Source organism: Pinus tabuliformis, chromosome 4_2 (assembly GCF_031772625.1).
Source record: "Pinus tabuliformis cultivar Carrire ecotype Pingquan chromosome 4_2, CPIR1, whole genome shotgun sequence".
Classification (NCBI taxonomy): Eukaryota; Viridiplantae; Streptophyta; class Pinopsida; order Pinales; family Pinaceae; genus Pinus; species Pinus tabuliformis.
Window position 1 is genome coordinate 1,065,688,495 of NC_142304.1, and position 72,089 is coordinate 1,065,760,583.

General features: G+C 39.2%; 1 protein-coding gene and 1 pseudogene across 1 annotated transcript; both read left to right on the forward strand.

Annotated features, from left to right (window-relative positions):
• Window positions 1-9,409: 9,409 nt before the first annotated feature.
• LOC149173302 (uncharacterized) lies at window positions 9,410-51,203 on the forward strand. The gene is made up of 3 exons (XM_089426649.1): window positions 9,410-9,760; window positions 48,908-50,027; window positions 50,260-51,203. The coding sequence occupies exons 1-3, from the start codon at window positions 9,410-9,412 to the stop codon at window positions 51,201-51,203; spliced, it is 2,415 nt and encodes an 804-aa protein (XP_089282775.1).
• Window positions 51,204-51,755, forward strand: LOC149173303 (putative LRR receptor-like serine/threonine-protein kinase At3g47570 pseudogene; annotated as a pseudogene).
• Window positions 51,756-72,089: the final 20,334 nt, after the last annotated feature.

Here is a 72,089-nt window from a genome sequence, read left to right on the forward strand (position 1 = left end):
TCAACGATAAAGGAAAAGAAAAGGCAGTTGTCATCATTCAAGAGGATTTGGGATCTGATTCGGGTGATGAAACTAAAATTACAGCCATGGGCATAAAAGGAAAAGAATCCATTGCTAGCACTAGTATATCAAATTATCACACTAGCACTCCAAATGAAGAAACAAGGATTGCATTATTTCATGTGAGGGTAATCTCAAAACACATAAAAATCGACACACTATTTGACAGTGGGTGTCAAGCCAGCTTGATATCTGATGATTTAGTCAAGAAACTTAATCTTGAAACCATTTTACATCCCAAGCCATATCCATTGGGTTGGATATGCAAGGACACAAACTTACAGGTTAAAATAAAATGTATTCTTCAGTTTGGAATCACAACAAACTTCATTGACGAAGTTGAATTAGATGTTGTACTGCTTGATATTTTAGGAATTGTTTTGGGTAGTCCTTACCTCTATGATAGAAAATAAATCTTCTATCGTCATGAAAACAAGTACCACTTGTTCAAATATGGTGTGGATTATATTGTGAGAGCTCATCACAAGAAACTAAATCTTTCATTAGTTAATGTAGGGCAAATGAAAAGACTAGTGAATTCAAGCAAGAATTTAGTGCTTCTTATGATCAAACCCAATGTTGATGTTGATTATGAAGTGTTTGATGGTTGTAATTCAAAATTGAAAACTGATTTGGTTGATGTAGTTAACCATGATGATGAGGTGTTTCAGAAAGCAAAGGGATTTTCTCTCAAGAGGAGAATCTAACATGACATACCATTGCAAAAAAAGTGTCTTCTTTATAACATTGACATGAATCGGATGTCAAGAATGGAAAGTGCAGAAATAACAAAGCAAATCCACAGTTTTTTAAACAAAAGGATCATCCAACCATCTCCTTCACCATGTGGTGCACCTATTTTTTTAGCGCCCAAGAAGAATGGTAAGAATTTCATTAAATGGGACTCAAGAAGTTGCTATCATCAAAGTAGAGTTGTTGAGGGAGACATATGGAAGACGACATTCAAAACCAAGAAAGGTTTGTTTGAATGGCTTGTTATGCTTTTTGGTCTTCACCATGCTCCTACTACTTCCATGCATATGAAGAAAGATGTATTGAAGACATTTCTAGACATGATAGTCTACTTGAATGACATTTTCATTTTCGGAAAATTTCATTATGAACATGTCATGTGTGAGAAAGAAATACTTGATGTCTTATGCCAAGAACATTTTTTATTGAATATGTCAAAGTATGAGTTGGATAAAACTTCTTTGATGTACTTGGGTCATAATATTGGAGAAGGTGAGTTGAAGTTATACCTCTCCAAGATTGATGCCATTATGGATTGGTCAATGCTCAAGATAGTCATTTGGATAAGAGGTTTTTTGGGAGCAACCCAATGTTGGAGGAAAGATTGTGTTAAATTTTCTTCAATTGTAGCTCATTTGCATTCATTGGCGGTTGTGCAAAATGTCTTCCAGTGGGGACGAAAACAACAAGAGGCATTTGATGCTTTGAAACAAAATATCAATTCAACTTTTATACTTGTTATTCTAAACTTGAAAAAGTCATTTGAGTTGCAGGTTGATGTATACAACTATGCCATGGGTGTAGTCTTTATGTAATGTGGTAAGCCCATTTCATTTCATTTAGAAATTTTCAGTGGTGCAGTGTTTAAGTTGCAACGATAAAGAAACTTTCATTGGATGGGTTTTCTTCTACTATTCCACTTGGTTAAAAGGAATAAGAAAGGTATAAGTGACAAGTTTGTTGATTTACTTTCTAGTCCTATTGTTTGTGTAACTACTTTCATCAAGCATCATTTTGTTTTGCGTGAAAGTTATGTTCAACAAAATACATACTTTCAAGATGTACATTCAAGATTGAGTCAAAGGAATCAAGTAGAGGAATTTGTTTACTATTTGCATCATTATGTGTTGTATCATCTTGGTAAGAAGGATGTTGTTGTTGCTGGTAACATGGACAAATCCAAAGTTCTCTAAACAACTCTAAATGGTACATCAAACAGTGCAAGATCAACTTGGAAAGAGCAAAGGCAAGTACAAAGGAAGGCACAATAAGCATTCTATAGATCACAAGTTCAAGTAAGTGATGAATGGATCAAGATTGGAAAGGTGAGGGAACTATACCATCACCAGTTGGATAACTGAAACTATATTTTGGTGTCCAAAAGGCTTCCAGTGGGGAGGAATGATCATGCACTCAAAAAAACAGCTCAAAATTCAAAGTTGTTGGATTGGTGTGGAACATGGACAACCACATAGTGTTTGTCATCCTAAATCTTACGTAACTCGTTCCGCGCAAGACGGATTCTGTATGACTCCAAAAACGAGTTTTGTTCACTTTCTCAAACAGGCGAATTTTCAAAAGAATTGACACCCCAGTCAATATTTCGTACTGCTGACATGGCGTTGACTGGGCAGGGTATGTGGTCGTTGAATTGGTCAAATAGCTTCTCGGTGAATTATAATGTGACAAGTGGCTTCTTTTCATTGGTCAAAATTCCGAGTTTTTCATTGGTTGGAATGGTGGCCAACCACAGGTTGACATGTCGCCCAACCGGAGGCTGCCACGTGGCAGCCTAGAAGGCCAACAAAATTTTTGTCATAGTCCAGGCAGAGGTAGCGAGGGTCGAACTTGTGACCTCCCAACGCTAATACATAACCTTTACCAATAAGCCACGCCGAAAGTTATTAACCCCTATGTTTGCTCGTTGTATTTAAGGTTTCATGTCCATGCTATTTGGGGAACAGGCCAGCCCATGGTTACATAACCGTGCACACGACCATAGGAGGAGGAGGAGTGGGGGCCTGACTGGCGAGGGTGGGCCATTGGCCTTAGCGTTGGGCACGTGGCCCCCATGTGGCCACAATTTTCGGTACATTGGCATTAGCAAACATTTAAACTATCTAACAATTTTACCCAGCTTTCGGCAAAATTGTTGCTTTGTTAGCGCATTTTTGGGGAGAAATTGTAGGATGATGCCAAATTTTGGGGAATTTGTGGTGCGATTAGCATAATGTTGGGAAAGTTCATAACTTCTTCAGTTTTTGACCAAATCAGGAGCAGAAAGAGGCTACACAGTCATTTTTGTGCATTCTAGAGCCATTGGAATAGGTTTCAGAGCATTCTGAGCATTTTAAAGTGATCTATTCACACTTTTGAGCATAATAGAGAGGGATAAGCCATTGGAAGTTGGACCAAGGAAACGTATTCCATGAGGGTTGAACTCCTTTATCATGTATTGCTGTGATACTATTTATGGTGTTGTTAATGTCTGTTGTAATCTATTGTTCAGTCATTTGTTTATGTTAATTTGCACATAACAATTACATAAAAACACTCAAAACTCATGTTTTATACTTGCAAACAATCTCATGAATCCTCAAGCATATTTAATATAATCTGTAAAGAAATTTTAGCACAAAAAACCTAATGTTCTTAATCAGATCATTCCATGTTCCCAGAAAAAACTAAGCAGATCATCTCTTTAGTGTCTTGCCTTCTAGGCTACCAGTCAGACCAATGGGTGGATGAGCCCATTCTAGGTTTTCTGTCCATCTTTTCTACGGAACATAAGCCAGTATTCATGTTTAATTTTAGACACTTTTTGGCTGATAATATCCATGAACAATTGATGAAGATCACTATTGAAGTCATGTTCAACCTTCCTTCTGTATTAGTTTATATGTTTCTTTTTCAACAAGGTGAAAAATTTCCAATATCACTGCAAAAGCAAGATGATCAAGGAGTGAGTTAGTTAGTAATAGAGTGCACCTCATTGGTGAGAAGAAATACATTGGAGTTTAGTTTCACAGATTTCATAGACAATTTTATTCATACAGTTGTAGGGCTTCTCAACAGTCATATCGAGCCAAGGATGAGTCCAGAAATTAAGAGGAGTTTTCACCTAAGTGATCAGACCAAAATTGGAGACTGGTATCTGTAGCAGACCTACATAGAAATAAGAGTATATGGGTGTGAATTAAACCCACATAAGTTTCCTAAATATGTTCTGATGAGGATCTTTTCTCTAGAGTATATTAGACAAATGATTAATATGGATGAACTTCATTTTGTTTCAGATAAAAGAAAATCACAATTCAAAATTAAGTCACAAGTGGGACCTTTTATATGTAATAGCAGAGAAGTAGGCATTGAGGCAGATTCAATAATTAAGAAATGAATTTTCACCTAAGTTTCACCTGGTCTTATGACCCCTTCAGTCTAATTTCCAATTTAAGGGTGGAACACAAAACCATGCCTTATAATCATAACCCAAGACGAGAGATTGAAAAGTTCATGAATCAAGATTAGTGGGAAGAAAACATGGTACAAGAAATAGAGGATCAGAATCTGTCAACAACCACCTCCGAAATTCCAATGCCTCAAGAGAAGTAGAACAAAAGACCAAGGGAAGAAAGATCTTCACTAGTTACAAAAATTAGTGCTAAAGAATTTATTATTTATCAGAAAAGGCAGAGGACTGACCCTAAAACAGTCGCCATTCCATAGGAAGAAGGGTAGGAATCCATTATTATGGTTGGTACACAGGTCACAACAGGGTCAAAGAATCTTGTCTCTACAACTCCACCCTCCTCAACCTCACAAGATCCCTCAGAATTAGTACAATCAACAAAATTGGCAAATACTCAAGATGAGCCAAACATCTTAAACAAAATTATGAAAATCAAGAAGAAGAATGAATCACTCAAGGCTGACACATATGCTTAGTTTTGGAAATAGACCTCTACTTTCCAACATAGACTATTAACAACATTTGATAGTGAGCAAGGAAGATTGCAGATGGAATTTTTACAAGCTCAAGTGTCATTCCCAAAGTCTCCTTGAAGTTACAAGAAGACTATTAGTTCATTTCATGCAAAGCAGATACACCCTATAAACCAAATGGATATGTGTAGACAGTTTAGAGATATGCTTTTCTCCACTATGACCAACAGTTCTCTAACAAATTCAAATTTAAGGACTGTTGGGAGTGAGTTCCCTTAAGAGTCATTTTTAGGGCTAAAAGCCTAAGTTTTGTGGCAAAAAGCCCAAATTTTGTAAAAAAGAATGTAAAGTTTCCACATTTTATGGTCGCGGAGCGTGAAGGTGTAAAGAAGTTACTAAGGGTTTTCCGCCCTTCTATTGTAAAAGTTTGTTGGCTGTAGAGATATAAAAAGAAGTGTTAGAAGAGTCTTTTAGTAGTTGAGTTAAGTAAGAAGTGAGTTTGGATAGAAAAAGTCATTGGTGAGTCTGCAAAGAGATAAGAGCAAGAGTCTTAGCTTAGGAAGAGGCTTTGCAACTGAGTGCGTAGAGGCCTAGGGTAGAAGTCTGCAGTTGAGTGCATGGACACCTACCGCTGTGTGCGTAGGACAGTTAGAGTCTGTATTGGAAATTTGAATCATCAACAAAGAGAAATATTCTAGAATTACTGTGTCTTTTACTTTTGTTGATTACATGCGATTATGTTATGCTCTGGGTTTATGTTTTATTGCTAATTTGATGCATGAATATATATGTTTTCCTCTGTTATATGAGTGCAAGTAGGGATGTATGTTTACGCAAAGACAGTATTAATTGCATGACAGAATTGGCGACCACTTAAGATAATTCGGGAAACTATACAGAAAAGTAGTTACAGAGATGCATAAGCACTTGAATCGCTTCTTAGGGTTACGTGAAGAGCAATTATGGACCTTCGCAGAGGTCTTGAAAGACGAATAAGGAAGTACATTGATAAGCCCTAAAGCTTATCGATTTGCGTGGAGGCAGAGAGAGAGGGATAAAACCGACATCATGACCATCTCAGGGTGCGGACACTTGGTTCCTGCATCCCACCATACTGCTTCAGGTGAGACTTCAGTTCATGCCCCGCAGACTAATGCTGAAAGGGCTAGTAGTTTTGGGATTTTCTTGGCTGAATAACACTGAACCTAGGTCAGGCCCCATCAAGCCAACAAATGGTTCTGTTGTCGGGACCAGGATCTGCATAACGAGATGTGTGATGTTGTATCACTGGAATCTAACTAAGAAAGAGATTGAAGGCTGGTAAGATAGGAAGAAGCACGAATTCATGGCGTAGGAGAACAAGAATCTATGATTGACAAAGGAACAGTGGTTGGACAGATATATGTACACAGAGATACACGAAATCTTCTTTTTTTCCTTCCCGATTGAATTATATGAGTGGATCACGAAGTTGGCAGACGACCAAGGGAGGTGGAGGCTTGACGGTCCAATTATCTAGACCCCGGAGTTAGTGTCGAGATTAGAAGCCTTTGAAGATAAGATCGCGTGCAATGTCGATCATTGGCTCGACCATATTATAGGAGGATTTTTTACTGAGTTCTCAATTGACACTTCGGTTAGTTACATTGAAGCAGATCAATGCATATTCAAAGGACCGCGAGGTAAGTATTTAAGGTCTTTAAATACTTGGATTAAGATGCTATTGTGTGAAAAGTGGGTTATGCAGTTACCTTGATGTTTGGGGCTATGCGAAGTGGAAGGACTTATAGGAATGGAGGGAGAAAGGGGCCTAAATATAGCCTGCTGATTGAACCTCCTCTGAATGATGACGAGGGAGTAGCACAGTCTTCTTTGTAGAGTGTTATTCAGTTGATAAGACAGGGGTTCCCGTGAATACCACATCCACCCACACCACCTCCATCTTCACCTCCATCGCTTACAACCTCGCCCACACCACCGCCACCTCCACCGCAGTTCAGTATGGCGAATTCAGTAAAGCTGCCTCTGTTCAAGGGCTTGGGAAATGAAGATCTAGACCAGTTTTGGTTCATCGTGAAGTCTGTATGTGAAGCTTAGGGTATCATGGATGATCAAATGAAGAAAGCGAAGTTGGTTAGTGCCTTGCAAGACTATGCACTAATGTGGTACATTAAGTACTTCACTAATAACCCGACATCTGCATTAGAAGATATCCAAACTGTGCTGAATAAGGAATTCAGTAGACCTAAGTCTGAAGCACAATCCATTGTGGCATTCAAGGAGATCATGATGAAACCCGGTGAGACACCTTGAGAGTTGGATCAAAGATTAAAGTGTACGATCCGTAAAGCTAACATGAATTTGACTGATGGGAAGCACCACGAATGGTTTGTGGCCTTGCTCCTGCCTCACATAAGGGTTGCAATATCACAAAAAAATATTAGGACCTAGGTGGAATATCTGGAAATCGCGATGAGATTGCACGAAACAATGATGTAGGATCTGAATCTCAGGGTTCAGCAGATTCACGCGTAGTAGCAGAACCTTTGCCTCTAAATGCAAAGCCTGAAGAAAGACAAAACATCTAGGTCAGAGGCACATGAAGAGTTCTGGTGCCTGAAGTGCAAAGGTCAGGGGCATGACAAGGATCATTGTCCAGTCTTTGCGAATTATGTTGCAGTGGGGAACCGATGCTTCTGAGGTCGGAGGCTACAGTAGGGCCAAGTACAGGGCCCGTGCTATGGTGTGTTATTTTCCAGGTAGCTGGGAAACATGCGACCAACAATTTTCATTTGCTACAGAAATTCATACATACACCACAATAGCTCTTCTGCAATTTCTTTCAATCAGTAGGGAATGATGAGCATAATTTTCATAGTTAAAAATTAATGATGGACATAAAACCTGCATACAAAGTGCAGGCATAAACGCAGCCTTCGAACCAAGGCGCTGGGGGAGCACGAGGTGAGTATCAGGGGCATGGCCGAGGTCGAGGTGGAGAGGGACCTGGTAGAGGTTGAGGGTAGCTCATTTGTTACAATTGTGGAGGTCCAGGACACTACGCAAGAGACTGCCCAAATCTGACACGGCTATCATGCCACTATTTTACTTAGTTTGACCATCCGACGGAAGATTGCCCTATATTGTTGGCTAAGATTCATGAAAAGGGGGCACAGCCTCCACAATCGACGCAAAACCTCCAGATGATGAGGGTTGAGCCTCGCTCGGAAGACCCTAAGGTAAACATTATGCTGCGAAGTGGAATGGCGACTAGTGAGGATAAAGGGAAGTACACTGCAGAGGGTGAGTGGGTCCACAAAGCACCAAAAGAGGAGAATGGGTTTGATCTAGAGCACGCAAAAGACACATTTATGGAAGCAAAGAAAATATTTGCAGAGGCCTCTACCTTAGGAATTCAAGAGAAACCGGTTGAAGAAATGGACTCGTCCATGATTACCATGTTCTTAGAAACCTACATGAAACTGCTACACAACAACAAGGCAGTGAAGGGACTGCAGGAGCTGATCAATAGGTGCACTGGCAAGGAAAATGCTCCTAGAGAACCATGCATATTCAGAAATATTAGTAAGAATAAAACAATAACTGGATGTGAGATGAGACTCACTCCACATATAGGAGAATATGAAATGGATCAAGTCATTTTGGATCTAGGGTCTGACATGAATATCTTACCTAAGAAAACATGGGAGCTAATGGGGGGACCTGCATTGCAGTGGTCTCTAATTCAGTTAAGAATGGAAAATCATCAGAAGATCATCCCAATGGGGAGATTTCAGGGAGAAACAGTTGATATTGAAGGTGTAATCACACTAGCTGACTTTGAAGTGATAGAGATTGTGGATGACAACAACCCTTATCTCGCACTCCTTGGGTTCGATTGGGTCACTAACATGAATGGGGTAATCAACTTGAAGAAGCGAAAGATGATATTTGAGAAGAAATCGCTCTGTGTAGTGGTGCCATTAGATCCTACAGAAGGACTGCGCGATAATGAAGCAGTGCGCAATTATGAAAGTGATGATGATTTGGACCAGATTTTAAAAAACGGTGCGAAATTAAGACTGGGTGAATCTGATAGCAGATGGGTGCATTGCATGGGACCGCAAAAGATCCTACACGTCATATCTGGGTGAAGAATTGGAGCACTGGAAGAATCGGTTGCATGAAGTATCTACGCTGCGCTATAATACGATGACCAAATCACTGCACTATGTGTCCTCAGAGGTAAGAAATATTCCCTCTTATGACGGATTGACTGATGTTAATACATTTTTGGATACAAAGGGAAGTACCAGAGAAGCATCACTTCCAATCTTTGGATTGGGCGCTATGTGCTATGCCTGCAAGATGGGGGAGCACGCATAAGGATAGTTTTGAGGATTGGTGTGAATATAGGAAGATGATGAGAATACGCTTCAGACAACCAAAAGTGTGATTAACAGAAAAATATAATGGGAGGGACGATCTGCGTGATCACTTGGCCAAATGGACTAAAACCTATGGAGCAGAACCTCAGCCTAAATGGGTACATCTGCTCTACCATTCTTTGGATGTGATATCGATGAATTGGTATTTGGAGACATAGCTCTGCCATGGTACTGAAGAATGGGATATTTTACACCAAGGGTTAGTAATGACATTCAACTTTGAGGACGAATTTGACTATATTGATGAAGCAGTACAAGAGGTTAAGGCATCGATCTTTAGGATACCTCACAATCCTCTAGACTTTATTCAACCTGATTGGACTATCCAGCTAAGCCACGCACTGGAATGTTACAATGTAACAACAGAAGAAGAAGATGAAGACCCGAGACAGATTAATATCCCAGAGACTAAAGGTCACTGCGAAGTTGAAGGACCACAAATAGAGAATCTAGACATCACCACACAACTCAAAACTAGGCAGGTGAACATTAGCATAGAAGCAGAGCTGAAGTTTGCAAAGATTGGGGAATATTGGGACGACGCAACAGTAGATAAGGTTTCCGAACTACTCCATGAATATCAGGATTTGTTCCCCATGAAGTTTTTTGATTTGCAAGGAATAATAGGAGACCTGGGTGTCATGAACATCACCCTGAAACCAGATGCGAAACCTATAAAAAAAAGACCTTATCACCTCAATCTAAGGTATAAAGAAAGGGTCTGCTTAGAATTAGACAAGATTCTCACAGCAGTTATTATTGAACTAGTGGAAGAATCTGATTGGGTAAGCCCAATAGTGGTTCAGGAAAAGAATCAGAAGGAAGAAATAAGGATATGCATAGATCTTATGAAATTGAATGACACTTGTGTGCATGATCCTTTCCCAACTCCGTTCATTGATGAGGTATAGGACAATGTAGGCGGTTAAGAGGCATACTCTTTCACTGATGGGTTCTCTAGTTACCATCAAATCAAAATCATGCCTGAAGATAGAAGTAAGATGACCTTTGCGACTGAATGGGGATGTTTTCAGTACACTGTCATGCCTTTTGGGTTGAAAAATGCATCGACGATTTTTTCACGTGTAGTCATTGCGACATTCAAAGACTTTATCCATAAATTTGTGGAGGTATACTTTGATTATTGGACATCGTTTGGATTAGTGAAGCACCATGTGGAAAGTCTACGCTTGATGCTAGATACATGTCAGAGATAACAAATCTTGCTTAATCTGAAGACATGTTTGTTTTGTGTCCCTTTTGGGATCTTACTAGGTCATGTGGTAATGTAGACAAGGATTTATGGTAGACCCCACGAAGAACATGGTGATAATTAACTTGGAGGCACCAAGGAGTGTGAAACAGCTGCACGCAACACTGGGGCATACCAGATACTATAGGAAGTTCATCAAGAGCTATGCCCATATCACCACACCTATAGAAAAATTGTTGAAAAAGGATGTTACGTTATGTTGGAATGATGAATATCAGAAGAGCTTGGATGTGCTGAAAGAGAAAATGGTCACCGTGCCGATCCTAGTCTTCCCAGATTGGAAGAAGGAATTTCATGTGCATGTGGACGCATCATGTATTGTGCTGGGAGCAGTACCAACACAAGCCAGTGAGGGAGAGCTGGATCATCCTATAGCATTCGCAAGTAGGAAGTTGTCCAACGCTAAGAAAAATTATTCCACTACAAAGCGTGAAGGACTAGCTATGGTGTACGCGCTCCAGAAGTTAAGGAATTACTTGTTGGGCAGACATTTTAAGATGCATACGGACCATTCCACATTAAAATACCTAGTCAACAAGCCTGTGTTGGGGGGGGAAGTATGTAGGTGGTTGTTGTTGTTCCAAGAGTACGACTTCGAAGTTATTATGAAGCTAGGACGACTGAATGCGAGACCTAATCATCTATCGCGAATTGAAATTGGAGAGGAGCCTACTAATTTAGAGGAAGGACTACTTGATGCACAACTCTTTGCAATGCGCATCACAAACATCCGCTTCAAATATATAATACACTTCCTAACAACGGGAACAGTTCCAGAAGGATATATAAGCCAGTAGAAGAAGGAATTGATAGTGCGTGTAACCGATTTCTCCGTCATCACAGGGAAGTTGTACAAAATGGGATCGGAATAAATACTGCGACAATATGTACCTAAGTTTGAATGAAGCAACATCCTCATTGAGGCTCATGGAGGATCCATGGGAGGACATGATGCAAGAAAAGAAACAACACAAGATTCTACGCGCTGGGTTGTGGTGGCCGACCCTGCATAAGGATTCCAAAGCGTATTGTAGGGCATGTGATGCATGTCAAAGGACAGGAAGGCCATCACAGAGGGATGAGTTTCCTTTGAATCCACAGGTGATGTTACAGCCATTCGAAAAGTGGCATTTATATATTTTATATCTAGGCATACCTGGTTTTTACGTAATTTTGAAGCCAAATTTGATTCTAGAAGAAGCATGGTGATCAAGATTCACCTGTTAATATTTATGAAGGCATTAAAAGGATTGATGATATATTTTTTATATTTAGAATCAATTTTATGTGTTTTGGGGACTTATGAGTAGGTTGTAGGATGGGTTGTGTATATGGATAGAACAGTTCCAAGAAGAGTTTCATGTGACTAGATTGACGAATGGGATGCAACCATGTATGAACAAGATATGGCAGGTGGATGACAACATTATGACAACAACAAAATCAATTTTGAAGACTTATATAGTTTGAAGAGCATGTGGATCCAATTTGAAATATTATGAAAAGTGGTCCACTCAAAGTTGACAAAGGAGGTGGGTACTTCCACTAAGGTTGGTTCCTCATTATGGTTGAAGCCTACAACAAGTTGAATCTTGCATATTTTTGAGGTTGATGCCTCAATCAGGTTGCAACCAATTGAAAGTGGGTGCTTGCACATATTCAAGGTTGGTTCCTCGATCAGGTTGTAGCCTATTGGAAGTAGTTTCTTGCACATCTTTGGGGTGGGTGCCTTTAATTAGTTGTTCCCTGTAAATCTATGTCAAGAAAAAAGTAATTTTTAATTTTCTCCCGTAAGGGTTTCCATGTAAAATTCGGTTTCCTCTTTGTTGAGAAATCAATATGCTTATGCTTTAGAGTTGATTTCTCTATCATGATAATTACTTCTGATTTTTTTTGGCCTCTTTATTAAATATTTATGTTCTCTTCTTTCATCAAGTAATTACCAAAAGCACAAAACATGGATATCACAAGAGACAAAGAACGAAAGGATATAGGCTCCAAGACAAGGAAAAATCTAACAAGGGGGAAACCTAAACAAATTCTCTTATATAAATCAGATCAAAGTGAGATATACGAGACCTAAGACTAATACAAGAATCCAACCTCCAATATGCCAAGTCAAGCCCTCCAGATTTTGCATCATCATGGTGTAACTTATCGATCTTAGTCATAGGATATAACACCAATCTCAGCCACATCAATCTTAGTCACATATGCCACAAAGAAATTACATTTATCTTAGATTATCTCCCATAAAAACCACACATTATCTTAGATTATATTTCATAGAAAATTCGCATTGTCTCAGGTACATAATCCAAAAAATTCGCATTCCTTTGTATATACATGGCCTCAATAAAATCACATTTCTTCACAAGATTTTACCCTTTGATATTCACACATCTTTTCCTTAGAAATTGTCACAGAAAAACACTGAATTTCTTACCATTTTGGTGGAGGAAATGCCAAAATATAGTTGTTTTCATATGCGAAAAGACACATCTTTTGCATGAGATGGCCTATCATATTGGAGGGCCAACTTGTCTTCTTGAGGTGAATTGAACCAAAATGCATTTTTTTAAATTTCTTTTCTCTTTTTCTTTACAAGAAGTCTAAATAGGACTTTGACTCAATTACAATTCCTCGACTCAAAAAATCCTAGAAGCATGAAGAACATGCTTAACTAATGAAAAAATAATAATAATAATTTATTTTTATTCTTTTTCATTTACATGAAATACATAATAGCACAAGTATAATGATAATTATGAGCACTGAACCTAGTTAAATTTTCCAACACTCTTATGTTAATGCGATGATGACTTCCTATTACAATACAAATTGCTATGGTACATTACTAAATGTTTGTTTATTGATGAAATGTTTTGAAAAGGTAATTTTTTCATTACAATGATTCACCCCCCCCCCCCCCCCACTCTCTTAGTGTGATCTTTGGTGTAACAATGAAAACTCATCCATCCCAAGGACCTTGTTATGAGGCATCATATTGATGGTATATTCAACTTCCTCATATGATATCTCCCTAAGAAGTGTCACATTTTGATCAATTGTTATGAGTGATGGAATACATTGAATGGCATGTTATATAGCTCCCTATATATCCCCCTATGGCTCAAAAAGAATGTTATGGAAGAAATGATTTAGGTCTTGGGATATCTCTTGGTGAGTTTCTAATCTTCTACCATTATAACCTTTCAAAGAAGAGATTCTATTATGGTGTCTGTGTTGAAGCATAGATTTATGAAAAAAATGTTGTGTTCTTTTCACCCTCTTGTAGCCACTAAATGGGACCTTTTTTCCTCCATATAATGTCTTCCTGCTTCTGCTATTCTTTAATTGCTTGTACAGTCTCAGTCTCTACCTTGATCAAATTCTCCTAGTGGCCATAAAGAATAACTTCTTATTGCATCTCTGCCATTTATGCTCTTGTTTCCTTTTCTATTCCAAAATATTACTAGTAACCAAACCACACCTCATTCAATCCCTTTAGTTTTCCTTTGATGTGTTTCATCTTTTGGTATAGAGAAAACATTGTTGATCCATCGATACTCCCTATTTCCTCCCACCACTCATGGATATTTGACACAAAATTAGGGTGTTGAAACCAAAACTTTCAAATCTAAAGGGAGATTTAGGGGGTGACACTTCAACTCTATGTTTATACATATAGGCCAATGATCTACTCCATGGTTAGGAAGGATGGAAACTTCAATAAATACATCTTATACCATAATGTTTTATGGTAACACCCTCCTCCCACATTTACCCAAGCTAACCGGTCCACCGAGGTAAACATGTGATGAAGAATTACTACGATATGATTCAAATCTCCAAGTACAATTAAGGAAGTGGAATTGATAAACCAAAATAAAACTGACCTTCGAAGCTATAGGAACCTCAGAGGCTAACCAACCACTCTAGGTGCCCAACTCTGAGTTAACTTGCCTTTTGTAACACCCCCTCCTCCCACATCTAGCCAAGTAACCAGAAAACCGATGTAAACATGCAATGGGAGAGGCCACTATAATGGATTCAACCTCCTTGGTGAACTTAAGGAAATGGAATCGACAGAACACATCAACAACATCAACCCCAGGAAAAATTTCAGCCACTCAAACATCCTACCCCTAGGTCCCATTGACCTTTTATGCATCTTAACCTATGGACTCTCTCATTCTATGGGCATGCCAACATCCAGGGACCTCTAGAAGCTCTCACAAGCTTGCATGGAAACATCCAGGGACTTTTCCCAGCAGACGTGCTATCGTCCATGGAATTCATGGCACTTTTCTAGTCCATAATTCCGGCTATTGCCCAGAACTTGTTATAACTTCCATAATCCATCAAAGACATGATGATAAAGAAAATAAACTGGAAAACAACCTCGAGACTAAGCCTGAAATCCCCAACTGATACTGACATTCTGTCAAACACTTGGCATCAATGCAACCTATAGGTCAAGGATACAAGATAGACCATGAATGAATGAAAACACTTATGAAGCCTTTTTATTAATGAGGCCCCTACTTTTATTCTCCTTCATTTTCCTTCATTTTCCTCCTCACATGCAACCTGTGACCTTTCACCTTACTTTTCTCCTAATTTCCATTATTTTCATAAATATATGTGCTAAAAATGGCTTTTTTATTTTAATGCATTTGCCTTGGCCTTTGCCAATTTTCCTTTGCCAAAGACACACATCTAGTGATTCCCAATAGGATATATTTGGCCAACATTCAACTTGGAATAAATGTGCCTCAAATGTGGTCTTTTTTTTCCTTTATGAACTTTTATTTCTTGAAATTTTCACCAGGGCTGTTACAGAACCCCCCCCCCCCCCCCACACCCCCTTGGGGGAACACTGTCCTTGGCATTAAACCACACCAAAACCTTAGCAAAACCACTAAAAATAAAACATACTTCCCATGGAGCTTTATAATTTAGCTCATTGTAGTATTTACAATATAAGACCTGCTAAAAAGAAAAACATCGTGACAACGTGACAAGATAACAACCATACAACTTATTGGAGATTTATAACTTATCTCATGGCAGTATTTACATCCATATACATATACATATACATATATATACTAAAACATCAGTCAAACATCAAAAATATACCAACATCAAACCTAAACTGCTTTGGCTCAACCAGAAAACAATGAAGGATACATGGCTTGCATATGTTCCCCCATCTCACATGTAGCTTCTTCAAGCCCAAAGTGCTTCCACTACACTTTAACTTTCTCTATGCTTCTTTTCCTAAGCAAGAGTTGCTTCCACTGCAATATGCACTGAGGCTCTGGCTGAAACTTTCCTTCTTGCTCCACCTACAATACAGACTAATCAATAACATGATCAAAATCCTTTATATACTTCTTAAGCAATGAAATATGGAAAACATCATGGAATTTCATTATTGGAGGTAGTGCAACTTGATAAGCCACTTGTCCAATCCTCTCAAGGATATTGAAAGGTTGTAATACCATGGTGCCAACTTGGTGCATGAACCAATCCTCAAAGACATTTTCTTGGGCTTGATGTGCAAATACACATGCTCCCCAACCTAAAACTCCTTAAGTACCCTGTGCTAAAACACATAAATCTTATGTCTATCCTGTGTTGCCTTTAGATTCTTCTTTATAACCTACATTTCCTGCTCCATGTATGCCAACATATCCGGTCCAATAAGTACCCTGTTCACTGGATCACTCCAGCTGGTGGAAGTATTACAACTCCATCCATACAATGCCTTGAAAGGAATCATCCTCAATGACTCCTGATAACCATTGTTGTATGTGAACTCAACCAATTGAAGATACTCCTCCCATTTCGTCTACAATTACATCACGTACATCCTCAACATATCCTCCAAGATCTCGTTTACCCTCTCTGTTTGTCCATCTGTCTGCAGATTGTAAGTTGTACTGAAGGCAAAATCCGTACCCAAGCCTACAAATAGCTCCTTCTAGAACTTGGACGTGAATTTTTCATCCATGTCTGGCATAATCTTCTTTGGAACACTATGCAATCTCACTATCTCTCTGATGAACACCTGTGCTACCTCACTAGCCGAATATGTAGTCTTCACTTGAATGAAATGAGTTATTTTGTTCAACATGTCGACCACGACCATAATAGAATCATGTTGCCTCATTTTCCTTGGAAGACCTGTAGTGAAATACATGGAAATCACCTCCCATTTCCATTCTGGAATTGCTATAAGATGTAGTAGACCACCTAGATGCTTGCATTCCACCTTTAACTGCTGAAAGTCTAAGTATCTAGCCACGAACTTTGTGACTTCCTTCTTCAGATTTGGCCAATAGTAGAACTTTTTCATCACCGTCAATGTCTTCTGATATCCTGGATGACCTAAGTATGGCTTGACGTGAAACTCCCTCAAGATAAGCTTCTTGAGCTCACTGGAATTCGACACATAGATCCTGTCCATGAATATCACCAAACCATCTGCCATGAGACAATAGTCTACATCCTTATCACTCGTACCTGTACCTGCCCATATACCTATACCTGCACCTGTACCTGTACCTACACCTGTACTCTACTGTAACTTGTGCATAATCTCCATGTACTTGTCATCCCGTTGTCCTGCCTGCAAGATCCTTTCCTCTAACTTTGCCCCATAAGAGCTCATAGTTGTTATATGATTTACCTGTACCTTCTTGCTAAGAGTATTTCCAACCTAGTTCTCCTTTCCTTTAATGTATCTAATCTCAAAGTCAAACTCAGTACGGATGGCAAACAATTTAGCTTGTCTGACATTTAGATTCAGTTGGTCAAACAAATACCTCAACCCACTTCGATCACTCTCAATACAAGCCTCCTTCCCAAAAGATAATGCCTCCACATCTTCAATGCATGTATGATCGTTACTAACTCCAAATCATGCGTTAGATAGTTCTTCTCATGCCCATTCAGTTTCCGTGACTCATAGCACACTACATTTCCTTCTTGCATAAGAACTCGACCAAGTCCTCTCTTGCATGCATATATACACACTACAAACTCCTTGTCTGGATTCGTAATATTTAGCATTGGTGCATGTGTCAACAACTGCTTAAGTTGCCCAAAACTAGCCTCACACTCCTTTGTCCATTAAAACTTCTTACCTTTCCTCTGCAATGATGTGATAGGATATGCAATGCAAGAGAAGTTCCTGATGAACCTCCTATAGTAACCTGCCAATCCCATAAATGATCTCACCTGATATACATTCTTAGGAGATGCCCACTTCATGATGGCCCTTATCTTTTCTGGATCTATTGTTATGTCATCCTTGGAGACAACATGCCCCAAGTAATGTACCTCAGCCTAAAATAAGTTGCACTTGCTAATTTTAGCATACAACTGATGTTCTCTTAGAAATATCAAAATTGTTGCTAAATGCTCAACATGTTCTTCCTCATTCTTATAATATACCAGTATGTCATCAATGAATACAATAACAAACTTATCCAAATAAGGATGCAACACATTATTCATCAAACACATAAATGTAGTTGGAACAATATTCAAACCGAATGGAACCACAACAAACTCATAATGCCCATACCTAGTCTTGAACACAGCCTTGAAGATATCCTCTTCCTTGATGCATACCTGATGGTATCTTGATCTCAAGTTGATCTTAGAGAAAATTACTGCTCCCTTCAACTAATCAAACAAATCATCAATCCTTGGTAATGGGTACTTGTTCTTGATCGTTACCTTTTTCAGCTACCTGTAGTCAATGCACAGTCTAAGAGTACCATCTTTCTACTTTACGAACAACATTGGTGCACCCCAAGGTGATACATTGGGTATGATGTATCATTTTTCCAACATTTCCTTCAACTCCAACTTCAACTCAACCAACTCAGGTGTGCTCATCATGTAAGGTGTCTTTGATGCTGGAGCCGCCCCTCACACCAACTCAATAGAAAAGTCTACCTCCCTACGAGGTGGAAACTTTGTAATGTCCTCAAGGAATACATCCTGAAACTGTTGTAGAACCGGGTACCTGCTCAACACATCTGCATCCTCAATTCCTTACCTTTATCATTAGAAATGTTCACTGCAAACATCACATAGCCTTTTCTACAACTATGCTTAGCTTACATAGTGGTAACCATCCTCACTGATGTAGGCTTGTTCTTTCCTTGCAAAGTCCTATTTTCCTCACTATCATCCACAAACTCAATGGCCTTGTCGAAGCAATCCACTTTGGTCCTGTGAAGGTATAGCCAATCCATACCTAAAAGCATACTATAGGATCCCAATGGAAATACATTCAAGTGTGTTATTGTAAACATGCCATTTAACACAAATGCGCAAGCTCTTACCCAATGATGAACACTCTTCTTGGTACTTGCAACTAATTTTACCAACCAAGATTTTGCATGCACTTATTTTCTCAAACCACACTTATCCACTAGGTCAGGATTAATATAACTATAGTTAGATCTAGGACCAATCAAAATAGAAACAACTTGATCACAAAGCTTACCGTCCATCTCAATGCTAGATGCCTAATGATCTGTTGACTTGTTATTCACAACTACATAGATCTGAGGAATGTTATGACCAACATCACCACTGTATGCGCCTCCTGATCACTATAGATATGGGGTCTACCACCACTCTAATACTATGGACAATCCCTGTTACGATGATCCTTACCACATATCCAACACTGCAATGGTCCTCTATCACCACCTCTAGCCTACTACTCTCCATGTCCTTATTAGTTGTATTGAACCTCTTGTATGAAACTAAATTTTCTTTCCCACTTGCATCTTAAGGTATTCCTCTCTTAGGTGTCCATTTTCCTTTAGATTTCTCATTTCTTTGCAAGTCATGCTTAGGATCAACTTTGCGCTTCGACTACTCATAACAATGTTTCAACTTTTGGATGGACTCCTCCAATGTTCTAGACTCATCAAACTCAATCTGGTCTCCGTATCGTACTGGTAGTGCACTGGTGAATCTCTAAACATTTTCCTTCTCCTCCCTGAGGTAAGGCACATATCTCAACAACTCCAAGAACCTACTAGTATACTTATCATCTGTAATGGCACCCATCCACAACTCATAAAAAACCTTAGCTCTGTCATGATAGTACCTCTCTGAAAAGTACTTCTTCTTGAAGAGCCTCTCAAACTTATTTCAAGTTAAATCCTCCTCATGTACACCTTTGATGTTCTTCACACCTTCCCACCAAACATCTGCTTTACCTTTGAGACTGAAAGTGGCTATCTTTTCTTTCATGTTTTCTAAATAATCATGCAATTGGAAGAATTTCCTAATACCAAGAAACCATGCCTCTGCATCCTATGATTTCTTCATTTCTCCATCAAGTTTAGGTGGCTTTTATTTCTTAAACTCATCTAGAAGGTATCCCCTATCACTCCTCCTGTAAGGATGATAATGATGACCATCATGATGCCTGTCAGAACCAAAACTAGAATAGTACCTGTGTCTACCACATCTCCTATCTAGAGTGTCCAACAACCTGCCATCTATGATCGTGTCATCTCTGCCTGACTTGTGACTACCATAAGACCTCCTATCATATGCCCCATTATTTTTTTCCTCCTGCTCATGGTTGATCCAAAGTGGTCTCTGTCGCTACAATTATGGTAAACTCTGAAGTAGTATTGCATTAACCTCTACTTGTTTCTCTTGTGCCTGCATGATTTTGGCATTGTCCGCCTTACAACTCCTTATCTCTTCTTTCAATATTATCAATGTATTTTCCAAATCAGAAGAGTGCCCCACACCACACTTTTCATCTCATTCATAGGGAGAGCCTTTGTAGTCTACCATCTTGCTAGCCATTTGATCTATTTCCTGTAAGGTATACTATGTTAGCTAAAACAAATCACCTTAAATCAATGTACCTTAGCATAGTTCACGAAGGATATCTCATCTACAAGATCATCAAATCAACATGATACATGTATAACATAATCTTAAAAGCATATAAAATATAACACATAGACATGTAACATATGTCCACCATTCTAGCTAGCGTATAGTGATCAGTGCATGAACATATCAACTACACATATCATGACTGGATGCATGACAACAACAACCATGACACCATTGTATAATTGACTACATGCAAACACTAACATGCATAAGCAATTTATAATTGACCATACACACACATAACACATATAATCAAGCATAAGTGAACAATACTTGAAACCAAGCTTACAAGAAGGATACATGCAACCACGCATGCAAAAATGTACCCAACATACAAGAATGTAATCCAAGCTTACAAAATGATACATGTAAGTGACGAGTAACAACATGTAACCAGTCATATACTCATGAAAACATGCTTCACACAATGAGATCCTCATTCCCATGGCGACATCATTACGACCATGCCTAACACCATGCATATGAAACAAGCATTCAAGGATGACTAACACATGTACAACTGACATGAATGCATGAAAAACACCTTCACCCAAGGATAGCACAACCACACTCTGATACCAATCTGTAACACCCCCTCCTGCCACATCTACCCAAGTAACTGGCCAACCGGGCTAAACATGTGATGAGAAAGGCCACTATAAGGGATTCAACCTCCTTAGTGACCTTAAGGAAATGGAATCAATGGAACACATCAACCAGACCTTACACATAAACAACATCAACCCCAAGAGACATCCCAACTACTCAGACATCCCGCCCCTGGGTCCCATTGAAATTTTATGCATCTTAACCTCTGGACGCTCTCACAGGCTTGCATGCAAGCGTCCAGGGACTTCTACCATCAAACCTGTGCTAGCGTGCGTGGAATTCATGCCACTTTTCTAGTCCAGAATTCCGGCCACTGCCCATAACTTGTTATAACTTCCAGAATCTATCAAAGACATGATAACAAAGAAAATAAACCAAAAAAGAACCTCAGCAATAAGCCTGACCATACCCAACTGGGACTGACATTTTTTCAAACACTTGGCATCAGTGCAACCTATAGGTCTAGGATACAAGATAGGGCATGAATGACTGAAAACACTTATAAAACATGACAAGAAGGATCACCACCTTCTCCATTGAATTGTTATAACATTTATTAGGTCTTGCATCCATCATCTTAACATTCACAAGTAAATACATGAAATAACCATGACATGAACCAGAAATTAACCATGCTTATAAATAGAATAAAACCATGTAAATATCATAGATATGATAGCCATTAAATCCACATATAAACAAGTGAAAAAGTAAGAGAACTTAGCTTTCATTAATCATATGCAAATCTGACCAAGTTCGGGACTTCCACTTACCACCCGACCGTAGACATGGTTGAACCAAATATTTCTTTCAGCCATTCACCCCGATGCCATATTCCAAGCATGAATGTGGGATATCATAGAAAAATGATGCAAAAATAACCAAGGGAATCCAGAGGTTAAACCACCTCCACCCTCACCAAACCGTGATCACTCCAAAATCAGTGCTCCAATCACAACTAAACTGAACTTGAAATTCCATTTGGAATCCATCACTATCCTTGAGAAATTTTTCGTATCCCTGTCTCTCTGGCTTTACCACAATCTAATTCTAGATCACTAGGCCCTAAAGCGAGACCAGTCTCTCGGGATTTACCACAATCCAAACCCAGATCACTAGGCCCTAAACTGATACTCCTCCCTCAGGCTTTACCATGTATCTCGTGAAAACCAGTGAAGGGATTCCTAGGCCTTTGGGAATGAAACATGAGACCACCTCTACCCCAGATTCTGAAATCCATCCAGAAAACCAAAGCTTGAAACCAAAATAAACATCTGAACACCATGGCATCCAAAAAAAGGTAGGGATAGGCTGAAAACCATTATCATAACCCAAGAAAACCATGCCATTGATAGCAAGAGAACCATACACCAACATGCAAATCCATGCATGTCCAAACCAGCTAGGAAATCACACATGCAAAATGTTACTTGCAAGTATTCCTTTTGAAGCTGCCTTATCCTGCTCTTCTTCCTTGATCCTAACTTTCATTCCTTTCCTTTGGCTTGCTTTTCCTTCCTTGATCCAAAGCTAGAGTGCTCCAAGAAAACTCTAAGTGACCAAGAGTGAGAGAGAGAGAGAGAGAGAATAATGAGAGAGCTCCAAACTTGAACTGACAAAAGGTTGCCAACTAATCCTCAGAAGCCTTTTTATTAATGAGGCCTCTATTTTTCTTCATTTTCCTCCTCACATGCAACCTGTGACATTTCACCTTACTTTTCTCCTAATTTCCATTATTTTCATAAATATATGTGCCAAAAATGCCTTTTTTCCTTTTAATGCCTTTGCCTTAGCCTTTGCCAATTTTCCTAAACCAAAAACACACATCCAATGATGCCCACTAGGATATCTTTGCCTAACATTCATCTTGGAATAAGTGTCCCTTAACTGTGTTCTTATTTTTCCTTTATTAACTTTTATTACATGAACTTTTTACCTACACCTTTTGACTGAATTGGACCCCTAATCTCTCCCATGAAAAACCCTCCATGTTATTGAGACCCTCTAGCCACCCCAACAACAAGGTCTCCTTGCGACTGTGACCTTTTCTAGGTAGTTCTGTGCCAGTAACCCTGGATTTTGAGCCACTTTTTCAGGGCCAAGACTTAGGCCTCTACCTAGAACTTGATGAAACTTCCAGAAATGATAAATAACAAGATGAAAATGCCTCTAATGAAAAAATTGAACACAAACTTGACCTAACAAGGCCTAGCCATGACAAACATTTTGACAAATACATCATGAACATATAATCTACAGGTCATATAAAAACATATGAGCATAGGGACTTCATACTTATCTTAGAATTGTCAAGAAGGTCTGATGCCTTCTCATAATAGTTTCATTATCATCTATTAGGTCATACATTCATTATTCATTCATTTACTAATCAAAACATGATGAGAGCCATGACTAAGATCTGTCATAAAACCATACTTATAACCAACATATAACCAACAAAATAATAATGATAGAACAACCATTATAACCACATATTAACAAACACATTTACACATAATACACAAGAGGAAAGGAGCTCTTATTAACATATGAAAAAGGCAATCAAGCCAGGGACTTCCATGTACCACCCGACCATAGATTGGGCTGAACCAAGTCTTTCTTTTAGCCAATTACCCCCGTGCCATATTCCAAGCATGAATGTGGGACTCACAATAGAACCAATCAAGGCTTCCTCAGGCTTTACTGTGTATCCCACCAAGGGATTCGTAGGCCCAAACGATAAAAATACACTACAGTATTTACTACAATCCTACCATATATTGGTCAAGGGATCACTAGGCCCTAAATAAGAATGGACGCCTCTGGATCTCTCCACCTAAACCGTGAGGAATTTTTCCATCTCCACCATCTAGGCTTTACTGTGTATCTCGTCATTACCGATCAAGGGATTCCTAGTCCCAATGAGGGTATTCACCTCTAGGATTTATCATGTATCCCGACATTATTGGTCAAGGGATTCCTAGGCCCAACGAGGGTATTCACAACAAGGATTTACCATGTATCCCACCATTACTAGTCAAGGGATTCCTAGGCCTTGTTATTTTTCATGAGACCACCCCACTTAGTTTCAAAACCATTCAGAAATCTAGCTCAACCAAGTAAAAGAACCCCATCACACCATGGTTATGTGAAAATGGCAAGGCAAGGTTGAAGACCATTGTCACACCTAGCAAAACCCATTCCAATGACAAAAAGAGAACCAAAAACACACATTCATGTACCATGCATACCAAAAATAACAACAAAATCATACATGCAACTCGGTACCTGCAAATACTCCCACTGTAGCTACTTGATCCCACTCTTCCTTGCTTGTTTTTTGCTCCCCTTTTTCTTTCTTGTCCTTCCTTTGCCTTCCTTCCTACGATGCTAGAGTGTTCCAATAATACTCTAAGTGTGCGAGAATATGAGAGAGTAGAGAGATTAGAGAGAGAGCTACAAAACTGAACTGACAAAGGTTGTGAATTGATCCTTAGAAGCCTTTTTATCAATGAAGCCTCTGTTTTCTTCAATTTCCATTATTTTCCTTCATTTTCCTCCTCACATGCAACCTACGACTCTTCACCTTCCTTTTCTCCTAATTTCCTTATTTTCATACAATAAAATGGCAATTAATTCCATTTGCCTTTCTAAAGCCTTTTCCAATTTCCTCAGCCCTAATAAACCAAATGAACACCCACACTAGGATGCTTTGCCCAAAATTAAGCTTGGAATAAGTCTCCCATTGATCTGGATTTAAACAGGAATGCAACAAATTATAGAGATAACCATAAACACAAATATGTAATGGAAATAATGCTTCATTTCATTAATGTAAAATACTGAAATATGCTTACAAACAAAAATGGAAATAAACTAGCTAGGGCGATGGTAGCTTATCTCTTAGAAGAGATATGGCAGCTACATACCTCTGAACTATGTTACAATGAGGCTCGAAGGCTTATTTATTGTTGAGAAACAATGGAAAACCCTAAACATCCAAAAACCTAATCCTAGAAGATGAAACACCAAATTGTGGGCCGTGTTTGGGTAAATTGGTACATCAACTTCCCGAGGTTGTAACTTTGGCATACGATCTATGTTTGACACGCCCAATATCTTGTTAGAAAGATCTATCCAAGAACTACAACTTTGGGAGGAGAAAAATCAGTCCATGTGCCCATGTTGCTCCAAATTTCCCAAAAAAACGTCGTTTAGGGCCTCAAAACGACTTCGGAAGTTTACAACCTGAAAAACTACTAAAAATAGTAAATTGTGCTGCAAATACGGAAACTGAAAAACTAATAGAGATGGTTGTGGGGGTCCATGTCGGATAGGTGGGTGGCCACCAACATCCACCTGGATCATTCCTCCCCCCTTAGGAAGAAATGGTCCCCATTGCGTTGAGTTCCTCCATCTACTGAACTTGGTTCTTGGTGAGTTGTTCTGCAATCTCTGATGTGTCCAGTAATGGTGGGATGCATGGTCAATGACTATCCACATTGAACATTCGGTGCAAGCAAAGGAATGTGGAAATGTTGTGCTCCAAATCATTGTTTCCCACAGCCTTGGTAATGGTGTAAGGACCATGTCGGAGTGGTCGGAGCTTCTGATCAGCTCTTGTAAGGCGTTCTTTCTGCAGATGCAACCAGACTTTGTTGCCCACTTGAAACTTGTGTGGTACCCCTGTGGATGAGGAGAAGATGTGCTTATGTTCTTTCATGACCGTATTCTTCTATTGTTGTTGCTGCTTGGAGGAACCCTTTGCAGGGGTTATGGATGTGGCTATGATCTTCCCCTTACTTTCGAAGTGAACCAGACAAAAAATGAATTTCCAAGTCCGGGAGACAATCTTGTTGCATTTCTTAGCAAAGATCAAAGAGGTGGCAGTAGGAGGGGCTACCTTCGGTATCTTGTATAATGAATTACCCAAAGTAATAATAACATCTCGAGGCCTTGAATCATACATAGCATGTCGCCTCCATAAGTATGGCTGGCCTAATAGTACATCACAAACATCCAGAGGTGCGACATCACACAATACCTCATATATGAAGGGCTTGATGTTGTAGGGAAGGCGACATTGTGGGTGAACACAAAGATCTCGTCTTTCGTGAAGCCACCCAATACTGTATGGTTGCGGGTGTGGTGTAGTCGATAAGCCCAACCGCTTCACGACCTCTGTTGAAATGAGATTCTTTTGGCTGCCACTATCGACAATGAATTGCAGTGACGAACCCTTCACCCACATCTGTGAGTGGAAAAGACTCTCCCCCTCCTCTGGCTCTTCGGGCTCATTCTTCTGATCTTGGTGGTTGCAATAGTGATGCTTGGCTCCGCATCAATGATCTGCTTCCTTTTTCCATTCCCCTTGCTAGGTTCTAACTCAGGGTCAGAGCATGCATATTATTTTGAAGCCTTTAACTCGGCCACTAGCGATTGCTTAGTCCCACACTCACTTGTGTTGTGAGTGGGGCTCTTGTGGAACTCACACCACTTTCCTGTGTCTTTCTTCGGCTTCGTGGTGTTGTTCTTTTCTTTCGGTTTCGACGGGTTGTCTTGGGTCATCCTGCCTTGGCTTTGTCCTTTAGTCTTCAGATTTGTAGATCCAAAGTCTCATTTTTTCTGTCTAAACTTTTGCTCGATTTTGACAGCATATCGGTACGCCGTGCCGAGCGAAGAGATGTTTAGGAACTCCATCTCTTCCTGGATGTATCTGTGTAGGCAACCACAGTATTTGAGTACCAAATGCAACTCAGAATCATTGATACCCAACTTTGTGCGAAGGGTATGAAAGATATTGGTGAACTCTGGCACGTCTTGGTCCCTTCCCTGTCGCAGCATGGTCCACTTTATGTATTGGTCTTCATAGCTTTTGACATGGTAGTATTGCTCCTTGATGGAAGTCCGGAATGAATTCCAAGTGGGTGTGGCTAAAAATAGTGAGCCCATACTTTCATCCCTTTGCTCGCAGTAGGTTTCCCACCAATCCTTGACGTGGGGGGCTGCTTTGAGAAGAGCGAAAATAATCTTTTCCCAACTCGAAAAATCATGAACAGAAAACTACCCTTCTAGCAGATTTAACCACTTATCTACGACATCTGCATCTATTTGACCCTCGAAGATGGGGATTTCAAAATTAACTTGTACCTTAAAAGGTGTGGCTTTTTTAGAGTAACTGTTGGAAGCCGATGCATCACCTCTAGGTATTCGCTGAAGGATCTAGGCAAAATTGTCCATCATCACATTCCTTTTCCGCTCGAGGGCTTCTCCGAGCAAGATTTTGATAGGATCTCCTACCCCCTCAACTTTCTTTTAATCCGCCATGGGAGGCCATCGGGATTTGTGATGCTAGTCTTGCAAAGGTTCGACGAATTCAAGCCCTAACTCCTTATATCCCGACCTCGTTGGGGACATGCAAAGAAAAACATAGAAAAAGCAGATCGCTCTGATACCATTGATCTAGATTTAAACAGGGATGCAACAAATTACAAAGATAACCATAAACACAAAGATGCAACGGAAATAATGCTTCATTTCATTAATGTAAAATACTGAAATATGCTTACAAACATAAATGGAAATAAACCAGCTAGGGCGATGGTAGCTCATCTCTGAGAAGAGATGTGGTGGCTACATGTCTCTGAACTATGTTACAATGAGGCTCGAAGGCCTATTTATTGTTGAGAAATAATGGAAAACCCTAAACATCCAAAAAGACCTAACCCTAGAAGATGAAACGCCAAACTGTGGGGCCCGTTTGAGTAAATTGGTACATCAACTTCTTGGCATTGTAACTTTGGCATACGATCTCTGTTTGACGCACCCAATATCTCATTAGAAAGATCTATCCGAGATCTAAAACTTTGGGAAGAGCAACATCGGTCCATGGACCAATGTTTCTCCCATATTTTCCAAAAAAACGTCGTTTAGGGCCTCAAAACGGCTTCGGAAGTTCAGGACCCGAAAAAACTGTTAAAAATAGTAAATTGTGTCCCAAATAAGGAAACTGAAAAATTAACAGAGGCAGTTGCGGGGGTCCATGTGGGATAGGTGGGTGACCACCAACATCCACCTGGATCACCCATGACCTTGGTCTTATTTTTCCTTTATTAACTTTATTACATGGATTTTTAACCCAAGTTCATTACATTTATGATATTAGGAAGCGATCTAACCATGGTGCAACTTGTTGTTGGCCCCTTGCCGATTATTCCTAGTGAACAACCCATTGAATGTGTCCACCTCAATGAGGCCCAAGGAGTCAATGGTTTCCTACAAATAATCTGCATCTACCTCAAGCCTCCAGACTCCCCCCTTATTTTAATCCAACAACTTGATGAGGTTTAAATCTCCCTTGAGAATCCATGGAGAGGGGGATGCCAAATTTTCAGTCTAAGGGACCATTTTAAGAAACGCCGATTTATCATAAGATAGATTCAATCCATACATATTAGAGAGATGACAAAACTTCCCCAACCTGATAGCCTGGAACTGAATTGTCAAAAATAAGAACGTGGGAAACATATTAATCACTCTAATATCATGATCATCCCATAATATGTCTAATCCTCCATAGTGCCCCTAGGAATTTACAACATTTGTTTGGTATTTCCATCATCAATTGCTTGTTAGGTTTGACAGATCCTCCCATGAAATTTTAAATTCCTCGATTAACATAATTGAAATTTTTTCCTCCATCCATTTGTCTCTTAGGAGCCTTTGCTTTCCTTTGCTACTAAGGCCCCTCATATTCCATGATACTATTTTAATGACTGAGAATTCTTAGCACCATATAGCACCTCCATGATAACCCTAACACACCTGGAGTTCACCAAATTACGACCTAATTTGTCCAACAATTGTAAATTTCTTTTACAACCCCACTTCTTCTCCTCCCTCTAAGGCTTTCTTGAACCTTCTAATGAATTTTCTTCCAACCCCAAGGACCTGAATCCCAAATTAGATTTGGATGCTACATGTTTATGCTTTAGATATGCTTGACCTAATAAGAAAAATTAATGCTCCAAGAGGATGAATGGATCTTTACCTTTCCAAACTTTCATAATTTTTGGTAAGTTGAATGCGCCCAAGTCCATGTCCTCCACCTGGTCTGGTAGAGTTGCAACCCCCTTAGGAATTATTTGGAGCACAATGAGGGGAAAAGGTGGTTGAGTGAAGGAATTAGGAGGTGATAGATTAGAAGGAGAAGGGTTTACAATCAGTTGAGAACTATGGTTCCACTACATACAAGGAAGGTCCCCTGGGCTCTTTCATTTCAACATTCGTCGGTGTAGAAATTTGAATAATATAACACTTATTCATAGAGATTATCCTGATTATACACTATTTTTGGAATGCATGCATAATACATAACCTCCTCTACCATTGATCATCAATTTGCGGAATTAAAAAACAATCGCATGCGCACATTGAAACATCAATCACACATATCAACACAACATGTAATGGGGAAAGCATACAGCTAAAAACCCCCAACTATCTGTATATTATAATGATAGAGAACATGTAACAATACATAGTACAATACTCCTCACAAGTACTCAATACTATCTCCACATGCTACACACAAACTAGCTCAGATCTGAACAAGTCACGTGTTCAAATCTCCTCCACTGTTTGCATGCCTCTACTGCGCAATCCAAGTTGAGAATAGATCAGATCCAAGTTCGAATTCCCTTGGCTTGTACTACACAATCCTCATTGGCAATCTCAATCAATGATTGTGCAAATCTCATGCATAGCTATAGTCACAACTGATAGTAGTCTCACCCTTTAACCCACCTCTAACAGTTGTCTCCACTGAATTGTCCATGCACTGAGTTAACTGATGTATTCTTTAGTTGATTTATGAGTTAATAATTAGTGAATTAATTAATAATTAATTCACATCACTCATCACTACTGTATTTGGCAGTTAGACTAAATACAACTAGTTCAACTAAGTCAAACTGAACACAACTCCATCAACTCCTCAATCAACTCCACCAAACTCAATCACTTGAGTTCTAACTGAAGTCCATCATGCAATAGCTAAACTAACCCATAGGAAAAGCGTATTTCCTTCTGGCAGTTGCATGTACCACATTCGTAGCTCGAACTGAAGTGCTGCAAGAGGATAAGATAATGTTTATAGTCCAAATATTATTAAGAGCTAATAATATTCGATTGTTCTATTTTTTGACTGGAAGTCTAAAAATAGACTCCGCCCATATGTCTAAAAATAGAGGTCCATATATTTTTACCAACATGACCAATCATCCGTAAATAGCATCCTGCAGCTCATAGACCATGATCCATATGTCTAAAAATAGACTTTGCGCCAAAAATAGCCTGTGGGCCCACTTAGTGAAGGCGACTTCTTTTCACTAGGCTCCATCATCTTGTTTCATTTTCAACACTCCCTCTCAACAAGATATGGATTATCTGCAACCCCTATCCTGCCTCTGTGGTATTCGAATTTGCTCCTGGTGAGCGCCTTCGTCAAGATATCAGCATCTTGATCCTCCGTGGGAATGTATGAAAGTAACATGATTCTTCGTTGCACACAATCTCTGATATGATGGTACCTGATGTCGATGTGCTTGGATATATCATGAAATACTAGATTAGGCGAGATTTTAATGCAACTATGGTTATCACAATAAATCACAGTAGGCTTCGAGTGTGACCCGAACAACCCGACCAGGGTCTTCCTCATCCATATAGCCTCGCATGCAGCCAAACTTGCTGCCGTATGCTCGGCCTCTACTGAACTGAGTGCCACGGATTTCTGCTTCCTGCTGTACCAAGAAACTGTTGTCGACCCGATACTGAAGATCCCTCCAGATGTGCTCTTTCTGTCCGTTGGGCTCCCTGCCCAATCTGCATCCGTGAAGCCACATAGCATCACCTCATCCTCCTGTCTGTACCACAATCCATATCCCGATGTGCCTCTGAGATAACGCAATACATGCTTGCTTGCCTTCCAGAAGAGCTTGGTTGGCTTAACCATAGCTTTTGAAAGCTGGTTAACAACATAGCATATATCGGGTCATGTATTGACCAGATACATAAGCGACCCCACCAACTGTCAATAAAAAGTGGCATCCACTACCTCCGCTGAAGTAGCATCCTCCTTCCTCCAACCTCCAGGAAGAGGAGTATCAATAGGCTTGCAACCATGCATGTTGAACTTCTCCAGTATCTCCCGGGTATACTTACCCTGAGAAACAAATAGTCCATCACTGTGCTACCAAATTTCCAATCCCAAGAAATAATGAAGGAGGCCCAAGTCCTTCATCTCAAACTCTCTAGCAAGATCCTCCTTGCATGAAAGTATCAACAGCTCATCTCCCGTCAAAATCAAATCATATACATAAAGTACAATGATCAGCAACTTACCCTCCGGTCTTGGGACAATCTCCCATGCACTTTTTCTGACAATCGAATCATACTCTTCCACCATGGCATCTACCCATGCGGGATCCTCCACAGCTTCCTTGAAAGAGGATGGCTCAGTCACGACACATTTTCTCACAAGAGCCATATATCCAGTGTACCGATTAGGTGACTGTCTCTGCCTGCACTGTGCTGTAGGTGGTCCTACAACCTTCTCTGCATCTTGAGCCAATCACTCAACTTCTGTAGTGCGCTTTCGCCCTCTGATGGTTGGCGCTGCATGAGTGGTCTCTTCCCCTCCATGAACTTCATCTTGTGGCTGATCCACATCTTGAAGCTCATCCTTAGGAACTAATAGCTCCTCATCTGCATGCAAGTGTGGCTCCCTCTTAAGCGAACACTTCATGGCTTTCTCCTCCTAAAATTTGATATCTCGTCGCACAACAGTCTTGCGACTGTCTGGAAAATACACACGATAGTTGTGGGGCATATCAGTGTACCCCAAAAATATACCAACCTCTGTGGTCGGCTCCAGCTTCTTCCTAGCATCCTTCGTCACATGCATGTAAACAGGAGAACCAAAAATCCTCAAATGGGAAATATTAGGCCTCTTACCAGAATAAGCCTCCTCGGGTGTACTCATGCCAAGTATCTTGTGAGCACAACGGTTCTGCACATATACTGCAGTATTGCATGCCTCTGTCCACAAGTGAAGGGGTAGGCCCTGATCATGCAACATCACCAGTGCAACACCCACGATTGTTCTGTTCTTCCGCTCAGCAACCCCGTTCTGCTGTGGGTTATGGGGAGCTATGAGATCTCTTCGAATCCCTTCTGCACTACAAAATTCCTTGAACTCGCCAGAGATGAATTCACCACCATTGTCGCTCCTAAGAGCCTTCACCTTCTTCCCCGATTCCTTCTCGACCAGTGCTTTGAACTCACAGAACTTTGAGTATGTCTTGCTCTTCTTCTGCATGAAGAAGATCCAACACTTTCGAGAGAAAACATCAACAAAGATCACATAGTACTTGTGCTTTGCTATCGAAGCTACTGAGAAAGGTCCACACACGTCTGTGTGACTTCTCTCAAGGATCGTCGTGGCATAATTATCCTTCTCATGAAAGGTGGCTTTCACAAATTTTCCCAAAGTACACCCCTTGCACTGATCTGACTGCGCAAGAGTGCCTTTAGGAAGCCCAGTAGAAATCTGCTGCAATATCTTCAAGGCTCCATGGTGAAGGTGGCCCAATCTCCGGTGCCACAGCTCGCCATCATCCCGGCTCACCAATCCTTCTACCTTGCATGCCATTGTTGCGCAACCATCTACATGCAATTGATAAAGGTTCTTGACTCGAACCCCTATCTTCCAGGTTTCTCCAGTTGTCTTACTGCGCAGGAAAGCCTTTCCCTCGCTGAAGACAACATCATATCCCTTGTCTTCTAACATCGCCACAGAGATAAGATTCTTCTTCAATCCTGGAACATGCATCACTTCCTTCAATATGAAGGTTTTACCAGACTCCCTCTCAAAGGAAATGGTACTGATACCGGTTGCACTGTATCTACCATCATCGCCCATCTCGATGTGCACTCCAAGATCTTTCTCATCCAAATCAGAAAACAAATCTCGATCTCCTGTCATGTGAAAAGACGCACCACTTTCCAAGAACCATATTGATCCCATCACACTTGATACCAAGCATGCGATCAGCGAAAAATCCAGCTCAACCTGTGAGGCTAAGGCCTCTCCCGCTGCAGATCCAACAACTTGCTTATTTTTCTTCTTCTGCGGACAATTTGTGGCATAATGTTCGTGCTGGTGACAGTGAAAGCACTTCACCTTGGACATGTCCTGCTTCTTGCCTTTCGCACCGGAATGAGAAGCTTTCTTGTTCTTCCCCTTCTTTGATTTGGCAGCCAAAGCGCAATTTTCTTCATCAGATGCCTTTGATGAAGATCCATCCCTGGTATTCCGCCTGATCTTCTCTTGCACAAGATCAGACCAAAGTCTCTCCCATCCTGGCAATTTCTCCCGACCATTGACAAAGTCCTGATAGGAATTCCAACTCTTCGGAAGACCAAGGAGAGCCAAGCTCACTAAGTCCTCATCATTGATAGTCACCCCCACACTTCCCAGCTCATCCTGACATTGGGTGAACTTTGTGAGATACTTGGGCATACTGTCTCCTTTCTCACACTTAATGTTTCTAAGTTTATCCTTGAGCACCAACTTCCTTTGGTCGCTCTTGCTTTGGAATAAATCTATCAACGCTTTCCACATCAAGTATGGAGAAGCCTTTCCATGCAGGCTGGATACAATGTGATCCTTCACGCCCTCCAACAGAATCCTTCGACACTTTGCTGTCTTCTTTTGCCAAGCTTCAACTTGAGCAACATCAGTAGGCTTTGGGACCTCAGCATCTATGAACTCCTTCAACCCATTGTCATCTAACACCGCCTCCATCCTGTATTTCCATGCAATATAATTCGAGATGCCTTCAAGGGCATACTCCAATCGCAATCCGTTGAAAGACATTTCAACTTCGACACCAAGAAAACACTGCTGCAAATTTGAATTCCTCCAGCTCAAAACTCAACCGCTTCTGATCTAAAATTCGTGAGAACAAAGTATTTCTCGTACATAGATTGACTGTATGGGCATTTACCGGATATCTCACCTTCCAAAAGAAGGATGAATCCACAGGCTACCTGGCCCGATTACAGAATTTGCCTGAAGAAATAAAATGTAATCACTTTCTGAATAATAGATATGATGATCAACTTTGCTCTGATACCATGTAGAAATTTGAATAATATAACACTTATTCATAGAGATTATCCTGATTATACACTATTTGTGGAATGCATGCATAATACATAACCTCCTCTACCATTGATCATCAATTTCCGGAATTAAAAAACAATCGCATGCACACATTGAAACATCAATCACACATATCAACACAGTACGTAATGGGGAAAGCATAAAACTGAAAACCCCCAACTATATGTATATTATAATGATAGAGAACATGTAACAATACATAGTACAATACTCCTCACAAGTACTCAGTACTATCTCCACATGCTACACACAAACTAGCTCAGATCTGAACAAGTCACGGGTTCAAATCTCCTCCATTGTTTTCCTGCCTCTATTGCGCAATCCAAGTTGAGAATAGATCAGATCCAAGTTCGAATTCCCTTGACTTTTACTACACAATCCTCATTGGCAATCTCAATCAATGATTGTGCAAATCTCATGCACAGCTATAGTCACAACTGATAGTAGTCTCACCCTTTCACCCACCTCTAACAGTTGTCTCCACTGAACTGTCCATGCACTGAGTTAACTGATGTATTCTTTAGTTGATTTATGAGTTAATAATTAGTGAATTAATTAATAATTAATTCACATCACTCATCACTAGTGTATTTGGCAGTTAGACTAAATACAACTAGTTCAACTAAGTCAAACTGAACACAACTCAATCAACTCCTCAATCAACTCCACCAAACTCAATCACTTGAGTTCTAACTGAAGTCCATCATGCAATAGCTAAACTAACCCATAGGAAAAGCGTATTTCCTTCTAGATGTTTCAAGTGCCACATCCGTAGCTCGAACTAAAGTGCTGCAAGAGGATAAGATAATGTTTATAGTCCAAATATTATTAAGAGCTAATAATATTCGACTGTTCTATTTTTTGACTGGCAGTCTAAAAATACACTCCGCCCATATGTCTAAAAATAGAGGTCCATCTATTTTTACCAACATGACCAATCATCCATAAATAGCATCCTGCAACTCATAGACCATGATCCATATGTCTAAAAATAGACTTTGCGCCAAAAATAGCCTGCGGGCCCACATAGTGAAGGTGACTTCTTTTCACTAAGCTCCATCATCTTGTTGCATTTTCAACAGTCGGTTGATATGGATCAGAGTTATTAGAGGCATTTAATATTACAAGAGGATTGAATCGAATCTCTTTCACTACCTTCTTCTCTGTTGCATTCTAACATGGAGGGGGTTTCTTAGGGTTATGACAACTCCTCTCAACCACTCTAAACCCATCATTGAACTGAGATGGTGTTGATTCTAAGGATTCAATCTACTTCACTAATGGGAAGTCACGGTATAAATTATCCTACTTGTGACACCTCATACAACTGAATGGAATTTGTCCATAGTCAAACGTCTCCTTCTGCAACTCATCCTCGAAATAGATGTTAATTGATTTTGAAACAAGATTAGATATATTCATGTACATGCATATGAAAGCATATGAAATATATCATGCCTTCTTTTTTGCCTCTAACACTTTGAAAAAATGTCCTATTGTTATAGACATTTTTGTGCCTCGCGTCAAAGAGCAGGGAATGTCAATAATTACAGGGATCCTCAGTCCCTAAACATGTTGTTCTTACCCCTAAAAGAACAAGGTCATCAATCAACAGCACTTCCAATCAGTTCTCCACCTGAAAACACTTCAGAACAGGCTTATTTTGGATCATGTCAGCTGCCTAACTGAGCTTCTGCGCTGTATTGCAACTGTCCCACTCTGTACCTGCGTTGGAAGTCAAAAACAATGAAGGCTACCTGCGCTGGGCGAGATTGGCCAAGTGGCACAGTCATCCTGCAAGGTGTCATTTGCCCAGGAAGCTTCCAAACTGACACTTGGGTCATGAGATTCGCCCTGTGATGAGTAAGAGGTACTTGATCACCATGTGTAAGCAAGGATCTCCAAGTGGACACAGGAACTGAAGATTAACTGAAGATGGAGAGGACACTAGTCAGCTATATGCCAGCCTCCAGCTGACTCATCCTTTCCTCTTCCCTCCTATATATAGAGCTCTTCTATGAGGTCTAGAGAGGCTGGAATTTTGTATAAGCAAGAAGGTGTTGTTGGTATACTGCCAGGATTATTGGGTGATTGTTTTACTAGAGGTGAAGAAGAGAGTTCTTGCTGCCGAGGAGGTGCTGCTGGATTGGAGCCAATATCATTGGTTGTAACTTCCTCTGGAACCCTGTTACTTTCTATCAATAAAGTTTGCATGTTCTTCTATATACTTGTTTTACATAGATGCTTTGTGTTTACATGTATATTTGATGCAACCTAATCCATGCTTCAATTATGAGTGCTTGTATCTTGTAGTTTGCCCTCTTTTGTTGTGCAGGTTCTGTGTGTAGCTGGATCGGCTTGGAGAGCAAAGAGCTGGAAGCAGGATACAAAGAGAGAAGGACAAGGATCGACTAAGCGCAAGACACCAGGTTGGTTGATCTTTCTTTCCATTCTCTCTGTACTTTCATAAAGTGGAACATGAAAACTTTATCATTCAGTTGTTGCTAAAGACTGTCACCTTTAGAAAGGGTTAGTGTCATCCGCATCGGATACTTTTCCCCACAACAAACTGGCGACTCCGCTGGGGACCTAGTATCTTGTTGTTGTTTGTAGTATTTTGCTATTCATTTCTTGAAGAAAAGAGTACCAAATCGAAAAGCTTTTGACTATATCAAAAGCGAAGTAGAGGGTCTGCTACTCTTGCTCCTTTGCTGAGCAAATTCAAGATTTAAAGAGCTAATCTACAGATGAATCTTTACTCTTTGTGATAGATCTTTATCCTCTTGATCATCCCTTAGCCTGTACTTGACCTATAGCTTTTTATTTCAGCAAAAACAGTGCATTTTTGAGCTTTTTATGACCCGGAATTCTTAGCAGACGTAACTCTCGTAAGTCAGTGCAGGCTGTCCACAGGCAGTCTGCATTACAGCGCAGGTAGTCCCTTCGGGAACTGCGCTGAGAGTCAGACTGGTGAACTAGCACCTGCGCTGGTCCAGTCAGCCTTAGTCTAGCTCAGCTCTTCCTCAGTGTCTTGGCCCTATTTTCACTGTTTTGCTTGCTGATTGCTTGCTGGTCATTGTATTTGCTGTAGACCACTTCTCCTTGACATTATTCCGCCTCAGTTGTGTGATGAAACTGTGAATGTTCTTTCAGTATTTCTTGTTTCAATTCCAGTTTCCCATTGTGAAAAGCGAACCAGTAGCTATGACCTCTTAGATCCTGAACTGTAAAAGTGTCTTTGTGATCTTATGAGTTAGTTGTATTACTGTTCATGGCTGTTTGAGTTTGTTTGCTGTTCATATTATGGTTTGAATTCACATATTTTAAGTGTTAAAACGAGTACCTGTAAGGTGTCTTTTTATTATAGACGAAACTTGTTTGTTTACGCTTCAAGTTGAATTCGAAAGTTACACAACAAATTTCCTTTTGTTAGCATCAACATTAAAGGAAAAGAAAAGAAATACATGCATCTTGCATTTGCATTTTGATAAGTTTGGGTGTCTGATCTAGGAGAAAGTGCATTAGTTTGTGCTTTGTGCTCTGTGTGGAAAGATATTGTTTTCTCTCCCTTCAGTAGCTAGGATTTTCAAAGCTAAAAAGATTGTGAAAGCTTGCTTATCATTTTAGCTGCATTTAGGAATTTGTACCAATACATCTCGTGGTGATCCTGAAAGACAAACTGATAAACAAGATCAACTTAAAATATATTGAATGAATCTAACAACGCATTGTAACATAACGCTCACAATAGAGGTCTAGGTAGAGACGTGTTCCGGCGTCGTTAAACGTAGTGACTGTCGATCTCTACGAAGGTGGGTGATTCCTCCTGAGGGACGATAGCACTAATACGGATTTGAGCTCCCGCGTACCGTCGCGTATATTGGGAGACCCCTATAGGCAATTATCCTTTATCCTTAGGAAACCGTGTCGGCCGCCCTACTGATCGCGATGCAGTGAACACAGCATTCACGAAGATCGACCACCCGTACCGTAAAACGTATTCTGTGGTTTCGTGAGAGGTTTGGCACACCCTCTACCTAGATCTCCAGAGCAGTTTCTTTTGGCCTTTTTCAAACTCTATAACTGAAAAAGTCCAACCGAGCATTTGTCACTTCGGGCTCGTTAATACATCGAAGGCGACTAGAGTCATCTTTAGCTTTTTCTCGACTCTTAAAACATGAAAAAGCAAAGTTGTGTCTAAAAGCGTCTAATAAAATTCATTCAATACGGAAACATAATTCCCCTTTTTGTATTTTAGTTGATCAAGTAATCCGCAACCGTGGAGGAAAGTCAATTAAAACCCCGTCGTTCAGGGAGACTTGCGGGTCGACCATCTTTGTCTCCGGAACCGAAAGTAGTACGAGCAAAGCGATCTCGCTGGACCAGATCAAAATCTCCTCTTAAAGTTAGAACAGAAGTTCCAACAACATCTGAGATTCTGGTCACTCCCGATATTTCTGGAACCCCTGCCTCTATTGAAGAAGTTCAACGGCAACAGAAGGACAATTGTATTGATCCTAGTCTGAAAACAAGTACTTGCTTAACTGAACCAGTTCCATCTGAAACCGGTCCACAGAGTCTTGTTGTTCGAACAACTGTCGCTGTCGAAGCAACCCCTTCTTCGGCACCAGAAATCTATTACGGACCTGACGGTCTTCCTCTTCCTCCTGGTCTGATTGCAATAGAGGAAATCGTAGAGGACCAGCAAGCAAATACTCCAATTCATTTTGGAGTTGGTACCCCTCTTTTTCCTTCTGCATCAGAAGTTTGTCTATCGCCAATGGAAGTTCCTGAAGAATCGTTAGGAAGTTTATTGGATAGACTTAAAATGTCTGAACAACCGTCGACATCTAGGACTGTGCCAAATGACACAGCGATAGCAGAAGCTCCTGCTGTCACTCCAACGATGTATGCCGGCATACCATCCGTCCCAACTAGTTCTCATCAACTAGAAGGAGTCCACCCAGGGACTATTATGACAACTTGGTCTGTTCCAGTTTGTTCTTCCGGTATAATACCCGGTAATTCTTATGTTGAAACTAGACAAATTGATCCCTTTGGGAATCAGTTTGGGCCATCCAGTCCTCAAAGGCAATCTATACCCTTGAGCTCCGGATTGTTATCGTATGGGGGGCAATATGCCCTTTCACTTCCCCTTCCGGGGGGATACCCATACGACAGTCTTCAACAACATTCAGGTTTGACTGAAGTAACGACGAGTGGTTGGGTACCTATGTTACCCCAACAACCAAGAGTTGTATATTCCATGCAACAGTGTGTACCTATGTCTAGTATCCCGACGACGCCAGCAATTGTAACAGTGTCGCAAGTTCAATCGATGCCTGTTGTATGTCAACCCCAAGTTGTAATGCAACAGCCCATTGACCCTGCAAAACAACCACAATCGCCAACTGCCGGGACGACACAGATACAAACGGGAACCATACCCCCGCATCTTGGTCCGTCGATTAGTGTCGCACAGCAAAACATGGCTTCACAACCATGGATGGTGCAATACCAACAACCTCAGTTTCAACAAGTGTACCAGGGGTCTGAGCAACAGATCTTTGCAAATAGTGGGCAACCCTATATTCAGAACGGGTCAAACCAACCACTTTACAGTGGCCAAGCCCACCAGCCGTATCAGTCATATCAACATCAGTTTCATTATGCTGGTATGCAAAGGCCTACTGCTCAGGCGATTCCATCGTATCCTGGGTACGCCTCGCCAAACCTGAATCAGCAGTTGCCATTCGTGGCGACCTTAGAATTACCAGATTTACATCGATTGACGAACGATCCAATCGCCTATGCCCATTGGTGGCCAGCGATTCCTCACAAACTTCCTTCGGACATTCCTAAATTCAATGGAAATCCTGGCGAAGACCCATTGAATCATGTGATGACTTTCCATCTGTGGTGTTCGTCGAATACCTTGAATGATGATTCGATAAGGCTTCGCCTTTTCCAGAGGACATTGACTGGTCCGGCAGCTAAATGGTATATTGAATTACCTAGAGCCTCGTTCGACAATTTTAGTTCCCTAGCCACGACTTTCTTAACACACTTTCAGTTACCTATAAGGTACGAAACTGGAACAGAGATCTTAACCAATTTCAAGCAGACAACGGCCACACATATATCAGATCATATACATGAGTGGCGTCGTCGTCGCAGAATGGTAAAAACCTATGTTCCAGATCAGCTATTAGCTGAGTGGTTTATAAAGTCGCTTCTTCCTGCTATAACAGAAGATGTGGCCAAGGGAGGCGTCGTAACAGAGGAGCAGGTTATTGCTCGTGCTCAATATTTGGACTTAGTATATACTCAGTCGGGCACGCTCTATGATAAGATACCTGACGCCCCCAGACCGGAATTTTCAATCCCTCCTCCTCCCGGATCGAATAGTGACTCTCATGCCGGTGATGGCGTGATTGGAACTGCAAACGCTAAGTCGACAAGGGATTCGAATAAGAAAGCCCGTAAGACTTCGAATCAAAAAGCAAATCAAGAGATTCTTGCTTCGGAGGTAAATGTTGTATCTACGGATAAAGGCAAAAACTCCGATCAACCAGGAAGCAAGAAAAATCAAAACAAAGAGAAGAAAAAACAAGGAGATTCATCTCCTCGAAAAACTTCTTTTGGAAAAGGGAAACCACCTTTTGGGTGTCAGATATGTGATGAGGATCATTGGACAAAAGATTGTCCGTATAAAGCCGAGTTCAAAAAATTCTTAAAGAATTCACAAACCCCAGCTGTATTGACTGATCCGTTTCCCAATCCAAGTCAAAATCTGGTTGGTAATGGAGATACTTCCCGGTGCCAAGTACTAATGGTGTCGACCTCTGAACAGCAAAAAGAGGCTTTAATTTCGACAAAGTGCAAAAACTGCGGGGATCCGCAGTCATCGAACAGCAAAGGAAATGATCAACCAAGCAGTTCGACGACAACTTCGACAGAAGTTGTGCCACCATTTACTACGGGAAGCATTCCTATGATCCATGGAAACAATTGTTCTCTCCAAAATATCGGATTCATCTTCCTAAAAAACCCTCCATCAATGGGTACTTTCGCCTTACCGCCTCAAAGTAATCTGGCAGAAAAGGCTACAATGGAATATGAAACTTTCTGTTTCTAATGGATCTAAGGCTCCGAGGATAGTTCCTATCTCAGGTCAACCTCGTTAAAAAATGAAGATATGAGGATAGTTCTTCTATTATGTCAACCTCATTAAAAAATGAAACAAATCCCCTTTTCAAAATTGAAAGGTAAACCTTCAGTCCAATCACCAAGTTGAATGCAATGAAGCTTGGGGGGCACCCTCCTTTGACGAGTCTCATTATGATGCTGGGGGCATGCAGACATGCGTCATTATGATGCTGGGGGCATACAAATCATTGAGCAGTTTTAGCACATAGTTCATGCTCGTTAAAAAATAAACGCAAGTTCGAGCAGTTTTACCACGGAATTTATGCTCGTTAAAAAATAGAAAAGTGTGAGCAAAGTTTTCAGCAGAGTCCAAGCTCATTAAAAAATGAACGTATCCCGGTAAATAACCTTTTGAGATCGTAAATTCATCAGCCATAAAAACCTTGATCGTGTTGTCATCCATCACCTCCATCGTTCACTTTGGCCGAGCATTCACTTCCACTTGTGTGTTTACCTCTTTTGAGAAACAGCTGCGAAGAGTGATTTCACCTAGCCATCCTCGTGACACTGCCGTGATTGGAAAATTCCAACCTGTACCTGGAATCTGTAGCTATCCCTGTTTATCACTCGTTCCTCAAAAGACGAGTCTTCTTTCAGCTCTTTTCACTGACTCGTAAAATATGAAAAGTTTGCCGAGTTTTGGCCTTCCAGCTCGTTAAATGACAGGAACGCTATCCCTCCTCTAAATTTTAATCTTTTTTGGACCTGAGGGATTATTGCACAAAAGGATCGAGCGCTTGTCTGGTTCGGCTCGTTAAAAGTACCGAACAGCCATCCCTTCTGTATTGTTTTATACTTTTTCGGACTTAAGGGATATGCTGACGAAAAAGGAATTATGGAGTTGACTTTCTGTACCTTTTTAGACTCTCTAAAAATGAAAAGGACCGAGTTTTCTTTGTCGTTAGACTCGTTAAAATGATTAAATAGCGACAAACTTGTCTTTAGACGAGAACGAGTTTCCCTATCGCTAGGCTCGTTAAATCTTAGCGATGGGCTTGCCCGAAGGGCAGGTTATAGAACAAGCATATGTTATCCTCCTCAAGCTTGACAAAAATAAAGAGGTACTGGTCAGAAATGACTGGGGAAAAATTGGGAGAACATCAAAGTTTAGAGGTAGCAAGTCACTCTTGAACATGACACTTTTCCTCCGTACCACATCGGGTTGGGTTGTCTCATTCACCGGTCTCGTCACCATGGTCCTCGCCACACCATCCATTTGGGGTAATGCTACCAATCCATCGCATCAGTGTCATTATATGTTCAAGAGGGGTCATTCTGAAAGTGTCAACCGTGTCCCATCCACTGCCATACATTATCCTTCATCCATTTCATGATCGCCACCCTGAATCATATGTCACAGTTTGTTTCCACCTCCACTAAATCATTAGCTCCGTTCCGTGTCATTGATGTGGGATTCATTAAGGCCCTCCTTTGACGGATCGCTTCTTGTCGACATCAGCTCATTATCCAAGAAGTTGATCTAGGAACACCCCCGTCAGTACTTTGAAGCTTGCATGCCTCAATGGCAAGTTTCTCACTTCCGGCGACAGGTATACATCAATGACCTTCGACCAGAAGATTTTGCGTGGCGTTCGACGCCAAGTCCTTTATTCACGCCACGTGAATTGTACTGCAGTACCTTGAGGGTCATTGTCATTATTGGTGATTCCTCTCGCGCTTGTTAACGGTTTTCATTATTGACCGGTAATCAAGCGATGTCTTTCCATGTTCGACTTCAACGCAGTTCTCACATGGATCGACTTGTACTTAGAGTGAAGATCGAACGAGTTTGAAGACCCCGGATCTAGTTTCATCAATCCGGGCTGCAATATATATTCAGGAAATATAAAGACATTTGCCATGTACATCGTTGCAGCAGATGATCATCCTATCAAAGGATGATAATTTCAGCGGAAGATTATCGGTCTCTCATCAGACGATCGTCTGTCATATGTATCAAAATGTATTTATAAAAGCTGAGCATAGGAATGCCCGCCTCAGCTAGACCATGAAATTGAATGAAAGATAATGTATTGTATTGTATTGTATTACAGGGCACTCTCCTCAGCACTGGAACGAACTTCGGACCCTCTAGCTAAAGCATTTCACCCGATTAACGGCCTCATACTTTAGGGGGCAACTGTTATAGACATTTTTGTGCCTCGCGTCAAAGAGCAGGGAATGTCAATAATTACAGGGATCCTCAGTCCCTAAACATGTTGTTCTTACCCCTAAAAGAACAAGGTCATCAATCAACAGCACTTCCAATCAGTTCTCCACCTGAAAACACTTCAGAACAGGCTTATTTTGGATCATGTCAGCTGCCTAACTGAGCTTCTGCGCTGTATTGCAACTGTCCCACTCTGTACCTGCGCTGGAAGTCAAAAACAATGAAGGCTACCTGCGCTGGGCGAGATTGGCCAAGTGGCACAGTCATCCTGCAAGGTGTCATTTGCCCAGGAAGCTTCCAAATTGACACTTGGGTCATGAGATTCGCCCTGTGATGAGTAAGAGGTACTTGATCACCATGTGTAAGCAAGGATCTCCAAGTGGACACAGGAACTGAAGATTAACTGAAGATGGAGAGGACACTAGTCAGCTATATGCCAGCCTCCAGCTGACTCATCCTTTCCTCTTCCCTCCTATATATAGAGCTCTTCTATGAGGTCTAGAGAGGCTGGAATTTTGTATAAGCAAGAAGGTGTTGTTGGTATACTGCCAGGATTATTGGGTGATTGTTTTACTAGAGGTGAAGAAGAGAGTTCTTGCTGCCGAGGAGGTGCTGCTGGATTGGAGCCAATATCATTGGTTGTAACTTCCTCTGGAACCCTGTTACTTTCTATCAATAAAGTTTGCATGTTCTCCTATATACTTGTTTTACATAGATGCTTTGTGTTTACATGTATATTTGATGCAACCTAATCCATGCTTCAATTATGAGTACTTGTATCTTGTAGTTTGCCCTCTTTTGTTGTGCAGGTTCTGTGTGTAGCTGGATCGGCTTGGAGAGCAAAGAGCTGGGAGCAGGATACAAAGAGAGAAGGACAAGGATCGACTAAGCGCAAGACACCAGGTTGGTTGATCTTTCTTTCCATTCTCTCTGTACTTTCATAAAGTGGAACATGAAAACTTTATCATTCAGTTGTTGCTAAAGACTGTCACCTTTAGAAAGGGTTAGTGTCATCCGCATCGGATACTTTTCCCCACAACACCTATGGCATTATCTTTTCCAACCAATGTCTCATCTTCCTAGAACTCTCTTGCTAATGAATACATTTAGATCTGTATCAGAGTTTCCGTGAAATATTCCTTGATGGAACAAACCATTATGTCCAAAATTTGAGATAAAGTCTAGTAGAATTAAAGAAGTATGGTCCATTCTTATACATTTTGTCCCTATCTTCTAAGCTAGCAAAAATTATGGTGAAGAAACCCTTGGCACCAAGCTCCAACATGATGTGACCCTTCTTCTTCCATTTCTTTTGGATGCATTGGGTTAGGGATTTTTCAGATGGCCAAATGACCAAAAATTTCCCTATGAGGGCATGATCAAGCTCGTGTTATATATATATTCTCCAATGTGAGTAGATCGGACTTCGAATTTAGGATCTATTGCTGCTATGGGGAAACAACTTCCTAGCCTTCGTTTCTTAGCATGCCCGGAAAAGTGTTGCAAGTTTTGTTGATCATTATTTATAACTGACCCAAAGAAATTCAAATTTGTAGTATTATGCTGCTCAGGAATTTTACCATCCACTACAATCTGGATGTAGGAGGGAATATGCTCCCTCTAGTGGCATGCGTCATAGGAAGAGAAAATTGTCATGGCACGAGGGTTTGCAAATTTTTTTAGCTAGGGTTTTGTAGAGTACTATCACTTTGATAACACATATACACATGGGCTTTTGGAATTTTTCTTTTCGATATGGATAAAATTGATTTATATTAAATCGTTAATAAGTATCACTGTGCATACTTGAAATATGTGGCTTGACATGTAGCACCTACAACATCTCCTCAAGTATTGGCACAAAGCCCAATGAAATATGAGAATATTTCTTCATGTTCTCCCTCACTTGTTTAGCATGCCAATCTTGTTATTTTTTTATGGTTGGGTAACATTAGACAAGTGTTCTAGCCTCAACTTTGGTTAGAGAGGCTAAAAAAACACTAGAACTCTAGAACCTAGAAACTTTTCAGGATAAAACACCTAGAGATGGCTCAATTAAGTTAATTAGTTAGTAATTAATTTTTCCTAAGTCTAACTTAGGAAAAATGATTAATTAATGGGAATAAATTGAGAAAGTTGAGATTTCTCTAAAACCTCACATGGATGGACTCAAAGATTTAATCTTGGTCATTGGTGAGCCAACGAGAAATTATAAGTGGAGGGTGATTGGGTTGGAGCAAAACATATAGGAAAAGCAAGTTTAGTTTTACAGAGAGTAGCATTCAACTAGAAGAATTTGATCTAGAAGGAAGTAGGAGCAGGAGGGAGATCAATAGTAGATTTATGGAGGAGGATTCCAGATCTCGAAGAGTCAGTTAAGAGAGGGATGAATTTTCCTTAAGAAGTTGGGCAAGGGCTTCAGAGGAGAGTTCGATTTAGCCAAAGGAGGAGTCAATTTAGCCAGAGGCCAGTATAAATTCTAGGAGGCCAAGGGAGTCACTTCCAAGGTAAAAAATAAACAAAGCTACAAGATTGACAATGTTTTGGAGGCAATGAGAATTACGCTACGTGGAGGCTCACGACCATTTCATGTAGCCCAAATCAACTAGATTTCGTAGTAGAATCAATTGTGGTGTTGAGGTATTGGCCTCATAGATATTTTGCCAGTATTTCTCTTAGATTAGATTGCTAGAGTAAGCATCCAAATTGTACTAAAAATTTATGTTGCTACATAATAATAAAAGCCTCATCTGCTGCAATGGTTCCCAGCATTGGATTTTTCCGGGGACATTTGTCAAAAAATAACTATCATATTTTTATGTGTGTGTTTTATATTTCTCAGATTATAGAATTTTATTTTCGAAGCATTTTTATTGTGAAGAAATTGTAGTGTGATTAGTTCATTATTTTTTCGTAACAAAATAAACTGCATAATCAATCCAATTAGAAGAATTATTTCCAATTGTTGCATTTCAAGGAAAATTTTACAAATCTCGCAGGGGTCACCTCTATACCTCACTGCATTGGGTGAAACCACATTAGGCCCCACTACTAGGTAGGGGGCAAGGACACAAGTAGCAAGAGCACAAATAAATTTTGACCGTTGGGCCCTCACACATGAATGAATAACATTGTGCACTAGCACTTGATATTTCAAGGGGATTCAAGCCTCTAGAGCTACCCAATGATGAGTGTGATTATATGATACTCTTTGATATTGATCTTCCAATGACTTACTGTGAAAAGTGCCAAATAACCATGACTAACCTCCTCCTATGGTACATGCCCTTTATTTAACAACTTTATGAATTTGATTATGACTTTATGACTGGGGGTGTTTTAGTCTAAGCCAATCTCAACTTTTGAGTTTTAGATTGTTACATGAATAATCCATTAAAATATATAAATATTGAAAATTAAAAAAATTTAAACAAAATTTTAATTTAATATCAATAATAATGATAATAAATTAATTTATTGTTATATTTTGTATCATTGAAAATTTTGAAAGAGAAATACTTAAAAATTTTAATAGTTATTAAATAATTTAATAATAAATTATAGAAATGTATTATACATATTTTAAAAAATAATTTATTATTTATGTAAGTTAAATATATATATTTATTAAATTTATTTTGGTTAAAATAATTTATAAAAAAATATTAACTAGTACAACCATATAAATTAAATTTTTGGTAAATTTTAATATGCATCAATCCACAATAATAAGCATTAAAACACTTACTCCATGATACATCTCACATTGTCAAATTTTTTATTTTTATTTTTTAAACTAAATTATAACTTTATTTTAAATTATTATTCTTATTGTCCCAAAGGGGTAGCTTAATTGGTAATAGAAGTAATGTGACTGTTGAGAAAATTGAGAAATCCAAGGTTCAAATCCCTCAATATGCATCTTCACTAATTTATTTCAATATTTCAACCAGATATGTCATTACTTTAATTCTTAATATCAAATTAATATGTAGCATTTAAAAAATATTATTAATAATAAAAATTTCCTCATAAATAAAATATTTATTTAATACAGAGAGTTAATTAATATTGAAAACAGAGAGTTAATTAATATTTAAATTTATTTAAAAAAATATTAATAACAAAAATATCATTTTAATGTGGACAATATAACCTATAAATAAAATGTTTCAAGAAAAATATTTACACAGATGTATATTATATATGATTAAAAAAAAACTCTATACACATTATAGAAAGTAGTATATATATATTAGTTTAAAGATTATTTTTTAAAAGTAACCAGCGAAACAATGTTTACAAAATAATAAGTTTGTCCTGAAGATTAGGAATCTAAAATTCCTTATGTTACGCTCAATTTTCTATCCGTATGGGCACGCCGGGGAGTAATTTTGTATTTTACAATATTTTGGTCATGAGGCTCGATGACTAGTAATTTCCATGGCCCACCGAACTTTTTCCACAATATTTCTCCATTGTGAACTTTAGGATTTAGTATTTTACATATTTTAATCATGAGGCCCTATGACTACTAATTTCCATATGTAAATTCGTATTTAAAAATTAGCCCACCGAAAAATTTCCACACGATTTCTCCATCTGTAAAAAGTAAAGTTCAGAAGTTCTTGTAAACAGTTTTATTGCAGTGCTTTTTTTCTAAGCCCACCTTTGTTTCCCACTTTTATCGCAGCGCTATTTTTTTGAGGCTATCTTTATTTCCCAGTTTATAGAACCATGGTCAAGTTGTATATATTTACCGGTAACTGGTTTAACTCTAACAGTCAGACATATACGGCTGACCGCATTAATGGGCGTATGGCCAATTAAATATAGCTTCCCAGTGTTCTATCTCATTGTGTGACGTTTGAATTTCTATCCTTATAAAGTAAAAGACGAGACAGTGGTTTTCGAGTAATTTATCGAACTGCGCTATTTTATTAATTAGATTACCAATGTGCGCTTCTTATGTTGTGGAAAATTAGAGTCTCGGAGGACTTTAGGCTTTTTAATATTTGTTCGGTTTGAATTTCTATGTTTATCAGCGCGCAATGCATTTAGAGTTCAAAGATTTATTAATTAATTCCTATAAATAAACGAAGAAACTGAAACCATTCCCATTCCTGTGAGAGCAGTCGAAGATGCAGATCTGTAATGCTCCCTCGTTTTTATGCACATTACTTTTCCTCTCTTCATTTTCCATTCTCTTTTCCACATTTTCTTCCGCCCTTCAGTTGTCAGACCACCGGCATGCTCATCACGGCAATGCTTCCGATGAAGAGGCTCTCCTTGCATTCCTCTCTGGAATCACCTACGATCCATGGCAATCGTTAACCGCTACGTGGAAACGGAATGTTTCCTTCTGCGAGTGGAGAGGTGTCTTATGCAGTCGGCACAGACAGAGAGTGGTTTCACTCAATGTTTCATCCATGGAATTGCAAGGTACAATCTCTCCTCTTCTCGGCAATCTCTCCTTTCTTAGAATACTTGACCTTGCTAATAACACTTTTCATGGCCACATTCCCCATCAATTCGGAAATTTGTTTCGCTTGAAAACGCTTCACCTGTATCTAAATCAACTCCAGGGTTCTATTCCGCCCAATCTTGTTAGGTGCCGTCGTTTACAAGACATCGCTATGGGCTGTAACAATCTCATGGGAAACATTCCCTCGGAAGTAATATGCGACCTCCCCAACTTACAAGTCTTAGGCTTACACGATAATAATCTGACAGGTAGAATCCCCGCCTGCTCGGGGAACATATCAACAACCTTCACGGAAGTGTACCCTCCCAGGAGTGTACCTTTCATTCCGAAAATACTTCTGGCTGGGAACTATCTCTCAGGACAAATCCCTTCTTCCTTTTCTAACTTCACCAATCTTGGAATATTAGATATCGGTGAAAACCAGTTGAGTGGTCACATTCCCATGGGGTTGTGTCGCAACAGCATGCGGTTGACTGACCTCGTAATGGGAAGTAATCACTTGAGTGGCACCATTCCTGCTTCCCTTTTCAATTGTACTAACCTTGAGATGCTCGACTTAGATGCTAATCAGCTCGGCGGAATGGTGCCAGTCGAGTTGGGTAAGTTGACGCAGCTCCAAGCACTCCTCTTAGGTGACAATCAACTTGTTAGCAGTAGCAATACAGACTTGCCCATTCTTACCACGCTTACTAATTGTTCTGCCCTACGAATGTTAACTTTAAACCAAAATCATTTTACTGGACGTTTACCCTCTTCACTGGGCCACCTCTCAAGGATTGGCTACTTAAACTTGGAATCTAACGGATTAGTGGGGGAAATACCTCCACAGATTGGTAACTTAACTAATTTAACGGCTCTCTCTTTAGCTGGTAATTCATTCACTGGGCCAATCCCAGTCACACTAAAAAAATCTTCAAATTTTGGAAAGGTTATATATGGGAGACAACAATTTACAAGGAAACATTCCCATGGAAATGGGGCAACTTAAAAAGTTAGGGCTTTTGAGTCTCGACAACAATAATCTCACAGGAAGGATTCCTGATTCTATTGCTAACCTTCCGCAACTAAGATATTTATATCTTTTTATGAATAGGTTATCAGGTAAAATACCAAAAAATCTAGGGAAATGTGTGAACTTATTACTGCTAGACCTTTCATACAACAAGCTTAATGGGGAGATACCTCCATCCGTTGCAAGTCTTGCAAATTTAGCTTTCTATTTCAACCTTTCAAACAATTTATTAGAGGGTCACTTGCCTTTGGAACTAAGTAAGATGACTATGCTTCAAGCTATAGATATTTCTCCAAATCAGCGAACTGGTTATATTCCAAGTGGGCTTGGAAATTGCAAAGAATTACAGTACCTAAATCTTTCTTGCAATGCACTTGAAGGTCTAATCCCAATCTCACTCGGTGAACTTCTAAGTCTTCAAAATATAGATTTATCTTCCAACAATTTGTCAAGTGGAATACCCGCATCATTGGCAAATCTCAAAATGCTCAGCCAATTGAATTTCTCTTTCAACAACTTCTCAGGAGAGGTCCCAAAAGGTGGAGTTTTCAAAAATCTTAATGCCACGGCATTTATGGGAAATCCGGGTCTCTGTGGACCTTGGGTAAATTTGTCATTGTGCTCTACTCACAAGCATAAAAGTGTTTCTCATCTGAGAAAAGTTGTCATACCTATTGTTGCAGTTGCAGTTACTATTGTATTGTGTTTAGTTATAGGAATCTTGTGTAGACTAAATCACAAGAAGAATATTCCTATTAATGTTGGGGCATCCTTAAATGTGGGGCATCGAAGAATTTCTTATGGAGAGCTCATCATTGCAACAAATGGATTTAGCGATGCCAACTTGTTAGGAGTGGGTACTTTTGGGAAAGTGTACAAAGGGGTTTTGAATGATGGGACATTGGTTGCCATCAAGCTTCTCAATTTGGAAAGGGAAGGGGCTCACAAGAATTTCAAAAAGGAGTGCAAAGTTTTGAGTAGAGTCAGGCATCGAAATTTGATTAGAGTCATAACCTCATATTCAGACCTCTAAATGAAAGCTTTGATATTTCCATTTATGCCAAATGGAAGCTTAGAAAAGTGGTTATATCCTAATGGTGAAGTAGAAAGTGGTTTGACATTGATTCAAAGGTTGAATATAGCAATAGACATTGCCCAAGGTATGGTATATCTCCATCACCATTGTTTCATGCAAGTGATCCATTGTGATTTGAAACCAAACAATGTGCTTCTTGGTGAAGATTTGACAGCATATGTAATAGACTTCGGGATTGCAACCATATATTTTGCAAATAATGAGGATTCAACTTTCACTTCTACACTTGCACTTAGGGGATCAGTGGGCTACATTCCTCCAGGTATTATTTGAACTAGATGGCATTTTAGACAATATTATGAGTTTCATATTTTTATTAAATATTTTGAACTATAAACCTTATGACGAGAATGTTTGAATGCAGAATATGGATTGGGTGGGCATATCACAACAAAAGGTGATGTTTATAGCTTTGGAATATTGTTATTGGAGATGCTCACTGGAAAGAAGCCTATTGACTGTTGGATTAGGTGCACAGCAATTTATTAAACACACAGCAGAATAAAATCAACAAACACATAAGACACAGCTTTTAACGTGGTTCACCCAACCAATCTGCGCTACGTCCACCAAACATAGGCATGAGGAATATATTAATCAAATTTGGAGATTACATCATGAAATCCTCACACTCTCTCTTAGCAAATCATCCGAATGATTGCCTGTTATATAACATAGACAATCTAACAGCCTCATAACTCCCTCACATCAAATATAGGAGGCATTAACTCCCTCCCAACAACCTGGAGCTAATCTAGGAGCTGAATCCCTATAGTTGTCATCCTTCAGAGATTTTTGCCTATTTGACTAAAACAGAAAATCTCAACAATCTCCACCTTGACAACAATTCGCCTGATGCCCTGTTATTATTATTTTATCTTTTCTACAAGCCAAGAGAAGCCAAACACCAGCGTAGCTTCTCCAACAAAACTGGTTTCGTGAACATGTCTGCGCAGTTCTCCTTTGTATGCACCTTTTCAAGAGAGACTCCTCTTTCAGTGATAACCTGTCTTACAAAATGATATTTGATTGGAATATGCTTTGACTTACTATGATAGGCCGGATTCTTAGCCAAATGTATTGCACTTTGACTGTCACAAAGTAACCTGATGTTATCCTGTAACCTACCAAACTCACCAAGCAAACCTTTCAACCAAACCGCCTCTTTGCAAGCATGAGAAGCAGCAATGTATTCTGCTTCAGTAGTAGACAAAGCAACAATGTTCTGTAGCTTTGACATCCAGCTTATAGCTCCACCTGCAAGAGTAAAGACGTACCCTGAAGTTGATCTTCTCTTATCCAAATCACCTGCAAAATCGGAATCAACATGTCCGCAAACAAATTCACTACTCTTATTGTAAGAAATACAATAACTACTTGTGCCTCTCAAGTACCGAAGCACCCATTTCACTGCTGACCAGTGCTCTTTACCCGGATTTGCCATGTACCTGCTGACAACCCCAACTGCATGAGAAATATCTGGTCGCGTACACACCATCGCATACATCAAACATCCTACTACATTGGCATAAGGAATTCAAGACATATAATCCTTTTCTTCATCTGTATTAGGACATAAACTCGAAGAAAGCTTAAAATGGGAAGCTAAAGGGATTGACACAGGCTTCACATTGTTCATACCAAATCTCAAAAGTATTTTCTCAATATACTTCTGTTGTGATAGCCACAGCTTACCATTGCCCCTGTCTCTGAAAATCTCCATGCCCAAAATCTGTCTTGCGGCTCCTAGATCTTTCATATCAAACGTCCTTGCCATCTGAGTCTTCAACCTGTTGATTTCTTCAATGCTTTTGCTTGCTAAAAGCATATCATCAACATACAACACTAAGATAATGAACATGCCATTATTTAACTGCTTAAAATAAACACAATGATCATATTCACTTCTTACATATTTCTGACTCAACATGAAAGAATCAAACTTCTTATACCACTGCCGAGGCGACTGCTTCAGGCCATATAATGACTTCTTGAGCCTGCAGACAAATTTTTCATTGCGATGCTGAACAAACCCTTCCGGTTGTTCCATATATATTTCCTCATCTAAATCACCATGTAGAAATGCAGTCTTAACATCTAACTGCTGCAACTCCAAATCAAACAAAGCCACTAATGCTAACACAACTCTAATTGAAACAATTTTAACCACTGGTGAAAATATCTCATGAAAGTCTATGCCAGCTTTCTGAGAAAACCCTTTAGCAACCAGCCGAGCTTTGTACCTGTCTTCCGTATCATTCACACCTCGTTTCAGCTTGAAGACCCATTTGCATCCCACAGTTTTCCTGCCTTTGGGAAGTTCAACCAGATCCCACGTACCATTCTTACCTAAGGCCATCATTTCTTCCTTCATGGCTGCTTTCCATTTGTCACTATTTGAACCTTCTACCGCTTCCTGATAACACAAAGGTTCATCATCATTAGCGATCAAAGCAACTGAATCATCATACCTTCTCGGACGACATTTGATCCTTGTAGATCTCCTTAAGAATGTTTTTGGTGCTTCCACAACTGGCTGTCTATCAACTGAAAGAACTTCTTCATGATCGCCATCTGAGACCTGTTCCTGTCCTCCATCTGAACCCTGTTCATAATCTGATTCTGAAACCTGTTCATGACTAGAATCTGAACTATGGTCGTTATGACTATCATTAGAAATGCTGTCAAATTGAATATGCTGGAAATCAGATACATCATCTTGTTTCAATCTTCTATCTACATCTAACTGTACAAGAGAGGATTCATTAAACTTTACATCTCTGTTGATGATGATTTTGTGGGTAGTAGGATCCCACAATCTAAATCCCTTTGTTCCATCACCATACCCAACAAAGATATACCTTTTAGACTTTGGATCTAATTTAATTCGCTGATGTTTAGGCACTAGAGCATATGCATCACAACCAAACACTCTGAGTTTAGAATAGTCACAAGGGTGTCCTGTCCATACCTCTTGCGGAACCTTGCAGTCTATTGCCGTTGATGGAGATCGGTTTATCACATAACAAGCAGTTGCCACCGCTTCCGTCCACAACTCCTTCGGCAACCCGGCGTTACTCAGCATACACCTTGCTCTCTCTAGAAGAGTCCTGTTCATGCGTTCAGCAACTCCATTTTGCTGAGGAGTATAAATCGTGGTCTTATGTCTCTCGATCCTTGCATCCTTGCAATAGCTGTCAAACTCCTTGGAGGAAAACTCACCACCATTGTCAGTTCTTAAATATTTGATAGTTCTACCAGTGTTGTTTTCTACCAATGCTCTAAACTGCTTGAAAACTGTAAAAACATCAGACTTCTTTTTCAACATGAAGACCCAAACTTTCCGAGAAAAGTCATCAATGAATGATACAAAATATGACAAGCCACCATATGACGCTGTAGGGGCTGGACCCCAAACATCTGAATGGATATAATCAAGTATACCTTTACTAGTATGTTTGCCTGTTTTAAACTTTTGTTTACTTTGTTTACCAAACAGACGATGTTTACAAAAATCCAATTTTCCAGATCTTAGATTAGGAAGTAACTTTCGGTCAGCCAAGATTTTCAATCCTCTTTCACTCATATGCCCCAATCTTTGATGCCATAAGTGAATGGAACTACTATCATGTTCAGACACAGACACATGATCTGACCCAGTTCTACCTTCTAACTGAAATAGATTTCCTACTTTCTTAGCTTTCATCACTAGTAAGATACCTTTATAGATTTTCATAACTCCACCTTGAATTACAGTTTTATATCCATTTGAATGAAGTGCTCCTAATGAAATCAAAATTTTCCTTAAATCTGGTACATGCCTCACATCAGTTAATATTTTGGTTGTGCCATCAAACATTTGTAGTTGTATGCTTCCAATCCCAACAATATTACATGTTACATCATTACCCATGTACACAACACCATCATCAATTGATCTATATGTTTTAAACCAATCTCTATGTATACACATGTGGTTAGATGCCCCGGAATCTAACAACCAATGTTGATCATGTTTTGAAACATTAACTGATAATACTTCATCACTCATACCTGAACCAGATATTGAACCTGTATCTGTGGTGTTGGCTTCCTTCTTTTCTGTCGAAGAGCCTTCTTTAGCAGCCTGCTTTCGCTTCCAGCAATCCTTTTTCAGATGTCCAGCCTTGCCACAATGCCAGCACTTCACCTTTGGCTTCTTTCCTTTGGACTTCGAACGAGAGTCACTATGCTTTCCCCCGGAGTGTCTCTCTCGTGAGCGACCTCTGGCCATCATTACCTCTGATGTAGAGGTGTCTGCATTCGACCTCTTCCTCGTCTCCTCAGCCAACAAGGCTCCAACAACATCGTCAAACTCAAGGATATCTGATGTACTAAAGCTTATGGAAGTAACAAAGTGATCCCAGGATTCAGGCAATGAACACAATAGAGTTATCGCCTTATCCTCTGAATCAAATTTCACATCTAGACTGTCTAATTGCACCAATAAGGTATTAAAAACATTCAGGTGATCAACAATTGAGGTACCTTCTTTCATCCGCAAACCGTAAAGCTGCCGTTTCAGGAGAATTCGATTTGTCAAAGATTTCGTCATATAGAGCTTATCAAGCTTCGACCACAAGCCTGCGGCGGTTTTCTCTGACACAATGTTGAACAGAACATCGTCTGCCAGACATAACCGAATTGCACTCAGATCTCTATCGTCCATCTCATCCCATTCATCCTTCGTCATGGAAGGAGGTCTTTTGTTTTTCCCCAACAGTGCTTTCACCACACCTTGTTGAACCAGCAGATCGTGCATCTTCACCTTCCAGATCTCAAAATTATTCTTGCCATTAAATTTATCAATTTCAAACCGGGCACTTTGAGTTTTCGCCATTTTGTATCAAAAAAGCAAAATAATCTCCAATATCCAACCGGCAAAAAAAAAAAAAAAAATTTCCAATGCCTTTGTTTTTACTCAACCAAAAAACTGCCTATGCCTCTGTACTTTTGCCTTTTAAAAAAATAATTTCATTTGCTGGGCAAGTTACAGTTATTTCAGATCACTGCCAAAAATAAAAAAACCAACAAACAAAATGTTTTGTGTTCTTAGCTTCTGGCTCACACAAATGTTCATGCGCACTTCAAAAAAAAACTTTCTGCAATATTAATGCATGTCTTTGTAATAACGTAGCACCATAGTTTGGTATTAATGTAATAAATCATGTGGCTGATAATATATCACGTGCTTCCAATAAGTTGGAACCGATATTTAATTCAATGCACCACAATAAGTTCATTCACCGTAATGTAATTGTGAACTGCTGGCCTGGACAAATAATCAGCTGCGCTATTTCACTCAAATACGCACCAGCAATTTAGACGCAGTTTAAACATGCGACAGAGGTTTGGATTTAGATTTCCACGCAGTTTAAATATGCAACTAAGTAACATACCGTTCTGCTCCACGAAACAGCGCTCCAAACCGTTTTCAATTGAAAAAAAAATAGTGTATGTATACACTCATGCGCCCAGCAACCTCAGGTATCAGCGCGCACAGCACAGCAACCCTCTTCTGGACGCAACTTCAAATAGCAACCGACAACGGCTCACTTTGATCAGCGCAGCACCGCAGGCAACACAGTCCGCACCTTCTGAACGCATTCACAGCAGTCACGCACAGAACAATCCACGTCTCCAGCAACGACCAGCGCTCAGTTGCGCTCCACCTTCAACTGTGCAGCTCCTCCAATGCGCTCTGATACCAATTGTTGGATTAGGTGCACAACAATTTATTAAACACACAGCAAAATAAAATCAACAAACACATAAGACACAACTTTTTAACGTGGTTCACCCAACCAATCTGGGCTACATCCACCAAACATAGGCATGAGGAATATATTAATCAAATTTGGAGATTACATCATGAAATCCTCACACTCTCTCTTAGAAAATCATCCGAATGATTGCCTGTTATATAGCATAGACAATCTAACAGCCTCATAACTCCCTCACATCAAATATAGGAGGCATTAACTCCCTCCCAACAACCTGGAGCTAATCTAGGAGCCGAATCCCTATTGTTGTCATCCTTCAGAGATTTTTGCCTATTTGACTAAAACAGAAAATCTCAACATTGACAACATGTTTGTGCAAGGAATGAACTTACAGAAATGGGTGGGTAACCATTTTCCAAATCAACTAGGGGAAGTGGTGGACAAGACTTTATTGAGAGGGGCTAGTACAAGCAATCAAGCAGATATAGATCTTAGCTGCCTCAATCAATCCTTAAGCATGGGTTTGCTTTGCACAAGAGATTCTCCTGAAGGACGACCTACTATGATGGAAATTGTGGGAACACTCCAATCCATTAGAGACAATTTTCAAGGCATTGGTGGCATTCCAAAACTGTAATCAGATTTCACATGTTTGTTGGGTGATACAAGTACAACTCACAACAACAATGCTAGTGGAAGCCAAAGCTCTTCGACATTCTAGAGTATTGTAAGAAAGCAGTGACTATGTCGCTAGACTATATAATAATTTGAGTCCATTGTTATTAGCTGCATGTAGTGTGAGTTTTATTTTCCTTTTTATTGTTGCAAAACTAGTCTTATTCCCCTCTCCTTTTCTATGCATGTCTATTGTTGAGCACATGTAAGTGTAAATATAAAATTATGTAGGCTATGAAGGACAAACTCTCAAGTTTTTCTTATATCATTATGGAAAATGTCAATTCTGTTCTGAATGGAAAATGCCAATTCTGTTTCGAATACTTTAGTCTCACCCAATTGAAAATAGCAGGCATACCCATTGAATGTATCGACATCTCCTTTTCCGACAAAAAAGAGATTCTTGTAAGCTTTAAAATCTTTCATAAATATTTTAAAAGGGAGAAAATTTTTGTTTTTAATATCCTTTTAAATTTTGATCCCAAGGAACGATAAAGTTGAAAACAACATCTGCATCTATTTTATTTTTTTAGAAAGTGCTTCCCTTAAATTCAAGAGAAACATTACAATTTTACAAAAAAAAATGGGCCTTGAGGAGATAATCACTTAACATAAACATTTTCTTGGGTTAAGTTTCCCCAACAGGTTGTACTCCTCCATAAAAATCACCCAGGCTTGCACTTGACCCTAACTGCTTATTCATGACTCCATGGAAATTAAATCCTTGTGTGTGGCCTGAGATTGACATGCCAGTGTCTTCACCACTGAAGCATTATATCTCCACTAGAATATCTGCATCTAATTACTGAATAAAGTTTGAATAAAGTTGTAAGGCATGCTTAGTATCATGTAAGCATTCAAACATTTGCATGTCTCTTTATCTATTTGCATGTCTCTTTATCTATTACCTGGTTCATCCAGGATTTTCGTTACCCCGCAAGGATGCCAGTTTGATCAAAAGTAAAACCAAGACCCACTTTTTATCAGTGATCTAAGCACCCCAAATATATAGCCTTGTTGTGAAATTTCGTAATAGCTGAAATGAAGTATTGAACTTTGAATTTCGTGCGGTTTTTATCTTAGTTTTAAATTTCAGTCTATGATGTGATTCAGCTTTGTTTCAAAAGCTTTCATTATTATTTAAAGACATGTAACCTTTTGGTATTATTAAAAATAAGACCATTAGGATTTTTTTTCCTTCTAGTTTTCAGGTCACTGTATTTCCTGTAGTTTTCATACTTTGAGGAAACTTACCAACTTCCTAAAAAGGAGTTGACATGATAATTGTGTAACTTTATCTGCCAAACCTGCATATCGTTTATTTTTTGCAACTGGAATATTCGTCTGATTTATGTTTGCATTAAACATCTCGTACACTTCGGTGAATTGGATCATATATTTAGTCTTTACTATTTTATAGCCCCTTTTACATTGTAGAAGACTAATGTGTTTGCGGTTTTATATTGTAGAAGACGGATGGGTTTGCTGTCATGAGATTTCTTGCCTTACGCTGACGAATTCAACTCTACAATTTTATGGCAAAGCATGGGCACTGAAAACTTATTAGAAGGAAAACAAGTAATACACAGCACCTTCTTGAATGAAAAAAAAACAAATACTCTAAATACCGTCGAATCAATGCCTAAGATTCCGATTCTTTCCCACAAAAGACCGCCCATCTTATTTATAACCATACAAACTATCACTTTAAACAGCAACACTAAACTCCTTGGAATAACAAATAAATCGAGCCTGAATTAGAATGAAGTGCATGCTTGTGAGGTGATGATATGCAACGCCTATCCATGCAATTCTCAATCTCATTTAGATAGTTCATTCATCTTTTAGTGTAGCTGGGTTGAGACTGTTTTCACGGGATTTAACCTTACAAATTTTAACATGCACCATTCAACAACTGTTGATAACTTTGGAAATTTCCGAGTACGACTATAGACCTGAACATGTACAAAGTATTTTTATAGAAAGTGCTCAACTTAGGTGATCCTTATCTATACGAAAATCCATAATAAAAAAAAATGAGTCTAATTAATGCAGGCAATTTAAGATTTTTTTGCCCTCGAAAAATATCAATAATATCCCAAACAAAATTGATCAATAATATCCCAAACAAAACTGAAGATTAAGCATGCCTAATATACTCTCAAGGAAATGCATGTTTAAAGACAATTTTTGTAGAATAGATGACACAACTAATCCTTTAAATCAGCTCCCAAAAACTAGATACAAACAATTAAGCAACCTCAGAAATACTGAAAATAAATGTTGCTTTGACTATCTTTGCCTTCTACGAAATGCCCTATTTGACCAAGTTAAAAAGTGGATTCATTTTCAATTGAAGGATATATTCTTCAAGCTGATTTGAACTTGCATATTGGTGGCCTTTCGGAGTAACAACCACCTTGCCTAAGAATAGAATCTTTCTCTAATAGTAAAATGCTTAGAAGTGGACATTATTAGAAATAATAAGTGAATGAATGGCTAGATTTACACAATGGTGAGAGCTACTAAAAATAGTAATCCTTCTAAATAGTCACGAGTAGAAATGCCAAAAATTAGATGTATGTCAGAAATAGGAATGCATGTCGCTGGAGTATTTGGCACTTACATGCTGAAAACACTTCATTCACGCACCAAAATCTCTTCCTTTGGTAGGTTGAATAATCACTTGCATGTACTCAAATTGAACTGGAACGGGTTGTTAGAAAAATCTAGGAAATTTAATTTTTGCCGAGGGGCAGAAAGCTAGGATTCTCGTTTTGCTTAGCTAGCTTCACGCATGGCGCAGCTATCTTCGCGTACCACCAAGTTATTTCACAGACTTGGATTTCGCGCAGCGCAGAGCTATTTCACAGACTTAATGAATAATATTCACTCAGGGGAAAAATAAAAAAGAAAGTTTGGAGCAACACACTAAAACTTAGTATTTAGTTCTTAAACAAGAAAATACATTTACATGAGACTGCGGCTCATTCACCAAGTAAAAACTAAGGTTCTTACTGATTTACATTCAGGCGGAATAACACACAGTAAAACATACTAATTGTTGTTTTCATGCACCCACCAAAATTTGCTCCACCATTGGCCTCTTTTTCTCTCTTACCCTCTTCCTCTCTTACTCTCTAACCTATCAAAATGAATTTTACATTCATATTTAACTTAACATACAATTTTACATTTAATTCATGACAGAGAAAAAATAATTAATATGATGTTGTTGTTGAGTGTGGGTAATAGTCGCTGAATGAATGCTTGCCCATATCTATCTAGCAAAGTACATTAATTGTCTTAAATTCCTTTGCTGAGTTTCGGAATGGTTCGTGCCTGGCTTCGGTCCTTCTATCTTCAAACATAGACACAACCTGCAAAAATACTTCTGACAAGTATGGCTGCTATCAGGCTATTTATTGCGGTGGTTGGGATTATTATTTCCAACACTCCCCCTTAATCACAATTGCTACCATTGACAATTCCCAAACAGTTTCTGAGATAAACAAAACTTTCACCTGCGAATGGCTTTGTGAAAATATCAGCAAATTGTTCCTGTGACCTACAGTACTGCAACACAATTTGATCATTGTTAATCAACTCTCTAATAAAATGATATTTAGCATCAATATGCTTGTGCTGCAACACAATTTCATCATTGTTAATCAACTCTCTAATAAAATGATATTTAGCATCAATATGCTTGGTCTTTTTGTGAAGACAGGATTTTTTGACAATGCAATTGCTGAGGTGTTGTCACAGAAAATAGTTGTTTCTCCCTCTTGGTCATGACGAAGATCCCTCAACATCCTTCTCATTCAAACATACCTGTCATTAATAATGAGTAATTATCCAGTGCAATACATAGGCATTCAATCTAAATCGTTACTTATGAATAATCGGTTAGGTGATCTAACTATTCAGAATTGTTTCAATCTGTTGGATGAGAAGACTCATGTAAATTTATGTTTATTGAATAATAGCAGAGAAAGAAAGAACAGCAAGAACAAAATGAGAGAAGACCAAGAAATAGAAACTGAATGTGTATCTGTTTTATTCGATAATGAATTTCCTCTACATGACATTCGATATATTCATGTCATTACCGTTACATAACTAAAAATTATTCGTTACAAAGAAAACTGTTTAACTACGTTTGTTTACCCAAGTTCGTTGTCAAACTAACAAACTCCACCTTGACAACAACTTTCCCATTCATCATCTTTCCTGCAAGCCAAGAGAAGCTAAACACCACCGCAACTTCTCTACTGTAACTGGCTTTGTGAATATGTCTGCACAATTTTCTCGTGTGTGGACCTTTTTAAGAGCTACTTTTCCACCATCGATCACATGTCTCAGAAAATGATATCTCACATCAATGTGCTTGGTTCTGCTGTGATAGGCAGGATTTGTGGCCAAGTTAATAGCACTTTGACTGTCACAAAGTACACTCACTTTCTCCTGCGTTCTTCCAATTTCATCGAGCAAACCCTTTAACCAGATTGCTTCTTTACTAGCATCTGAAGCAGCTAAATATTCAGCTTCGGTAGTGGACAATGCAACCGTGTCTTAAAGCTTTGACATCCAACTAATTGCTCCACCTGCAAGAGTAAAGACGTAACCTGTAGTAGATCTTCTTTTGTCCAAATCATCTGCATAGTCAGCATCTACATATCCGCAGACTGATCCTTCACTACCATTAAAGACGATGCAATGATCTCTTGTGCCTCTTAGATATCGAAGCACCCATTTCACTGCTTGCCAATGTTCTTTACCTGGATTTGCCATGAACCTGCTGACAACTCCAACTGCATGTGAAATGTCAGGTCTTGTAGATACCATCGCATACATTAAGTTGCCTACCGCATTTGCATATGGTACATGAGACATATACTGCTTTTCTTCATCAGCTCTAGGACTCAAAACCGAAGAAAGCTTAAAATGGGAAGCTAGGGGAACATTAACAGGTTTCACATTATTCATAGAGAACTTTTCAAGTACCTTCTCCACATACTTCTGCTGTGATAACCAAAGCTTACCATTTTTCCTGTCTCTGTGTATCTCCATGCCCAAGATATGTTTTGCTGCTCCAAGATCCTTCATATCAAATGCCCTAGAGAGTTGAGCCTTTAACCTGTTGATCTCTTCCATGCTTTTGCTTGCAATAAGCATATCGTCAGCATACAAAGCTAAGATAATGAATATGCCATTGAAACTTTTAAAGTACACACAATGATCATACTCACTTCTTATAAAGTTCTGGCTCACCATGAAGGAATCAAACTTCTTGTACCATTGTCTGGGAGACTGCCTCAGACCATACAATGATTTCCTGAGCTTGCAAACTAATCTTCTTCTGCGACCTCGTACAAAACCTTTTGGTTGTTCCATATATATCTCTTCGTTCAAATCACCATGTAGAAAATCTGTTTTAACATCTAACTGTTCTAACTCAAGATTAAGCAACGCAGTTAGTGCCAACACAGTACGTATAGAAACAAGTTTTACAACTGGAGAAAAAATCTCATGAAAGTCTATACCTTCAACCTGAGAATACCCTTTTGCTACCAGTCTCGCCTTATATCTCTCGATACTACCATCAACTTTCCATTTCAGCTTGAAGACCCATTTACATCCAACAACACTTCTCCCTTCAGGAAGCTCTACAAGATCCCAGGTATTGTTCTTGGCTAAGGAGTCCATTTCTTCTTCCATAGCCTTTTTCCATTTTTCGCTATCTGTATCATCTATCACTTCCTGATAACAAGACGGTTCCCCATCTTCAGTAACCAAAGCAAAAGATGAAGCAGAATCTTCATACCTTTTGGGAGTTTTCCTTTCCCTTGTTGATCTTCTCAGAGTGACTGGTTGCTGAACTGGTTCAGAAACTTGTATTGGTTCAGAAGCTTCAACGGCTTCCTTTGTGTCTTCAACACCTTTGTCTCCAGAAGTCTCTCCTTCCTTTCGACTGTCACCGAAAGATCTAGCCTCCAACTGAACTCGTTGACACGGCGATACCTGTTCCTATTCAATTCTTTCAACATTTGATTTTGACAAAGAGGACTCATCAAATGTTACATCTCTACTAATGACTATCTTCCGCAATGTAGGATCCCACAACCTATATCCTTTCACTGCATAGTCATACCCAACAAAGACATAACATTTCGACTTTGGATCTAACTTTGAACGCTGATTTTTCGGAATCAGAGAATAAGCATCACAGCCAAATATCCTCAAATGAGAATAGTCACAAGACTGACCTGTCCAGACTTCTTCAGGAATTTTACAATCAATTGCTACGAAAGGTGATCTGTTAACTAAATAACAAGCAGTAGATACTGCTTCTGCCCACAACTCCTTTTGCAAGTTAGCATTGTTGATCATGCTTTTGGCTCTTTCCATAAAAGTCCGATTCATACGCTCAACAACACCATTTTGCTGAGGAGTATAAACAACAGTTTTGTGTCTAACAATGCCCTCATCCTTACAGTATTGTTCAAACTCAACAGAAGTGAACTTACCACCATTGTCAGTTCTTAGACATTTAATAGATTTGCCTGTTCTTTTCTCTACCATTACTTTAAATTGTTTAAAGACATTGAATACATCAGCTTTCCTTTTTAGCATATAGACCCAAACTCTACGAGAGTAATCATCAATGAACGTTAAAAAATACAAAGCACCTCCATATGACATAACAGGGGAAGGCCCCCACAGATCAGAATGAATGTAGTCTAAAACATCTTTACTATTATGATTACCAACTTTAAATCTCTGTTTACACTGTTTCCCATACACACAATGTTTACAGAAATCTAAATTCAAGGATTTCAGACCGGGAAGAGATTTATGTTTCATCAGTATGTGAAGACCTTTCTCGCTCATATGACCCAAACGCTGATGCCACAGACGAGTACCTGCTTCTTCCTTTTCTGACGCAACCGCTGCTTCACCGACCTGAGTACTTCCTTTTAACCTGTAAAGATTCCCGACCTTCTCTGCCTTCATAACCACAAGGGCACCTTTGAAGACTTTCAAGATGCCATCCTGACCTGTAAACTTATAACCATCTGAATCCAACACTCCCAAAGAGATTAAATTTTTCTTCAAATCAGGTACATGTCTAACACTAGTTAATGTTCTAACTGTGTTATCATACATCTTAATCCTGATATCTCCCATCCCAACAGTCTGACATGACATATTGTTACCCATAAACACAGAACTACCGTTTACATTTTCATACGAAGTAAACCAATTTCTATGTGGGCACATATGATGCGAAGCACCAGAGTCTAATAGCCAGCTATCAAAACTCTGAGAGACATTACATTCAGGTGAAGTTTCATCTATCATACACGATTCTTCAGCAGATAAAACTTCGTCTACAATACCTGAATCAGCCTGATTCGCTTTGTTCTTCAGGTTTTCGGAATCCTTCCGTTTCCAACAGTCCTTCTTCAAGTGTCCAACTTTACCGCAGTTCCAACATTTTTTCTTACACTTCTTGCCCTTCGATTTCGACCTGGAAGACCCCCTTGGTTTGTCTCCTCTTTCCTTTGAGCGTCCTCTAGCGACCATGGCTTCTGATGCAGCTGTATCAGTGCTGGATTTCCTTCGTACCTCTTCAGACAGAAGAGCTCCCACGACTGATTCAAACTTCAAAGAATCAGCAGAGCTGAAGCTGATTGAGGTTACGAAGTGATCCCATGATTCAGGCAGAGAACACAGCAAGGTTATGGCTTTATCTTCTTCCTGTATTTTGACTTCCATATCTATTAATTGACAAATTAGTGTATTAAAAACATTCAAATGTTCTGCAACGCTTGAACCTTCTTTCATTCGAAGACTGTATAATTGTCGTTTCAGATAAATTCTGTTGGTTAATGATTTTGTCATATAAAGGTTTTCAAGTTTTTCCCACAAACCTGACGCCGTGGTCTCTTCAACGATGTTGAAGAGAACTTCATCCGCTAGACATAGCCGGATGGTACTGAGAGCTCGGGCATCCAAGTCCTCCCAGTCTGAAGTAGTCATGGTTGTAGGTTTCTTAGTAACCCCATCCAATGCCTTGTGCAACCCTTGTTCCACAAGCAAATTCTTAACCTTCAGTTTCCAAAGAGCAAAATTTCTCTTTCCGGTGAATTTCTCCACCTCGAATCTTGCATTCGACATCTTGGCCATTTTCCCTCCTTCCTAGGATTTCAGGCTTTCAAAAAAAAAAATAACTTCCCCAATTCAAACAAAAAGACAAGTTTCAAATCCTTTGATTTCTTGTAAACCCTTTTGTTTTTCTATTTTCACAACATTCGTGCAAATTCCTTGCAAACTTGTTCTTCTACAATATTTAAAAAACAACAACACCCTTTTCAATCTCTGCTGCTATCTTGAAAATCTAAACAACCGTTGCTGCTATCTTTTAAAAAATCTGCAAACCCTTCCCTTTTTCAATAAGTTTATAAAAAACCACAACAACAACCTTTGCTGCTATCTTGAAAATCTGAACAACCTTTTTTCTGCAAACCCTTTTTTTTTTTTTTTTAATTTCTGCCAAAAAAAAAAATAATACCCAGATTGCAACGCAGTCCACAGGCCTCAACGTTTGGGCAACGTCGTCCTATCTTCAACGTTATCAACGCTGGGCAATCGCTGTCCTCAGTGATTGTTGGGCCTCAGTTTTGATCTTGTTTTGCTTTGAGAAACTTACCTAACTATCCATTTATCCTTCATTTTCACTTCATCTATTCCATTTTAATGAATATTTGATGTCTAATCAGGTATTTAGCTTTAATTTGTCAATTTCTAAAGTTTTTATAAAAGTTTGATTTTAAGTGCAATTTTGGCAATTTCAGAAATTCTCGTAATCACTTCATGGTTGATATGGATGCAGGCCACTTCAGCACGAATGGGATGCATGAATGGAAAGCTTGGGAACTAGGACCAAGCCACCTATGCTTGGTTCCAACAGAACGAGCTTTATTATGCCTATTTGGAGCTAGTCAATCATGACTAGTCATCCAGAAATCCCATCTAAATAGGGCTGTTTTGGGATTCCATGATATTAGTCATATTTCTTGGGATGAGGGAGGTGGATTCGACTTGGATAGGTGGATTAGAGTAGATATGTTTGTTAGAGTGATTGTAGATCAGTTGGTTTCATGAACTCCTTATTTAAGAGCCACACTTTGATGGCTCAAGACAATGGACATATGATACTTTTATGCTGTAATATTTTTGGTTTGAAGACTTAATTTGAAGACTTGTGTTACTCTCATTTTTGCTGCTCAATACATGGATGTTTGACTGATATAAAGCTTCTGATATCATCTTCAAAAGTGTGCAAGGCAAGGGTGGATGGCCCCCACTCCAAGCTAAGTACACTTCGAAGTTAGACTAGATTCATTTCATTGCAAATCTGGTTGATTGTAGCTTTAGTTTTTCAAAGTCTTATTTCATATTGCTTCATGGTTATGAATAGTGATTGATTTCATTTGTTAATGGTTTATTCATCATCTAATTGAGTTGGGAAACAAGTGTTCAAGTTGGGCATTCTCTCTATGAAATGGTGAATCAGAATTAGTCTCTTTTGTTTACATGCAAATAGTTTGTTTCCATTTAGATTTATATCTTGAGATGAATGAGTTATGTTGGAAAACTTTAAGTGTCTCTTAAGTTAAGAGCCTCTTTCATGTATGATTTATGCATCTTGAGTTTCTGGTTACAATCTCTAATTCATTAAGTAATAACTGAGGTGGAAGTAGACTTCTTGAGTTCAAGAACTCTTTCAATGTTTCCTCTTTTAAGCTGATTGAATCAGAGTTTTAAGATATATTTTCTCTTAGTTTTTAATCATTTATCTTTCAAAGTTTGGTTATATTTGATCTTCACAAATAGTGAATTTGCCTCCAAGAATAAACAACCCGGATTGATAGTAAATAATTGTGTTAGTTTAGGAACATAAATTAGCTCAACATTTTGGCGCCGTTGCCGGGGAGGCAAATATCGGCATAGTCAAGAGAGAGATAAAATCTAAAACAAACAAAAACATTAGTTACATTTCATTGCTTTAAATTATGTTTCTTTATGCCTAGGGTTAGAGATCCTCAAGGTAGATTTATCAAAAACCCCCCACAAGTAGATATAGGATCATCACATACACCAGTTGTTGGTAACCCAAGAATTGAAGAGTTGATAGAAAAACAAAGAAGTGGCCAAAGATTAACCTTGATAGAAAGACAAACTTTGTTAGCTTGGGAAGCAAGGCAAAAATTCTCCACTTCCGGAAAACAAAAAGAGAAGGGAAAACAAATTGTTTTCCCATCCATCGATCCTCCTATCTTCCCACACTTTGAAAGTCCACCTGAAATTGAAACAACTCAAGCAATGGCAGAAGAAGGACATGGATCCATTCATCTTAATGATGAAGAACAAAGAGCTGAAAATGAAAGACAAGAAAGAGAATGGAGGAGGAAGAGAGAGGAAGAAAGGAAACACGAAAATGATAGGAAGCTAGAAAATGACAGGAAAAGACAAGAAGATGGACTTGACCAAGAATCTACTTTTGGTTTTCCCATAATAGATACAAGTGCAATACTAGGAGAAGAAGTAAAAATGAAAAACATTCCACCTTCTGTGTTGCCAAACTTCTATGGAATGTCTACAGAAGATCCTGATTCATTCATGTTTGAATTTGATATCTTGTGTAGAACATATGGATATACTGATGATGTTCATAAGCTCCGTCTTTTTCCTGCAACATTAAAAGCAGCAGCCTTAAAATGGTTTATGGGTTTAGGAGAACAAACAATAGCCTCCTGGGATGATATGCGAACAGTCTTCCTTAAGAAATATCAGCCTTATTGTAGATCTAGAGATTCAAAGGAAGATGTGTTTAGAATGACACAGCAAGAAGATGAAAATCTAGAAGAATATTTAGAAAGATTCGCATATAATCTTCAGAAGTCTAAACAACATTCCCTAAATCAAGAAACTGTTCGCACAATCTTCCTCAAAGGCATAAGAGATGAGTACCTTGACATTTTAAATGTAATGGGTAAAGGAGATATTTCAAATCTTCCATTTGATGAAATTGTCGAGTTATGTCAGAAATATTCTAGAGGAAGATCAAAAGCCGGAAGAAGGGAAGTGAGTTCCAAAGCAGCAAAGTCAGCTGCAGGAGGGATAACAAGGGCTGAAATAGGAAGTCTATTGGAAAATTTCAAAACAGATCTTTTGAGTACATTAGGAACACAAGTAGATGTGCTAAAGGCAAACAAGAAAAAGGAAGAACAAGAACAAGCCTTAGCAATATTTTGTTCAAAATGTAAAAAGAAACATCCTTTGAGAGATTGTCCTTTAGATAGCATTCAAGTGTGTGGTCTTTGTACAGGCAATCATTCCACTGAAAATTGTGTAACATTAAAAGACTTACAAACTAATTCAATGGAAGAAATGCAAGGAGCAGAAGGTTTCTATTATGTTGTACCAAGAAGACCATGGCCACCTAGAATGCCACAATCGAATCAGCCACAAGTCCCTCAACAAAATTATGCTTATCCATCTTATAATCCTTGGACCCCTCCAATGCCATGGCAAGCTTGGCCTCCACAACAATATCCACAACAACCTGCACAAGGTTGGAGAGGATATGGTTATGGAAACCAACAACCACAACAGTCTCAACAATATCAACAACATTACCAGCAACAGCACCAACAGCCATTTTCATATCCGCCATATCCTCCATCCATGCCATTTCCGCAACAAAATTCTGCATATCCATTCCAGCAGCAGAATCCACCAGCATTACTGTCACAACCACAACAGTTACAGTTACCTTCAAATCAACCCAGACCAACGCAATTACCATCCCAACCGGTGGAAAATCCAAATAACAAAGCGGACAAGTCTGCATATACAGTAGAGGAAGCAACATATTATCCTGCATATTCAATTCTTCCTCTTGATGATGTCCATTTAAGGTCTGGAAAAGTACTTAAGAAGGATTCTCCTCCAATTATAGAAGAACCAGTTGAACAAGGAGAATCATCTGAAACAGCACAAACTAAGGTACAAAATCAGAAAGGAACAAATATTACAACACAAACACCACCTTATCCTGAAAGGTTGGTAGAACAACAAAATCAAAATCAAATAACCCTTCCTGAATTTGATATCTTAGATGAGTTAAAAAATGCATATGTTAAAATTCCTTTGTTAAAAGCCATTAAAGAAATACCGATATATGCAAAGACAATAAAGGAATTGTGCATTCGGAAAGAAAGAAAGAAAAAGGATCCTACAACAATCCAAGTCATTGGTAAGTTAGCAAGTCTCATGTCTACTCAAACTATAATAGAAAAATACATTGATCCTGGTATCCCAATGGTTACCATATCAATCAATAATTTCTCTGTACCAAACACATTAATAGACTTGGGAGCAGCTATAAACGTAATGACAATGGAGACAATGAAAACTTTGCAATTAAACAACATTAGATCAACCTCAACAGTCTTGGAATGAGCAGATAGATCTAAAGTTGTTCCTGAAGGAATGTTAGAAGATATCATAGTCTCCTTGGATTCATGGGAATATCTTGTTGACTTCTTGATCTTGCAACCAAAGACAAACTTGGGAGGACACCCTCTGATATTAGGCAGGCCATGGTTAGCCACTGTCGATGCCTTCATAGGATGCAGATCTGGAAGTATGATAATCTCACATGGAGATGAAAGGAAACATATCCCTCTTTATTCACCTGCACAAACCACTTCTTTAGAATCAATACTTGAAACCCAGGAAAAGCAACAGACAAAAGCAGTTTTAAGTATTAATCAATTCTTTGATTTTAGAGAAGAAGAGGAGAATGAAGATTTGATGGACCTTTTTATCTCAGAACCAAGTATTTCAGAGCAGCTTAGGAAAGTTCAATATAAAGCTGCAAATGAACTTTTGAATCAATGTTTTCAGGAAACATGTACTATTCAAACTTTGCAGAATTCTTTGGGAGACATCTTTCCTGTAAATGCAATTAGCAACCCAACAATCAAAACAATTGAGGTACATCCTGGGAAACATTTAAATATAGGAAACCAGCTGCAAACAAAGCAAGAACAACAGGTAATTGCATTATTACAAAAGTACTCAAAAGCATTTGCCTGGGATTACACTGATATGCAAGGAATCCATCCTAACACATGTATCCACCACATCTATACAGATGATAAACTTAAACCTGTTAGACAACCACAAAGAAGAATGAATCCAATGATGAAAGAAATAGTGAAAGAAGAACTGCAAAAACTATTAAATGTTGGATTCATCTATCCTATTTCAGATAGTCAATGGGTTTCACCACTGGTTGTTGTACCAAAGAAAAATGGAAAATGGAGGGTATGTATAGATTACCGAGAATTAAACAAGGCTACATTGAAAGACCATTTTCCTCTACCATTCATTGACCAGGTGCTAGATTCTTTGGCTGGAAAGAAATACTTCTCTTTCTTGGATGGGTTTAGTGGGTACAATCAGATTAGAATAGCAACAGAAGACCAAGACAAAACTACATTTACTTGCCCATGGGGAACCTATGCATATAATGTTTTGCCATTTGGTTTATGCAATGCACCTGCAACTTTTCAAAGAGCAGTGCTTGCGATATTTGCTGATCTAGTCCATGAATGTGTAGAAGTTTATATGGATGACTTCACAGTGTATGGAAATACATATGATGATTGTCTTAACAATCTTGAGAAAGTCTTGAAGAGATGTATCGAAACAAATCTATCATTGAGTAATGAAAAATGCTACATGATGTTGACAGAGGGTATAGTTCTGGGACACCATATTTCCGGCTCCGGAATTAAGGTGGATCCAGCCAAAATTCAAGTCCTAGTTAACCTGTTGCCACCTACAACTCAAAAGGAGGTCAGAAGTTTCTTGGGCTATGCGGGCTATTACAGAAGATTCATAGAAAACTTTAGCAAAATAGCTCAACCCCTTTTTAAACTTTTAGCAAAAGATGTTGAATTCCAATGGACGAATAGCTGTCAGAATGCTTTTCAAATTTTAAAAGATAAGTTGCCAGTGGCACCCATACTTCGAGGGCCAAATTGGTCTTTGCCTTTTCATATTTCCACTGACGCATCAGACACTGCAATAGGTGCCTCTTTGGGGCAGAAAGAAAATTTGTTCAACTATGCAATATACTTTATCAGTAAGAATTTGACACCTGCAGAAACAAACTATACAGTCACTGAAAAGGAAATGTTAGCCGTCATACATGCAGTAAACAAATTCGGGCATTACATCACAGGATATCAAGTTTTTATTCACACAGATCACTCAGCAATAAAATACTTGATGAACAAACCCA

What these genes read in the sequence shown, in the direction of transcription:
- LOC149173302 (XM_089426649.1), top strand. Translation starts at nt 9,410, where the DNA reads ATGACATTCAACTTTGAGGACGAATTTGACTATATTGATGAAGCAGTA. An exon ending in ACGACGCAACAGTAGATAAG is followed by an intron (nt 9,761 to 48,907) that starts GTTTCCGAACTA and finishes TCCGCCCTTCAG; the next exon opens with TTGTCAGACCACCGGCATGC. An exon ending in AACGGCTCTCTCTTTAGCTG is followed by an intron (nt 50,028 to 50,259) that starts GTAATTCATTCA and finishes ATAGGTTATCAG; the next exon opens with GTAAAATACCAAAAAATCTA.